Below are 70,349 nucleotides of genomic sequence, written 5' to 3'. Positions count from 1 at the left end.
AATAAAACCAAGTCTTAGGTTTGTGTCAAATTCAACTCTGATTTATTTAGGACCAGGGCGGCTACCCCTGGCCTCGTGTGAACCACTCAAACACATGTCTATATCTGATTGGTCAATAAGTGAGTCTGGCTCCTCACTATCAACCAATCAGATGATGACACCTTGGCACACGCTACCCGTGTGCCACTTTACCTACTTATGTAATAACTAAAGAAATATCTACCTACTTATGTAATTGGAGTTGGGCCCATTACAGTTACTGTGCGAGTGGTCGAGTTAACCTGCAAGCAGCTGATGCTGGTTTACTCGACCGGTCGACTTATTGTGCATGTGGTCGAGTTACTGTGCAAGTGGTCTAGTTAACCTGCAAGCAGCTGATGCTGGTTTACTTGACCGGTCGACTTATTGTGCATGTGGTCGAGTTACTGTGCAAGTGGTCGAGTTAACCTGCAAGCAGCTGATGCTGGTTTACTCGACCGGTCGAGTTATTGTGCAAGTGGTCGAGTTAACCTGCAAGCAGCTGATGCTGGTTTACTCGACCGGTCGAGTTATTAATATTGTGACTTGGAATTGCCATTTGAAAAAAATATGCACGTTTTTGATACTACAGTATTAAAAGTACGGTACATCGAAGGTGAGTCCGGCTTTGATGCGTACACATCTTTTTGTTAGTGCTGTTTTGCCGGAGCCTACAAATCTTTTGCTGGCGCCCCAAAGTGAAGAGATCTGTTTGCTGAAGCCGTTTTGATTTTGCTGGCACCCTATCTTCTTTTGTTTTCACCCCAAAAGGTGTTTGCTCGCACCCCGGTCTCTTTGGAGCGGTATGATATCTTGCACCTCTTGAATAAGAACGGATTCATTACAAGCGATTGGCAGCTGCCCAGCCCTCGCCCGTGCACCCCGACACCGACAGTTGCGGTGTGCGTGGGTGCACCGACGCCTGGCAGTATGTCGAGTGATCAGGATGAGAGCCCTGATCACGACGACCGGACTGTGCGCCTGACGTATCGGACGATGGGCCAGGTGCGTCGGATGGATTCATCATCTTTTTGTGTAAATTTTATATATTATGACCAGTCCAATGTATCTTTTTCGTGTGTACCGAAATCGTGGTCTTCACCAGATTTTTTTCTTACTTTTCGGTAATGCTCTTTTCCTGCGCTTTTTTAGCGTTGGTTATTTCACTATCATCTGGGTCAATATTTAAAAAAAATGAAAAGATAAATGGGGCGACAAGATAATATTTATTTTTAATTGATCTTCCACGTTTCTCCATCGTCCCCCAAATGACCCGAAACCCCTCGTGACCCAATGCGATTTCTTCGAATGACTGACGCAAAAAATAGACGTTGATGGCTTTTGGCTACCAAAAGAATAACGTGATGAGCCAGGAGTCGAAACTAGGCGGCGAGGAAAAAAGATGGCACCAAGAAGGTCCGTGTGGGCCTGAGAACGTTGAAGATGAAGAAGTAGATTCAAGTTATTGCGGCTACGCCCCACAATTAATGGATACCCAAGAGATGCAGTCCTTACGAATGGCGCTGGACCGTGGTGAGATGCAGATTCTGCAACAGGGGCATTTAAGAGAATACGTACCTCGAAAAACAGCATCGAACAAACTGCGTCAATGGTACGGACTACCTCGAAACCATCGAGGAATTAACCGTCCAGTAATGTCGGCGGGTCCGTCGTCACACCTCGAGAGTTTGAATGTGAGTACCAGGTTAAGCGTTGGTTACCGTTTGCGAGATCGTCCAGTAACATCGAGAAGATCAGCTTCCTCAGCCAAAGCGGAGGAGTTTGCGATGCTTCTGAAAAATGAAGTGCACCAAGCTCGAGGTGATTCTATTAATTCCGTCTCAGGTTGTCTTGGTAATGTTTTTCATTTTTTTTATTCCCCCTCGTCAATGTAGAATTGGAGCGCCGATATGAGGATTCCAAGCGTTCGCTGTTGGAGGTACGATATTCTTTATTTCTCTTACCAATAATGGGGATGGGGAACCTTACTCGATGTCGCGTCCCAGTACATGGAAATTGTTTCATCATGCAAACCAAATGACCGAGTCGGTGGCCAGGAAGTCTACGAACAACTGGCTGATCTAATTTCTTTTGCAGATAAGTGTTCGGGGCAAGAGTAAGCTTAGGCTATTAAGAAGAAATGAAGAACACGTTCATTCTCCAGCACCGTGAGACTGCAACATACTACTAAGTATGCAATATTTAGACCCTTAAAGTACTGCGTAAGCAGTATCCTAGAATAATTTGCAGTTGAAGAGCGAGCTTGATCCGGGATTGTTGCTGTTGAGCTCGATGGTAGCGAAATAGGATTCTTGGGAGTCTGCCAGCCGCGCTCGGTGGATCGCAGAAATAATATCATGGAAGGCCTCATTGACGTTCTGCCCAGTCTTGGCCGACGTCTCAATGTACGCCATGTGGTGTTCAGCTGCAAACTGACGCGCTTCCTCTGCCGTCACAGCCCTTTCGTCTGCAGGCAGATCACACTTGTTCCCGACGAGCGTTGCATGCAGTCCAGGTTCGGCGACATTCAGCAGTTGATCGAGCCATCTCTCGACGTCAAGTAAGCTGGCACGGTTGCCGACATCGAACACTAGCAAAGCCCCAGCAGCTTTGCGATAGTAGGTGGACATCATGGCGTGAAAACGTTCTTGACCAGCAGTATCCCAGATTTGAGCCTTCAGGTCAACATTGTCGACCTTGACAGCGTGGGTGAGAAACTCCACTCCAATTGTGGATGTGAACTCCTCGTTGTACTCGCCCTTGTGCAAACGGCCGATCAAGTTGGTTTTGCCCACACCCGAGTTCCCAAGTAGAACAACTGGCACACCACCAGCACGAGAGTTAGGTTACAAGAGTGGGCTCGTCTTTACGGAGCTTACTTTTGTTAGCAGGGGGTTTGCCGGGACATTTTGGAGTTGTCGGGGTCCTGTACGAATGCATTCCCACGGGTTCGGCTTTGCGAGTTTCACTTGAAACTGGTGGGGGGTTCTTGCAGAACGTCGTACCATACCTGCGCATGACACAAATCATACAACTTAGTGCAAAGTATTTGAGCTCTTTCATTATAATCACAGAGCAAACTTTTTATCGAGTTCTGCATAAAGCAGGTGCATTCGGTGGCCGTAATTCTCCACCAATGCGTCCACGTCTTCCAGCTTATCGTGCAGACCTTGTCGAGTGTAGAAGTCCCGAAGAAATTCACGTGGAGTAAGAGTTTCTACGTCGTCGAAAATTGCCAGCGGGTTGATGCTCGAGAGGAACCCTTTCGAGGGAGGAGTGGCACATGGCACGTAGTCCGCCATTTCTTTGTGGGGGGTTGGCACTTACAACAATGCTCGTCTAATAAAAAAACACCAGAAATATTTGCGTCGAAACGCCAAATCTCTCGGGGAAAAGGCTCCGACAGGGGCAATGCAATCTGGTCATGGGAACGAAGGAGACTTTCCCAGTCGACCAAAAACCAGTGAAAGCAAACAATACCCGTGGAAAGAGGAACCAGCAGAGTCGACGTTCAAGATTGAACACGTTCAGCGTTTGAGAATTACTGAGAAGTGGAACTCCAAATGTGTGAACGAAGCGGAGAATTTTGAACAACAAGGTAAAATCCTAATAGCGCTTTTTGTCCTGGATTGATAATACTGAAGTGACACTTTGTTCTATTCAGCATCTCTCTTTGAGTACGATTTCTCCAAAGCGCTACAATCTACCGACCACCTTGGTGTCCCGAATCCTCTGCGTACCGCCATCTGCTTTGATGTACTGACTAAGATCAGTAACAAGTTCTTAAGATTCCAGAACCTCACTCACGTGATGCGGGCGGAGTTGGAACGATCCACTTATATGAATGAGTCATCAGTGGCGAAAAACGACCTCGTTGTCACTGGAAATGGTGAAGGCTTTTCCTCTGCGTCATTAAAGGAATCGCTTATTCGACGAGCATATTTTACCGAGTTAAAACAAGTGCTCAAAGAGAAGAAATGGCTGGAGATTCGTCTGTGAGTTTACTACTGAAGCCAACCTGTGAAATGTGTTGGACTGAAGCTGCTCCATTGAACTACAGGTCTCGCCTCGACTCCCTCCATAAGTTCATGTTGAAGAGACTGCGCAACAATGAACTAATGGTTGATCGCCTGGCAACTCGATGGGGCCGGCTGGTGCTGCGTCAGACGCTTGGAGACTGGAAGAAGATCATCATCCGCAAGAAGTACACTCGCGTTTTACTCGAAAAGACTCGTTCGCGCTGGACGAAGCAGCATCTTATGAGATTATTCCGCCGATGGAACGACTACGCAGTAGGTGAGATAGTCCGCAAGTCCAACGAGCAGATCCAACTTTACCGCGACAGTAAACATGATTTGCAAGAACTCATCGGACGATTACAAGTCCAGGTTGAAGCTGCCAAGGTGGAAGTGAAAGCCCATCGCGAGCATCTCGACTTGGCGAAACGACACACGCTGTCGTTGGAAGAGCTTCTCGCCCAACTGGAACTACGCGTTCGACAAAGCCAAGAGCGAAAACTGCAGAGCATCTCAAACCAGTGGGGCAAGCTGTGTTTCTCCTTCGTCGACTGCGAGTGCGATTACCTGCAGAATATGCTAGACGCGGTAGCAGCAGATACTTACATCGATGTCAGTGTATTACTGATGAAAGGAGAAGATGAGTCTGATCTCCTAGCTCTTCCCTCTGAACTGCTGGTGCTTCGATGGATCAACTTCCAACTGGAGCAGTGTGGAGGACCATTTCGCCACTTGTGCTCTTCCAATTACGACTTGATCCAGAATTTTTCATCCGACATGCACGGCTTCTACGCACTGCGCCATATCTTACATCGCGTGTTAACGGTGAAGAGGCGACGCCTACCAGCAAAACAAACACAGATGAAGAGCACCTCCCGTCTCTTATCTCGCAGTGTTGTCGACAACGCTGCTGCTTCTAGCGTATTGTCCAAGCAGACACCATTTCCAACCCGGGAGGAGCTCCGAACTGCGTTAGCTGAACAACTGGATCCAGCATGCCCGGAATTTCTGTGTGCCCGCGTGCTCAGCAAGGAGGTGGCAAGTGATTTAGTGTTTTGCTTGTTTGGATTCCTGGTGTGTGAACATCCGAGTCTCATAATTGAGACACCACGGGGACAAGCATCTCACCCAGCCAGTCCTTATCCATGGTACGAAGCTCAAGCTGCGCTGAACGACGCACGCACAACCTGGAATTCTGTTCGCTTGCAATGGCGAGAGCTTCATACTCCGTTTGACGTCCTCGACGTGATCAATGCACCTCCAGAAATGACGACCTCCCCGCAATTACTGACAAAGGCAAATATCGCTCTACAGAATGCTGTTAACACGGTGCAATATGCGTGTTCGAAACGCAGCAGTGCGATGAGAGTATGGGGCTGTTTGCAGCGTCGGATCCGGCAAGATGCTCTTCGACTGCTTGCACGCCGAGGACGAGAGCAGGCCCCTTTCGAATTGGTCGACCGACGTGTTTTGCGCAACAAATGCATGCTAACTACACTGCATACTCATAAGCTCGTGCAAGCGCATTTGGACCAAAGCGAAGGCAAACTGAGTGGCGTAGAGCTCACGGAACAGCTACAGCTCATTGAAGAAGTTCTCGGAGAGCACTACGAACGCCTGCGTCAGATTTACCGCTTCTATGCCAACGTCGACTTTAGCCGTACGTCATGCGGAGGCTCCGGTGAAAATCAACCACGCAGTGGTGGGAGCACAGTCAAAGAAGCACGCTTCTTCCACAAAATTTCTGCCTGCATGTCGCTGGGAGAGTTTTACCTTTTCCTTAAAGAATGCCAAGTTTTTGGCAAGACTCGACCATTCCCTTACGACTTTGTCCAGAGCGTATTCGACAAAGTGAGTCCTGACGTTGCGGTCTCCATGGAAGCAGCCACGTTAACGCTACCACTTACGCACACGCTGTCTGCTCCCGTAAAAGACCCCAGTAATGTGAAAGGGAGGGAGATGACACCCGCAGAGTTCGTCGAAGCGCTGGTTCATATCGTACAGAGCGATCACGTGCTTTGGAGCGGTGGAAATACTGGACCAGCTACAGCTCTAGCTCAACGATTCCGAAGATTTCTCGAAGAGATCGTCTTCCCTAACGCAATGCGCCCGGACGAAGAAAAGGGCAACGTGTTTCGGCCGCAGCTACTCACGTTTGAGTGTCGACAAGTCTTCACAACGCATCACAAGAAGCTACGGTCGATGTACTTACACTTTGTCGCAAGTGAAGTGAAATCTGAGAGGCGCATCGCAACTCAAGACAGCACGGGACTGGGAAAGATGCTCTCTGCCAACGGGTTCGTCAACTGTTGCCAACACTTCGACCTCTTCCGTGACAACCTTCTCCATTTTGACGACCTTCAGCATATCTTAGCAGAAACACTACAGCTTGAGCGAGAAAACGTTCACTTTGACTTGGCTGGCGCGACTACTGAGTCGGAGACAAGCACGCCCGAGTCAGAACTCAAAGCGAGGCTTGAGGATCCTGAAGAAACCATCTTCCTAACGCTGACTGAGTTTGTTGAGGCTCTTGCTGCGGTCGCGTGTTATTTGAACCCCGACGCATTTGTGCCGCTTGCTTCAAAACTTGATACATTTTTCAGCGAACGTCTCGAATCAAGCACTATCACGACAAAATCATGATTTTTTCCGCATAGATGTCAAGTTCGCATATGTATCGTTTGCTAGAGTTGCAATAGCCCCGCTTAAAACAATGGTGCTAAGATACATGAGCTGTACCCGCATAAAAAGTCGTACTGGGGTTTGTATTCTATCTAGAATAAGGTGTATGTGATGCAGATAAAAACATTGCACCTTAACAGCAGTACTATGCATTTAAGAATGAGAGTGAGTATTTTGCCAGACTGGGAGCATCCCACTCGTAGCAAATCTTGTGTTATCTTCGGATTTGCTAGGATTTGCTAATATCTTCCATATCCGAACTCGGTACAGCGTATACTCTGCGTATACCCCTCCCACACAAAAAATCCTCCCCCTCCAGCAAATTCGTGGCGCCAACGGACCCAAATGCCGCCGCGCCCACGCAGCGCTCCAAAGCGCCCCCTGCTGGCAGACGCCAGCGACGATACCAGTGACGGCGCCGCATCCGGCGGCTCTTTGAGTGAGTGGGAGCCGTCACTAAGCCCACCTCGTGTGGAAACGACAGGGACGAGCATCGCTAGCGAGGAAGCCGGACCAGTCTGTGTCATCGCTCCGCCTCCGGGGGAGACGCAGTTCAGGTCGTGGGAAGAATTCAAAGCATACTTCGCGCAGTACCAAGCTCGGTCGTTCCAGGTACAGTTGAGAAGTTTTTTTTTTAATTATATTCAGTGTTATCTAAGCTAATTGGTTGGCATGTTATCGATACAATATTAGATCTACCGTACCAGAACGAACACCTCAGTTCCAGTACGGAATGCTCGGATATATGCCCAGGGATCCAAGGCGTGTAAGAATCCCGACGAGTGGGACCAGTACGCAAAAACATACGTGTGTACGCATTACGGCAAATTCCGATCGCAAGCCACAAGTAAGAGGCCTCGTCAGGAGAGTCGAGCTTCTGGATGCTCTGCCCAGGTATGTTGCTGCTGCAAATTAGAATGTCGGGTGTGCTGTGCAAGATACATGATCAATTAGGCGAAGCCAGATTCAATCTGGCATGGTCTGGTATGATTGGGTATTGACTGGTTTGATCGGACAAATTTGCTAATATCTGCTGGCAATATTTCGTTGTTTTCAGATCAATGTGTGCGTTTAAGAGATCAACAAAGCTACCCATACATTTGCTCTAATGATTACGAAGTGCCACCTTGAGCACAACCACACATTGAGCGAGTACGCTTTCAAAAGCCACTCGTCCAACCGTGTGTCCCTCGATGAGAGTGCTTTAGAGACAGTGGACGAGCTCTGCAAGGCTGGCGCGAAAAATACAAGCATTCTCAAGTTTATCAAGGACAATTCCGATAGCAATCCGAAGCCGCAGGATGTTCATAATTTGGTTCGTAAATTGAAGGCTCGCGAGCAAGGATTGACCCCAACCTCTAGTTCAAAGCGGTTAAAGAAGTGGATGTCCGAATTTGGTGATGTTTCTGGCAACGTGGGGCGCATCTTCGTGGACGATGTGGGAGAAAAGGTATGATATACGACGTTTATGTTTCAAATTTAATTTCGTTATTGCCTATTTAACCGTTTCATTATGTTAAAAATTGGCAACTTGTATTACGCTTCAAACCAAACACATGCGATCGATCTTCACTCAATTTCCGGAGGTACTTCTAATTGACGCAACGCATGGAACCAATCGATCCAAGTACAAGGTCTTCTCTTTCATGGCACACGACACTTTTGGAAAAGGCCAGTTTGTGCAGCATGCCCTACTCCACAACGAGCAGTGGAGAACATTGTTGACTGCACTGAAAGAATTTAAGACGAAAAACCCGGCTTAAACGCGTCTACAGTGCGTGCTCATCGACAAGGACTTCACGGAGCTTTATGTTTTGAAGACAGCATTCCCCGGCGTGACTATTATACTCTGCCAGTTTCACGTATTAAAGTACTTGAGGAAGGAAATTTCATCATCGGATTACGGCTGCAACACGTGGGAGAGGGATCAGCTGCGAGGACCCATGGACCTCCTGGTATACGCGAAGACGGAGAAGGAATACATGGGGCATTTCCGGTACATGCTGCATGTGTGCGAGGTTGGTCATTCAAGGTCGGAGTCTTCAGATTCAATCGGGCAGGACAGATCGACCCCCTCTTCGGTCGGGGTGAATCTGGCTCCAGTCGGGCAGAATCTGGCTCCAAACTCCGTTGAACCCGCGGATGTGGCTGCTGCGACAAATGAACCCACGACCCACCCGTTTGCTGCCTATTTCATCAGAAACTGGGATAATTGTCGTAAGTTATGGTGTGCACACAAGCGGCAAAACACCGTCACTCTCGGCAATAACACCAATAATAGATTGGAGGCATCCTGGAAGCAGTTGAAAGAGTGGGTAAATTCGTTCATGGCTGTGGACGAATGCATTGCGTCTATCATGTACTATCAAACGCTTCAAGAACGACGTTTCATGGATGAAGTCTACAAGAAGGTTAACATTCAGCATGTTGGATACGACCAAGAAATGACTCTCGTGGCTAACCTTGTCAGCGAACACGCGTGCGAGCTGATACAAGACCAATACGTATACGCACTTGCCCGTGCATCATACAATTTTTCGGAGCTGGACTTGTTCGTGCCTCTTTATGAGCACGCGTTTGCTGCCGTGTCGTCATGTTTTCTTTCTGAGAAGAGCACTCGGCAAAGAAACTGTTATCCCGACACAACTTCTCAATCGTCGGTGGATATTGTCTTCTGTTAGGTCCTCGATAGAGTTCGAGAGCTCAAGTGACAACTGTACGTCTATGGAATCTTTCGCTATTCGTGGGGTTGTGGCGAAGGATGATCGACCTTGGGACTCAAACCGCAAGTATCGTGAGGCGCTGCCTATCGCTAGTGAAATTTGTGGTTCGATGTCTGGATTGGGAATGGCACAATACCGAGAAGCGATGGAGTATCTGAAGGATGTTGCTCGTCGGCTCAAGCATTGTGACTTCGGCACCTTATCCAGTCAAAACTAAAACGTTCAGCTATCAGACTCTTCTCCTTCTACCCAGCCAGCTGAAGCGAGTTCAGCCATTGAGAACAGTCAAGTCGAGGAGTCTGACATCCAGTCTGGCGAGTCTGGCACTCAGTCTGGCGAGTCTGGCACTCAGTTTGGCAAACCTTTTGAATCGAAAACCCGAGAGTTGATATCAACTCTCCAAGAAGTAGGGAATGAAGAATTTCACGTAGCGAGCCCTCCTAGATCCCGCGGGCGCCCAAAGCAAACAGCAAAGTCGAAGAAAGCTGCTCGTAGAAAGAATGCCACGATCGTCCAGGAGGACTCAGACTTGTACGCGGCGAATTTGAGCCTGGCTACAGTGCGAGATGCTGTTGAAGGCGTGCCTACATACGATACATCTGCCGCTACCCTATCGCGATTCAAGCTGTATGAGTTCAGTAAAACTCCCAGGGCTCCTGTAGCCCACGAGAGAGCGAGCTTACCACCGGCGAAGAAAATTTATCCTGTGGAATCCATAACCCGTGTATTTCGCAAAGACTTCATTGAGAAGTGCAGCGCCAAAGTCTCAGCCCTGCAGAAGAAACATAAAGATTCATAGGGTGTAAATCTAGGCGAACAAGAAATTGCGGTGGAAGTAATCGGTGTTGGAACATACACTACCGAGACGTTGGGTGTAATGAAAAAGTGGCACAGGGCGATGAAAAGCATACAACACGTAGACAAAGCTATAAACTGGATCGAGACCATTGATTTCACTCTACAGATGCCCGAGCATTTCCAAGTTGATCCAGACCCAGATATACTTGCTAAGCTGAAGGCCATCCCACTTCTGTCCGTGCAGGTACAGTTGACGTACATTTATTGATACAATGGGTTTTTACTAGCGTTGATAACATCTTCTTGAATATAGGCGGAAGCGCTGGAGCTCGTTGGCAAGTCGCCCTTGGGTGATTGCACCGTTAACACTTTAGTGCTGAAGCTGTTTGCAGAAAGAGTAGACACGATTGGAGTCGACACGTCCATCGCGGGGAACGTTATGAATGGCTATTTATCGATCTATACGATGAAGGGCGTGTTTGTAGGTGTTACGGGTGAGAAGATTTTGATTCCGATCATCTGTGGCAAGAATCACTGGTGCTCTGTCATGATTGACCTGACATGTAAAGACGTATTAGTCTACGACCCGATGAATTCCAGCTACGGAGTGAAGATTCGCCCCCTTGCTGACAAATTGGTGACGATGCTACCAGACTTCGCCCAAGAAAGTACCGAGTCCGAATGTATGAAAGTGATCTTGGAGTGCAGGTCGATAGCTACAATTGTGGCATGTACATGCTGTTGGCATTCGAGATATTTGCCGGTGCTACTACTATGCGTGCGCTAAGTAGGAAGGAGTTACAGTATCTACGCTATCGGTATCTCTGCATGTGCGTTTAGCTGAACAAGTTTTCAGTGATTTGGTCTTTTGTTTGTGTGTGTCGATGGCATGACTACCTCCGGGTTATTCACCCTGCACTTTGTCTTGAGAGTTAGATATCCCCAGCGCAGTGAATGTCTTGCAGATATAAGTTTCGAAACCGACAGACATCGAGCTTCCGGTTATACGTATACTCCCGAAGACACATCAGCTGATGCCGTGTCCGGCTCTTCCTGAGTCTCGCATATTCGGGCATGCTAATCGGGTGTATTCTGGTGTAATTGTACTGTCTCTTGTTACCCAGTCTGGCTGAATAACGAGTGCCTTTAAGAATATGCTATTTAAGGAAAGCGCCTCACGAAGTACGTTATTGTCGTATTGGCAGTGATCAACCCTGGTACACGTTTTTGAAAATTGTTTGCTTAAAAACGACTGGTATGATTTGGAGGTTTGCCGTTGGGTGAACATTTTTCCGATAGGTGGTAAAATCACGAGGTAGTTCAGGCTATCGTTAGTTAGAAGCGAGTGCAGCGAACTCTTGTCCTCATTTTTATTTCTGCATTGAGGTGCAATTCCTGATGATGATGGAGCAAATTTACTTTCATTCGAGTTCTTGTCGCTGTCTTTGAAAATTCAGAGCTGAAACACGGCATTAGTTCAAGTTTGTCCTACATTTTGAGCGACCGAGTGCTAAGCAGAAAACTACATTGGTAAGTAGTAAACTTACTACTACTTACCAAAGTAGTTTTTCTGTTTAGCAAATGGATCCAAAACTTTTCCTGGTAGTGCTATACGGACAGCCCTATTGGGATTAATTCGCGCTTGTGTGGACCACCTTACACGTAAATAGTCGGGTTTTACAATTTTCAAGAGCAAGTGTCTTATAAATTGTAGCTTTTTCTTCGCTTTGACAAGCCACGTTTTAAAGGCCGAACTTACTTTTTACAGCTAAATGGTACTGTCGTAGGCTCACCGACGGATCTGTAGAGGACAAAGACCGATCTAAACGATTAATGTGATCCATCAAGATAGATCTCATTTAATCTTGCACATCAGACTCGATCTAGCAAGCTTACTGTGTTGTCATTTCCGCGTTGCAGTGTACCTGCTGGGGTCATACGGATCGTTGATCTGAATTCTCGCTTTCAGCTGCGCAAACCGTGGCTGTCGTGCGCCTACAACTGGGCTTTCCTGTTATCTGGACGTACACCAACTACCATCCACGCTAGCTCTAATTTGCCTAGTTTAATACAGGTCAGTTTTTCTTTTACTTCTTAAGAACCAGAGCTGAGAACAAAGTTAGCTATTACATCCAGCATCAGACAGAAACACTTTACAAAAGCTGCGTCTTCTTGCGGGAAATTCGCCACTGATATTGCGCGTTCTAGTGTAGCGTACAGGGCAGCTGTCAGCTTAATATAAGCAGGGATGGATTGCCTCATCCGCTTAACTACACACAGGGACTGTTAGAGTTGGTCGGCTGTTGTCGGGGCCTATCGACTAGTCCTTGGATACGCTCGGGGCAATCGCACACACCGGCAACTCAGAACACCTTGCCGCACAATGTAACCTCTCGTTTGAAGAAACAACACTTCTTGGTATGCGGTTTCAGACCGTAACGACTGCAGCGTTCGCGAACTTGATTCAGTAGCTGCAATAACTCCTCCTCCGTCGCCGCATAGCCAAAACCGTCATCCAACGAGGCAAGGACGCTATGATCGAGGAGGTCTCCAAATATCTCTTCAACTACGCCTTGGCAGTACGCTACTTAGTTAGCGGCACTCTTAGAAACCCGAGTAGGCGTATACGTCGTCCGATGTGTGACGAAGGTATAGCGCTCTTGTGAGTCTTTATGAAGGGGGGGGGCTGCCAATAGCCCGGGGACCAATCAAGGATGAAGAAGACGGTTGCTCCATCCAACGCACCCACATTAACTTCAAGCACAGGCATGGGCCACGGCATTGCCTCAGTACGGTCGTTGACTTGGCGATTATCGATCGTCATGCGTGGATCAGCATTGGGATCCGTGTCTTGCTCCTCCTTGCGCATGATCCGAGAAGATAACATACACCAGACCGGTTTCCAGTAACTTACGAGACCTGGGTTCTGGTACCTCCTCTTAAAGGACGAAAGATTCTAGCAAGCCGTTGGGTCTTTGTAGTCAAGTCTACCGGCACAGGTTAAATTGATCGCTTCAATGCGCGCCTAGTGAATAAGGGTTTCCTCTAGAAATTTGAAATTTAATACAACGAGATTTTCTTCCTTGTTATTCGGATGGAAGTGCTTAGACTGCTTCTCACTATCGCAGCCCTGCTCGATCTAAAAATAAATCAGATGGACGTGAAGGCAGCATTCCTTAACGGTTTCCTAGAAGAGGAGATCTACATGGCCTAACCGGAAGGTTTCACAATCCCGGGTAAGGAGCACCTCGTGTTCAAGCTTCTAAAACGCCTATACGGAATTAGGCAAACCCCTCCAGTCTGGTGTCAGGCGCTGTCTTTTTTCCAAGAGAGCCTTGTGCCTTGTAACTCCATAAAGACCGGTGCGTCTTCCGCCGTACTCGTACCGGTGTCATATGTTAAATCGCAGTGTATGTAGACGACCTGCCGATCATTACACAGACAACAGCCCTCCTTAGTGAGCTGAAATCCGCCCTAAAGAACAGATTCTTCATGTCAGATTTAGGGGAGGTGAAGTACTTACTCGGCTGATCCATTCAGCGGGACCGTAAGAACCGAGCGATATTTATCCACCAGTACAGGTACGCTTTTACGGTCATTGACCGTTTCAGCGACTACAGTCCCTATCCTATAACTACTCCAGCAGGCAAGAATGCAAAACGCACCACGAGCCAGTAGTGATGAAGCGAAAGATGCGATGAAACAATTTCCGTATCGTGAAGCTGTTAATAGTGTCATGTATCTCATGGTAGGCACTCGACCCGATATGGCATACTACTTGCGTGAGGTCAGCCAATTCCTAGCTAATCCAAGAATAAAGCACTGGAACGCTGTCGTTAGAGGCCTTAAGTACCTGTGAGATACAAAAGAATACGGTCTCCTTCTAGGTGGATCACTCAATTTTACACCGCAGAACCTATCCGACAACCTGATAGCGTACAGCGACTCAGACTTTGCAAATTGTCTCGACACTAGACGTTCAGTTGGCGGATATGTGACCATGCTGACCAATAGTCCAATATCGTGGCATTCACGCAAATAGCACACTGTGGTGCTATCGACAGCCGATGCAGAATTTATCGCCTTGTGTCATTGCATACAAGAGGTAATATTTCTTAAGCTTCTCCTTGACGAGTTAGGATTTAGTCCCACGCAAGCCAACACTATCCACAAGGGCAATCAAAGCTGCTATAGCCCAGAACTCCATGGTAGATCCAAACATGTACACACTCGAATCTGTTTTGTACAAGAATAAGTAGAGCGACACGACTTTCCCGTTGCCTACTCTAATACCAAAGCAATGGTAGCTGACATATTAACCAAGGCGCTAGACAAAACTTAGGATGAAATCCCTAACCAGCTTAGCAAGAGCCTTCTGTTAAATTTAATGGTATTTTGCTATGCATGAAGCGTGCCTACTTAAACGCGAACTTTTTTTTCTCCGTATGGGTTTTATCTTTTATCGCAGCAAAGATTTTCTCCTCACTGAGTTTTTCCTCGTCTAGTACCGAATTACAAATTGGCACATGAATATATATTATTCATACTAAAGACAACAGATTGCTAGGAAAGTTCATTATCAGTTAGGCAAACCCGCGGAAATCCTACTGACTCCTTTCATCTACTTCAGAATATGAATAGACGAATAAAAGCGAAAAAAATCAATCCAGTCCTCCGCTGATTCAATCGCTCACCTTTTTCCAAATCGTAGATAAGCCGGTTCTCCTCTTAAACTGTGCGAACGAAAGCGTGGCCGACGTTCTTAGGATTGTAAGCTGCAACAACGTAGACACCATCCTTGAGCTTGATTCCCCTCAGCACACGCACACCACTCCGTCCAGCAACTACGAAATTGGTCAATCCAATGGCTCGATAAATAAATTCACGTCTGGCGTCACGTAGGCGACGCGGGAAGACGAGAGCAACCTTCCACGAATGTCCCGTTTGTCAAGTCCTTTCCACGAGAAGTCTTTTTATGGTTCCCAAAGTCGCCAATGTTCTGCTGCGTCACGATATCACGGCGTCCGGATAGCTCCGCTGCACGTCTCAATGCATTGAGTACGCAGAGTCCTTGCATGTCAGCACCGATAGCATATTTGCCAAATTCATCGGTAGGACAGAATTCAGCGAAGGTCTGGACATTAAAGGCTTTCCACCTGTCCACCAGATCGATTTCTTTCCGAAAGTCGTCGGCAAGCAGTAGAGCGCGGGGTTCATACGTCCGCTGATAGTACCGTCGTTTCTTGACGAGGGGGCTAACTAACAACACTTGATAATGGTACTCAAGTAGAGTGTCACCACGCCTGTCATTAATCTGAGCGACCATCCACTTTTCTTTGGTTGTGGCATAATTTTCGGTAACAATCAGCTTAGATATGCTGTAATTCTTTCCGTAAATGCGCCAGTATATTTTATAATCACTACTGTCACTATCGTCGCTTGTGTCGCTAGACACATATTCGGTATCAGAATTTGTTGATTCTGCGGTTTCTGAGCGGATAATGGGAATATCACACATTTCTCCCCCATCCTTTAGTGACATTGGGCTAAGAGCTGGCCACGTTGGAGCGAGTCTCGTCCTCCTGCTCCTCCACCAACGCGTCATGAAGCGCTGTTGCAAGCTGAAAGCTCACACGAGACTTCTTCTGCTTCTACTTTGCCACAAAGGCACTGGTCCCGCCTCTTCGGCCCCTAATTCAGTATCTGACGTGTCTCGAGCCTCCGAAACAGTACTCGAGGCCTGAGACACAGCCTCAACAGCTGCCGGCCCGGCCCCTGTAGCCTCATCCACGCTGGTGGACGATGCTACCACCTCTACGTGTGCCTTTGCGGCACGCGCCGCCGCTCGCGCCTTCTTACGCGCTTGTAGCTGCTTCGCAGTGGGGTTCCTCATCTTCTTCTTCCTTTTGAGGTTGCGCGGAGCCTGCTTCATCGCTGCAACATCCACTGACAGCGCTTTGACTGTTATCTTCGAATTCCTACCAGGGCGTGTCTCCTAGAGTCCTCTTTCTCTTGCAAAAAACTGCAGGGCAAAGTTGGATCAGCTAGCCTAGATGACTTCCTCGGCGGCGTTTTAAAGACTGATCATTTACCCTTTGACGAAACCATACCTCTATTATTGCATATATTCATCAGTGTGAAAAGTATGTTAAGAGGCAGGGAGGCTGCTCTAAACATTAAGGTTTCCCAAAATGGAAACTCTCTAAGAATATATTCTCAAAGCATGGCCTCCTCAAGTTGATATTACTGGCTCTCACTATGCTTATTACGAACCTCATCCTATGGGTGGTGTGTTTATCTCAAGACTTTCTTAACCTTTCTTCGTCTTTTGACACTTACAACACAAGTCTACTACCTTCACTACGCTCCCCGCTAACCTCGCCATATATCTGAAAGGCTTAAAACCCCGTCAGAAAATGACTAGATCCCCGTAGGTGCACAATATGCTGTGTATATATTCGCAACGTGTCAACAAGACCTTATTTGATCCACTATTGATCGACACCCGAAAAATCTCAGACTGTTCTGCCGCAACCTCTCATAATACATGTAGCGGCGTCTATTTTCATCGGGCAAATCTCCTTACTACAGAGGGTGTCACTATTTGGGATATGACTCCAAAGAGGACTTTAAATCGTTCAGTTGGGGGGGTCTGACCTCACCAGCACGTTGCTGATCCCTCGATTAGCTCGGATAGCTCCAGAAACTACAATTCTCGATTATTATAAGAACTGTAGTTTCTGGAGCTATCCGCGCGATCTACTACTCTAACTTTGAGTCTCTACATTTCTTCTTGGTGCCTTTGGCTCCTTACTCAAAACAATCCGTACCCCCTTTGTGATGCTGTGGCTGAACAGCTACTGTAGAAGACGCAGCACAATGCGGCTCTCGTGGAAGGCAAAACCGGGTGCCAGGAACTCGACACGCAGCTTCGTCAGTGCCGGCAGCTGGCAGCGCATCTCCAGTAAGCTGAGCGAAATCGCCTTCTTGGTACGCAGCGGACGCGAGCACTGGGCCAACAGCGTTTTGTGGTGCCAGACCTTGAAAACGACGTTGTAACTCTGTCTTGGCTGGCTGTGGTGTAGGTCGACGTTGACCTGGTAGTTTCCTTCCTGAAGGACGGAAATGCCGTCGTTCACCACCTCAAATGCGTCCTCGTCTCTGTGGCCACTCAGACGCTCCCAGTTTATAAGTCCAGGCGACTAGACGCTGCCGATGGCCTTAGCAGACATGTAAATAAGCGGTGCGACAACCTCCGGACTGTGGGCCGGCTACTGTTGGACTGGTTCAGTCTGAAATTGCCGTATCCCGAACGGCCATCGTCTAGAATGCTCGCTGCGTTCTAGAACGCCGATCATACGATTTGATGTTCTAGAAGAGCTAGGAGATGTAGTTGCTACAGCTAGGCTAAACACTAACGCTTAATTCACTCAGTCTCCTTTTTACTGCGTCAAGCATACGGCATATTGAGCTCAATCCGTCGCTCTCTCCAAGGCCATGTCGCTCATTCCGCTCAAGACCACCGTCAAGGCTCTCGATGAGCACCAGCGGGACCTGTTCGTCACGTACCGTGTGCGTACGAACTTACACGACGCCAACGACCATGTGTCGCTGAACATTCGACACTTCGACTACGGCAACGGAGAAGAGTGGTTGAACTGGCGCAAGCAGTTCGAGTACAACCGCAAGCTGAAGGGCTGGCAAGAGGCTCCAGAGCTATACCAGAATGTTCGCATTCTGCTACGCGGAGCAGCCTTGGTTCGCTTTGAATCCGTTAACTCCGCCGTCATGGGCAACGAGGACGTCGAGCACTTCGATGAAACCCTTCAACGTATGACCGCGATGTACTTTCCTAAACGCCCAGCGAGCAAGATTCGACAGTATCTACGGGAGACCGCCAAGCCGGCAGATATGACTGTTGAGGACTACGTCGCTCGCCTCCACCAGATCAACGAGTTGATCCAATTCCTACCACCACCAAATAACCGAATGACCAGCCACGAACTCCGAGAAATCGTGGAGTGCAACATGCCGTCGTCGTGGCAGAAAAAGTATGATGAAAGTGGTCAGGACTACGAGTCGCTTGAAGAGCTTGTCGCGTACTTCCGACAGCTCGAGGAGGCTGAGGTCTCCAGCAGAATGCAACAGCATGGACGCCGCAACCACAAGGGTAGCGGGTCTGCACCGTCGAACGGTGGACGTGGTGGCCAAGGTGGCAACAGGAGCAGCAAGAAGCCCAACGACGCCAGAAGAAATGGTGTGAACACCACAAGTCGCACAGCCACAACACGAACGAGTGCCGCGCAAAAACCAAGGCTCCAGAAGAAGCCAACTTCATTGACATGGACGTGACCGAGACATGCTACAACATCGAGTCCGCTTCAGCCAAGACGGACGTCCAGCCTCCGTCAACGGCAACAACGCCTGCACCAGCCCCAGGTGCAAAGAACCATGTCACGACAGAGCTTCTCGTGGCAGTAAAGCTTCCTAACGGCGCTACCAGACTTGTGCGCGCGCTAGCCGACTTCGGTTCATCGCGGTCGCTATGCTCTCACGATATCATTCCCGACGAACGCCAACTATCCCGCTTCACGACCAAGTGGATGACAAAAGGAGGTCGCTTCGAAACTATTGGCACAGCCGCACTGTACTTCAAGCTGCCCGCGTTTACTACGAACCGCGTCGTGCAACACAATTTCTACGTGACTGCTCCTGGTGCAGAGAAACATGGCTACGAGTTCATAATCGGCCGTGATTTGATCCTGGCGCTCAAGCTGAAGTTCGACTTCGATCACTGCACCATTGAATGGGATGACCTCGAAGTGCCCATGCAATCCAGAGTCAACCTTGCCGCCGAGAAGTACTTGTTCGAGATTCCTACCAGCGTCCAAGACGCTGAACGACGTATGGTAAAAATTCTGGACGCCAAGTATGCCAAAGTGAACGTCGACGACTGCGTTCCTGTGCACCTCACCGAGCCAGAGCAAGCCGAACTTCGCCAGCTGCTACTTCAGTTTGATGATCTCAACCAGGGCGCCATTGGTACCATGCCCGGTGAACCTTACGAGTTTGAGCTAAAGGAGAGCGCGCAGCCATACCATGCTCGACCGTTTGGCATCCCACATGCCTATCGTGACACAGTCAAGAAGGAAGTCGCCCGACTCGAACGACTGGGAGTCATTGTCCGTGATTCAAGTAGCCCGTGGGCCGCACCAGCATTTATCATCCCGAAGAAGGACAAAACAGCACGCTTTCTGACTGACTTCCGGCGCCTCAACGCACTCATCGTTCGCCATCCGTTCCCAATGCCCAAAATCACCGAGTTGCTACAAGGTTTGAAGCGCTTCGTCTTCGTTACTTCGCTCGACATGAACATGGTCTACTACTCCATCGTCCTGGGTGAACGATCCTCGCGTGTCTGCTGCTTCGTGCTACCATGGGGAAAGTTTCGGTATCTGCGACTGCCCATGGGTATCTGCACGGCCCCCGACGAATTTCAACGCCGCATGCAACGCATGCTTGGTGATCTTCCCTTCGTCCGCGTGTATCTCGACGACGTGCTTATCATCACCAGCACGAACTTCGCCGACCATCTCAACCACATTCGCACGGTGTTTGAACGCTTTCGTACCAGTGGCTTGCAAGTCAACATGAACAAGAGTCGTTTTGCTGCTCTCAAGACCGAGTACCTCGGATTTCGCCTTACTCGCGATGGGATTCAGCCGCTGCCGGGCAAAATCAAAGCCATCCAACAGCTCGCTCCGCCAAAAACCAAGCGTGAACTTCGTCGATTTGTTGGTCTCGTCAACTACTATCGCGATATGTGGCCGCAGCGCGCTCACCTGTTGACGCCATTGACGTCGTTGACGTCGCCGCGCACGCCTTTCCGCTGGACACCGGCGTGCCAAACTGCTTTCGAGCAAATCAAGGCTGTGGTAGGCCGTGCGGTGACGCTGCATTTTCCCAACTTTTCACTACCGTTCGAGGTGCACACGGACGCCAGCACCTTCCAGCTGGGGGGAGTGGTAAGCCAAAATGGCAAGCCATTAGCTTTCTTCAGCAGGAAGCTGTCCAGCGCCCAGCGCAAATATGCAGTGATGGAGCTCGAGTTACTGTCTATCGTGGAAGTCTTACGTGAATTTCGCAACATCCTCCTGGGACATCGGATTATCGTGCACACAGACCACAAAAACCTTTCCTTCGCAAACTTCCAGTCTGACCGAGTCAATCGATGGCGTTTGATCGTGGAAGAATTTGCCCCCGAGATCAAGTATATCAAGGGAGAAAACAACGTTGTCGCCGACGCTCTCAGCCGGCTACCCCTCGTGGAAGATGGAAGCGAGACTTGCTCTGCGCTTGAACCATGTGATGATGATTTCCCACTAGCGTTTGAGCGTATCCAGAGTGAGCAGCTTCGTGATGAACAGCTCCAGCAGCGTCTGCGAGACGGCCAAGCTGAGACTAAACAGCATGGGGAGTTCAAGATCATTTATTCCGCCAACCGCATTGTGATTCCTTCGGCGCTCCAACACCACGTGACCAACTGGTACCACGAGCAACTCAAACATCCGGGTATGAATCGCACGTATTTGACGATCCGCCAGCATTTCACCTGGATGAACATGAAACGCTGCATAGAAGAGTTCGTGAGTCGCTGTGAAATATGCCAGAAGTGGAAGCGCAACAAGAAGAAATGAACCAGTTGGCGGTGACCCGGGTCACGCCAATGACCCGGTACTCAACTATTCTGTCATAAAACATATGCATTATTTAAGTTTCTGTAATCAGGCAATACCGACTATCCTTTCCTTGCTGCAGCTCTGGATGCACTGCAGCTTCGATCCAACGTCCGAGTTAAGCTAAATGATGTCGTTCCCAAATATGTGGTGTCGCCATCAATATCTGAGGTTGCCGATACTGAATTGTTGTTATTGGCGTCGACTGCGTGGTCATTACTTATCACTGTGCTGCTAGAAGTGCCCATATTCGAATCATCGATATGCCGGCTGCTTGGTATTTGTGGACGGGGTGTCAGAAAGCGCAGGATAAATGTGAATTTTGTTGTATGAGCTTGTTGCTTCCGAGGTCGTCCAATTGGTCGCTTTGCTTGCACTCATACAGCTACTTATCACTTCGTACTTCTTGCACCTTTGTTAGCGTCACTAGACTCGTCCTTGTTCTTGCTGAATGCTGATTCATCCGGATAGTAAGTTAAATACTCGGCAGGAATCGAGAAATATTTTAACAACAACGATTTGAATTCTACTGCCCCAAGTACTTCTCTTCTTACGCGCTCTTTTAAAAAAAACTATTAAATGTATCATGTTGCTTTTCTCCAAGGAGCCGCAAAAAATAGCTATTAATACCGCAAAAAAGTGGTACTATTTTCGATCGATCCACCATCGTCTCCACTATTTTTGCAACCCCCCCCAACTTTTCCAGTGCCAAGTAGGGCACGAGCACGCTCAAAGGCAGAAAGTGGATCCGAGGCTTTTGTTTCTTCCGTGGTGCGGCCTGACTCGAGCCACCTGTGCCGCCAGCTCGTCGTTCTGTCGTAGGAGGGTCGCTCATTTGTGCCAACAGTGGAAGGATCGCAGTCCAAGCGAGAAATGGTACTGAAGTACCTGGTGCTAAAATTAAATAAATATTTCAGATTTTGCTCTAATAATAGTTGATGACCCGGGTCACCGCCAATTGGTTCAAATACGGCAAGTTACCTGTGGCAGAACCTGTTGTGGAACCGTGGAAGGTAGTATGTGTCGACCTCATCGGGCCCTATACACACGCCGCAACCGGCAACAAGTACAGTGCGATGACCATGATTGATCCTGCTACAGGCTGGTTCGAAGTGCACGCCATCACGGATAAGGAGGCCAAGACCGCCGCGCACATTCTCGACAACGAGTGGTTCTGTAGATACCCTCGTCCAGAATGCTGCATCTTCGACCAAGGCAACGAGTTTACGGGCGCTGAATTCCAAGAGATGCTGGAGAGCTATGGAGTAAAACCTCGTCCGACTACTGTCAAGAACCCTCAGGCCAATTCTGTGCTAGAGCGCATTCACCAAGTCCTCGGTGACATGGTTCGCACCTCGGACTTGGACGCCAACGCATGGGAACAAGTGCTACCTAGCGTCGCCTTTGCCATTCGCGCGACGGTGTCCACGACCAAGGAGGCAACGCCTGCACAGCTCGTCTTCGGCCGCGATATGGTGATGAACACGGCCTTCATGGCAAACTGGAAGCGCATCATAGACCGCAAACTACGTCAGGTTCTCCGTGACAACGAGCGTGAAAACAGTAGCCGCCTTCAACACACGTACCGCGTCGGAGATCTGGTGCTCATTACCAAGGACAAGAATCGCATCAGCAAGCTGGACCAGCCGACAGAAGGCCCGTTCAAGATCCTACAAGTCAATACCAACGGCACCGTCCAGATCCAGCGCTCGGCGTATGTTGAAATTATCCGCCTCGTCCCGTATCGTTCCGTTGGGAAAGCGAATGCCGTATCCCCACCGGCCATCGTCTAGAATGCTCGCTGCGTTCTAGAACGCCGATCATAAGATTTGATGTTCTAGAAGAGCTAGGAGATGTAGTTGCTACAGCTAGGCTAAACACTAACGCTTAATTCACTGTCTCCTTTTTACTGCGTCAAGCATACGGCAGAAATGCTGTAGTGAGCTGCGAGGAGGTCGAAATGGGCCGTATCGGGATAATACTCGGCACTACGGAGGCTTGGGTCGGCTGTAATTGAGAGCATGCGGGGCTTGCGGCACTTCTGCTAGTCGTGCTGTTGTTCTTGACACCGCGTCGGCGTCCGTCGCGAGACTGTAGGTCGCCCTCCTGGTACCGTTCGAGGAAATGTTGACCCGAACGCCGCAGACGCAGACGCCAGATGGCCGAGCGTGTGACGCCGTAGCGCCGCGCCACATCCGCCTCACTTATGGCTGCCCCGCTCTCGAATAACTTGAGGTTCTCCACACGTTGACCGTCCGTCAACCGCTTGCCAGCACCTCGTCGCTTCATAGCGCTATTGAAGGCGAGTTTCGAGTTGAAAATAATGTTGGGAAATATTAAAAAAAAAGACGAAAAAATCATCATTTTGTCGTGATAGTGCTTATTTTGGAAATGTTAAAAAAGAGGAAAAAAAGAGCTGAAAAGTTGCTTTGATATAAGTCAATTTTACATCATTGTACCACTTTTTTAGACGAACCTTTTTCCTAATTAATGCGTAAACTTCGAGCTGAGGTTCGCAAGAAGTGCTTGTGATGTGATACTTTAACTCGTATCACGAACACTTTAGCTATAGCGAGCAGTAAAATGCTCTTACAGCTCGCTATAGCTAAATTCGCCAGTGACAGATAAGTGATTCTTGCTGAAAGGGTTTTATGAGTTGTCGTTACTAGACTGCGTGGACCACGGTGCGAAGATCCCCACCAAAACTCAGCGAAGATACGAGTGCCGAGATGGCACAGCTGCTAAATGTAAATTCTAGAGTGTGCTCTCTAGAAAATGCATTGGTCAAGAACAAGTGTTTTTCATGATGACGTTGTTACGGCGCGTATTCCTACAATTAATATTCACCATGTTATAGGATGTTGAAGAATCATGAATGTGTCGTTGCTACAAAGTTACTGCGATTGGAGCTTAACAGTAGCACCCAGTGATTTATTTGAACTTCAAATGAGATATTTGCTTCACCCTGTTTTCTCCAAGCAACATTCACAGGGTAATTGGGTTTTGATATTGCCAGTGGCCGCCACAGGCAACATTCTTCTGTGTTTTTGTGATATCCACCGGATATTGGTTATAAGAGGTCAACGATCTATTTTTGGTTCGAAGTGCTGCATTCATTTACAAATGGATACGCACGAATTCAGAATACAACACATTTTTCTGTGATTTAAGAGATGAAACAGGAGATGACAGGTTTACCAAATTATAGAAGACTGAAAAAGCAGTGCTCTTCCAGCGCAAGTTATTACTAATGAATCACATAAATAGTCAGAGTTTTTCTTTAACTCGAGTGCCATCTCTGGAATACCTCTGGACCTCTGGACAGGATTAAAATCCAGAGAACTGATGCAGTGCCTCAGACAAATCCTTGTCAGCTAGTGGAACAGATTGTCATAGATTCCATTCATGGGAAAACTGGGCACCATTTGGGTTTTCGCAAGGCTCGCGCTGCCTGCGAGTACATGTACCAACGATCTGACTCAATCCAAGATTAGTGCAACAATCCGAAGAAAACGATCGTGTCGCATAGGCAGTTGCTGAGCTCCTGATAGAAAGGTGCTCTCACTTGAAACGAGCCTCCGCAACTTGCGACTTGCGGCGCAAGTACCGCACGGTCCTGCTTCGCGGACACCCCGCGCGTGTTTTCTGCGGGTTACGAGACCTCGCATCCGCTCTGGTCATTTCCATTTTGATGTGTTGAAATTGGGTGCAACGGGATATGTGAACTGGCTGTATCTGTCAATGCCGATGTAAGTAAAAGGCGCGTTATACATGGTCTTCCCATTCTGCAGCCTATCTTTAAACTGTGTTTGTCCGTCCGCTACACACTGTACCAAAACGTTTTTATTGCGAAAAACTATTTCAATACCGATTATGATGGCTTTTTATTTTATGCCCCCAAAAATTAATCGTTCGAGCTATCTCCTGGGTCCTTCACCTTTTGTTTTGGCGAACACCTTGTACGTGGACCCAGCACAACCTACAGACTGTGTGGGTCTACACTCTATAGTAGAGTTTACTCAACACTGTAGACTTCAATAAAATCGCTTCGGCCAGATTGTCAGTGATCGCAGTAATCACAGCTGTAGCTGGTGATCTAGAAAACAAATCTCGGGCAGCGGTTTAAACTGTATATCTGAGCTCGATTGCATCATCCAATGACTGAGAAACAGGGAGGCCACCACCGACCCCAAAATCGTTTTCCATTGTACAAGTTTCCGCTACATACACACCCCATCGAAAGCTTTAGCTCGAGCATGAATTTTCGTGGTATCTTCGTCGCTACCGTCGCGGCAATCGCTGCAACCGGAGCTCAAACCAAGGTTATTCCGTACGATACGGTTCGGCCATTCCCCCAGCAAGTCCCGACCACTGACGCTCAAAAGGCTATTCTCAAGTACAAGCCCCAGCTAAAAATTGAGGAGGGGTGCCACCCGTACCCGGCAGTACAAAAGGACGGTGCCATCAGTAGTGGTCTCAGCCGAACAACATCGGGTGCAAGGGCCCATCTCTGGGCGCTCAAATTTACGCTCGTTCGACTTGGTTGAAGGGCAAGTGGGCCGTGATGTACGCTTGGTACTTTCCTAAGGGGCGTGCGCCAATCCCTGCCCCACGCTCCTATGGCCATCGCCACGGCTGGGAGTATGCGGTCGTCTGGCTGGGCGAAGCTAGTGCCAATGCGACCATTCTTGGTACATCCATGTCAGCAGCCATCGGATGGGCGAAGGAATCCCCGACTCCAAAGGAGTATCTGGATGGTAACAGTTTGATGGTTGCATACTACTTCAACGACGATTCTATCAATACCGCGGTCAAATACACTGAGGACGCTGGTGAGTTCCAAGACCTTATCACATGGGACCAGCTTTCGGATCTTGCTCGGGACGCTCTAGTTAAGACAGATTGGGATGAGACGCTTTTCAATGTAGCTCGCGTCAAGATGCCGATGAAGGATGGAGTCTTCGTGGAGAAGCTCAACGGAGCTTACCCATTCTAGTGTGGTCTCAAAGAGAAAATTAACATCGGAATGAACAATTTTGCAGAAAAAAATCTGTAAAAACGTCGGAAAGTATAAACTTCAGGATACTGCACAAGTCTCATTCAGCCCGCTCTTGTCATGAGTCGGTATGCACAATGGAGTGGGTAAATAACGTAGTATACCAAATACAACTCCGCGCTATATTGCTATGTACAGAGCGATCTTTTTAAAGATTATTCGTTATAAACGATTTTTATACGATAGGGCGCTATAAACGATTTTTCTCTGCACATTTAGCATTTTTAGCAATTATTGTGGTTTTCATCCATTTTGGCAAAGCGGATCCACTATATCGGATCCGATTTGCTAAACGCCGTCGAAATAGAAAGTAGGGGTAATGTAAGATTGCTATCTCGGGCCGATGGGCACTTTGAATTAAAGGGGAAGTGCCAGAATTGCCGTCTTTGGACAGCATAAGTGATCTGCCCAAACTCATTTGCTAGAGCACTTACAGTCTAACCGCCATAGGAGAATTATAGCACCCTTTTACTCGGCAATCGCGCTACAGTATGCATACGTTTAGTGTTTATCTCTTCCTCATTAAGTAAAGCTGAGTTGTGGGTGGTAAGGTCGTCTGGAGATGACGTCGCCCTCATCATTAAGACCTTATTAATAACAATAATAAGTGGATCACATATAGCTAATTCAAGCCTTATTACCCTACACCCTGCCCAATTTATTTAAATCGGGCCCCGAGATAACACAGCAAATCGGGCGGCAAAATTGATGAAAACCACAATAAATCTTAGCTTATTTTTTTGGACATCATGAAGGCTCAGTGCTGGGGTGTTTTCCGTGGCCTTTTTACACCCTCCCTTCCCAACTCAAGTACTAAGCACCAGTTAGTCATTTTTTTCGACAGCAAATTTGAAGAGATCGGAGAATTAACGCATTCGCATTCGATGGAATTCGAGCCCGCGACAACCGTGCTTCCGTATGGGCCCTCAATATGTCCACAAGGTCCACCTGATCTGCTTATACACATCATAAATACCATCCTAAAACTATACTTACCTAAACTTTGCATGTACTTTGTCTTGTGGGCAGCCGCAGCAGCTATTTGACTACAAAAGTGCATTTATAACACCGTTAAATTGCGCCCTAAGTTTTTAGGAATCTATAGTATCTGCATAAATCCTCATAAAATTCTCCTCTGTAACCGAAAAAGTATTTGCGGCTATAGGTAGACGATTTTTTAATAATAGCGTGTTTGCCGGACCCAAAATGTGCATTTATCGTGGAAAAGTTTGTTGTCACCCGCATAACGTAAACATGCACTGATTCACCCTCCTGCTATTTCTGTTTTTGAAACTGTTGCAGGACATGAGTATTTACATGTCTGAAATTCTGCACCAATCCATGATTGTAATATAGAATTCATTATTGATTCGGGTATTTACGTTTTTTTTTTAATTCGGGAGGTCTCATTTACGTTTCTGCCTCTTCCGATAAGATGCCGCGTGGCAGCGGTGGAGAAAGAAGAGAAACCATGAGCGCGCATAGCGGACTGGACTAGTCCCCCCAGTGTCGAGGCCCGGGCCCATCTGACACGCAGCTTGGTACTGACTCGAGCGTATCGAAAGACATGCATGGTGGTGACAGGGAACCCGGGGAGAGCAACATCAACGGAACCAACGAACCCGGAGAAAACAACTCCGATGAAAAGGAGCGTGGAGTAATAGACGTAGAAGAAGGGCGTGATGTAGCATCCGGGCGTGCTTCCAGATCAGATGCTGGAGAGAAAGAGGATGGGAGCACAACCAGCAGAGAAGCCATAACAGTACCTGTTGATCCACGTAAAGTATCATTCAAGCTGGGAAGCCTGGCAGGCCTATTTCGTTGAACATAGCAAAAGAACCATGCAAGTGATCCCTATGAAGGGGACACTGTTCAGAGCTGAAAGGAACAAGTCGTTAAGAAGATGAAGAAAGGCGAAGATGAGACCCCATTGGTACCCGAAGGCTTCGACACGTACCAGCGCACCTACATTAGAACTCATGGGTGGAAGAAGCGAAAGTCCCCCAGCGATGGAAGTAGACCCCGACAGCACATTCGTCTAACCAATTGCCCCTTCCGATTCGTGGTCGAGTGGAATTTAGTGCGTGAGCTCCACGTGAAAAACGGATGCTTCTCTCACAAACGCCGAGTCTCTGCAGCTGCTTTCGTCGCGCATTCTACCCTACAAGGTGTTTTAGATCCACTGGTAGGTGTACGTGTGGAGGGGATGCTGGCCGTTGGTGCCAAACGGCCCCGGATATACGACTATACCCTAGCGTATGATTGGGACGTTGATACTGTTTGCGGTTGCTGAACCAGAAAATGTATCGTCGGTGGCGGACACGGGCCGTGGTGAAACAGCAAATATTTCACTTGCTTCGGCACACATAAGGAGTAATGCTTTCAACGTTACGTCTTATCGCTGTAGATAACGTTAAAATTTTACCGGTATCGTTAAAAGACTTCGCAAAGATACCGTTATCAGCGCCTTTTCGATCCCGCCGATCAGATTTGTCGAGTCAACACTGACGATCGCGCAAAAGATTCGCCATTCGTGTACTAGAGCAGCCATGGATCCATTGCTGCCGCCGATTTCAACGATGTGGTCTCAGGGAATGGCTTCCGGGGCCGATGACCATCCCGAAGAAGTACTTCGAGCTCAGGATCATCATAGAGCAATGGGCTCAATAGTGCACACGTTTGCGTTGCGCTGTCAATCGCCCAGCCGATCATTTAACGAGCTACAATGTGGTGTAGCGGGGTCAGCAAAATCTGCGAGATTGCTGGGTCCAACTTACCAACTGCGCCCAGACACCGACTAACGGAGGGGGTCCCCCGATGATCCGTGTTCTGCTGAGCTTTCCTCACCTTGTGCCCCGTCCGTAGGGCGGGATCTTGCTCTCTCGGTAACTTCCGAAGAGTTCAAGTGGTGAAGCTTGAGTGTCTTGGCGAGACGTGGGGATGGAGTGGAGCAGCAGTGGTAATATCTTCACTCTGCGTCCGTGGTTGGTTCTGGATCCTAAGCGAATATTCGAGCTTAAGTGGATCCAGGGCCTAGATCTGGGATCTGGCCGTAGGGTTGCCTTGCGGGTGCGTCCCTTGCCTTTGCGTCGTACTTGCCGCCTCCTGTGACGGGATCTTGAGAGTTGAAATCCTCTGGGTTGTAACCGACCACGTAGTAAATTCGGTTAGCCTGTCGGATCTGCACAAGTAAAGGAAAAGCTCATTAGGTTGTAGGATCTGGCCAATGTATTATCCAGTTATCACTACCAACACTAGATTAGCAATTTCCAACCTTCTCCGAGCTCGTACGGCCAATGTAGCTCCGATTCTTGAGGGCAGGAAGGCACTTGTGTGATACTGTGCAAATTGAGTTCTGTATTGATACTTAATCCTATACCTGCCTGGATTTCTACTTTCTATGTCTTTTACTCGTGAAATCCCTTACCAGGCTCGGCTGCATGTCCTTTCTTTCCTTGACCCATCATCCCAGCTGTATTATCTTCAGATCCACCGGATCCATGTCGTAATCAATATGGTTACCCTATTGTGGGTACACTCATCCGAATCCAGGTCGCCTGGATCCACTTCACTGTAAGGGTACACTCGTCATGGATCTGAGCTATCCAATCATCCAACATCATCTTGCAACCGTCTGTGATCTCCATTGTCCCACGAAAGCTCGAGATCCACTGCATCCACCATCCCTGTATCCTGTATCCAGGTCCCTCTATGCGGGATCCTCACCTCCTGGGATCCGAGCTCGGACATGGGATCCGGGACACCTCGCGGTGGATCTTGACTTCTCGTTAGTCGTGGATACTAGATCCACCTTCAGATGACACCTACCATCATTCCTTCATAGGATCCACACTCGATCCACCCGTATATAGTATATCCCATATCCACCTAAGTGAATCCAGGTAAGGGTGGATCCGAGATAGGTCTTGGTGAATCTTGCCTTCCTGTACATCACTCACACCAGATCCATCGTCGTTTCATACGTCATGGCTAATCCACCTCAGGCAACTTGCATCCGCGCCGGACGATCCGAATCCTCTCTAATCACTTGAAATTGTCACTCATTCGGGATAGTGACCCCGCGTAAGGTTCATTTTCTTATTTCTGAGAAAGCACTTCGCCACAACAATCAAGTAGTCCGCCAATTCGTACCCGTCTTACCTTTGATGACGCCGACGATGCGAACGCTCGGCAGGCCGAGATCCCGGGACTCTAACAAGACACGATCACGACGTTGCTGCTGAAGTAGCCTCCATAAATAGATCTTATTGCGATGAAGAAGCTACGAAACGTCCGACACGCAAGCGCCCCGATTCTCGCGGTCTTGTAGGGCCTTATAAACTCCTGTTTGTGGGTCCTAGTGGTCACGAAGTATGTGAAGCTACTTCACCAGCAAATACCTTGGCAAAACGAACAAGTACGCCGCAGCGCGGATCCATTTTGCGCAATCGTAATGCTGATACTTCGGCTAGTGCTCGCCGCAAGCGTGTTGGTAAGCCTCCCGCCACAACAACGCGTCAAAGGGGTAGGGACAGTGTTCAGACGTATTTAGTGGTGGGAAGGACGAGTATGTGGAAGAACCGATCAGTGTTGCCGATGATATGCTGAAAGACGAGTGCGAGTCTCAAGTCCGGCAATATTTAAGAGATGCACATGGAGCTCCCGTTACTACTGATGCATTGGGCTGGTGGGCGAAACGACAAACTAAATACCCGTTCGTAGGGGCTTTGGCTAGGAAGTGGCTCGGGTGTATAGCAACTTCTGTGCCGTCCGAGCGTGCATTTTCAAAAAGCGGAAATGTAGCCACCACGAGACGCTGCTCGTTAGCCCCCGATATTATTCGTGATACATTGTTTGTAAGCGAAAACTACGAAGAGAACGATGACAACGTTCCCAGTGAGCAAAGTGATAGCAGTGACGAGAAAGGCAGGTAACATTCCGCTGTCTAGGTTGACGTCGAGTGCTTCTGGAGGAGGAATTGAAGTCTGCAAAACAGCAAACTAGCCGAGCAAGGAAGAATAGTCATGATACAGTCCCTAGCTGTCAGCCTAGACGTACCCGCGATATGGAGACTGCCTAGCCTCGGACCCGAGAATTGCATACGGATGCCTGTCCAGTAGAAGTTGTCGCCGTGACTTAGGATGCACTTAGGGCCGCTGAGGCAACACAGGCCAGTTGGCTCATGAGGTTTGCCTCGACTTCTTTAGCATTCACATCGTAGCTAGTGTACGTGGACGCGTGAAACACGAGTCTTTCGCGACTGGTCAGCAACGCTATGTTAACCAATCCGGATGGAGATTTTTTTAACCAATCAAAACACATATCGTTATCTCATCGCTATCGCTTCGGAAAACCCCAGATAACGTTACGCAATCGTCGCGGGGATAAGAGTGAACCTTAAAAGCACTAATGAGGAGAGTGTTCGGCGCTTTGGCTCTACTTGCGGATTGCAGCCACAAAACGAACCGTTACGTCACCTACAGAACCGGTACAGGATTATTTCAGGAATTATACGATTGTATAGGTACAATTATGAACTATTTACGTTTATGGGATGAACGAATTTGGTGATGGAGTTGTGTGCTACAGTCGCTTATTTCACTAATGGCGATTGACATTTGAAGAGGACCATTGCACAATTTAAGAGGTCACATACTACACGTATCAATTTGCTGCGAGTTATAGTGGTAGACAAGGACTTGAACGAGATTCGAGTGCTGGAGACTATTTCCCCCGAAGCTAGGATCCTCATTTTTTACTTTCCGTCATGACGAGTGGACAAAAAACAGATCATACAATGCCCCATCCCTCGTACCACGCGAACACCGTGATAAAATGCTCTGAGTCATGGCTCCACCCGTCAAAGGCGAGCCTAAATCGCTCAGGCAGCGATCGAGCGCTCTACAGAGCGGGCACAGTCCCCATGACCCTCCGAAGCGTCTCAACTGAGACAGGTTGTAAATTAATGTATCTGACATTACATTGTAACAAATAATTTTTTTTTTTAAAAATCACAAGTGAGCGTACCGTCCAGCGCGCTTGCTCTCGCAGAACGAGAGGTAGGTAGGTAGCACTTGACCAGTAAATTCCAGCCACCCGAAGGGCGTTTTGAGCACTCTGGCTGACGTAGAGCTCGATAGCCCAGTCTGACCGAGCGTAGCGGCTAGCATCTCCTTGGCAAAGGAAATGCTCCCGCCTGATGTGCTGCATCAGGTTCGTGAAGCCAGTCGCAGTGACACCCTTGCAACTCGAGGATCATCTCGTCGTTCTAACCACGACATGTCCGGAAGTAAAAATTAGCTACTAGGCTGTTGGTGGAGGTGCCTAGGGAGACAGAGGGGCAAGCATTTTGGGGGTTGGTAGTGCTGTTTGGCTTCTTGTAAATTCGGAAGTGAGAAGGTTTTTGTGGTGGCTTCGAGATGCGGCTAGATTTGTGGTGCCCTTTAACCAAACAGGAGCTCTATGTGTAAAGGAGCGATGATTATGGTACGTTGATTACGCTATCGATGATTAGACGAGTAGGATGATTGGACAAGTGTTGGTGATTGGATGCACCAAATGATTGGATGAGCTAGGTAGTGACGACAGTGTAAGCTCCGATGAATCAATCACTTCGGAATCTTCCTTCTCCCCCTCAAGTGTATTCGCCCCGGCCTTCTCCCCGAGTGGTGACTCTTCCCTTTGCTCCGTACAGGCCTAACGTTTCCCAAAACCCGTGACCTCTATCGGAAATGGTACGAAGCTGCTGAACAAGGCCGTAAATTGGCCGGCAAAGTTGCCTTGCTCGCACTTCTGGACGTCCTTGAAAGCCAGCAGCCTGGTTTGATCGAGTGCCAGAGCCGCCTTACTATCGTTTTCGTAAAGCACGGCGAAGCTGAGTAAAAAAACCAAAATTCAAACGTTTCCTAAATCCTGTAGTAATAAAGGATCCGTTCAACATGCTCTCTGCGAAGCTACTAGACTCATGTTTGAAGCTCCTACCAGTATTCAATTCAGAAGACGACGCAACTATTGTGGACGACTCTCAATCAACGCAGGATACGAATATAAATAAGACTACAAGTCAAAGCCACATCGAGCCTCTTGTAATTAAGGACGTTGGTAGTTTTCTAGGAAGCCGATTGAGATATTCAAGAGGGTGCAGAACTTGAAGACTATCATACACATGGGGATTGATATGGATAAGTGGCTTACCGAAGAAGGCATTCCTCACTTCCAGCCAAATACCACGATATTGCAAACAAAGTGGCACGTCAAGTCTTGGCGTCATACCCACTCAAAAGAATTCCAGGCCTTCCAAAACTTGCCGGATTATAACTTCGCGATCCACCATGGCTCAATGCTGCTGCAACACGGGCGCTGAGTAGGCGGCTCACCTACGATTACACGACGTGTAGATTTGCTGCGTTTCAGCTGTGGCCACAAAGAAGCGGACGCGAAGCTTTGAAGACCCTCCGGCTCATAAAACTATTCGGAATCGTTTGCTACAGCAAGTCGGGGAGAGTGGTGTGGAAACTGTCATGCTGCCTTTGAATTTCGAAATGCTCACTGGTGTTGCGTGATAGTTAAGGTGATCGCCAAGCGTATTTATTACCACGACCCACTTAATTAGGCTCCATACGTGAGCGCGGCTAAACCAGTGCGAACACATCTCAAGATCAGTACTATGACGTGATTCTACAGAGCAATCCAACCCAGTTTGATGCCTACAGCTGCGGCGTGAGCGCGTGCTGGATGTCCATACGTCAAGTCGTACAGGGACAGCCTTTGGATATGAGCTCGACGTCGCTCACGAGACGACGGTTCAATTATTTTACTTACAGCATTTGCTGCAAATGTCCAAACGGTTTCGAAACGTAGTGGTATCGAGATATTCGATCTCCATTATTTTTCGTACTTAGACGAAGTTTGGAAAAAAAATGATGGCTTCTGCTTTAAAACTCCGTACGGTCACTAAACCGAGTTCACTGCACAGACCATTAAAAATAACAGATTCCATCACGCTAAGCCTCTTTCGGGCCAACGACTCGAAAAATGCTTAAACGTGGATTGAACCATTGATGCTACTGCTAACACCTTCCGCCTCAACCGTTGTTCACGTTGATACCGCCAACGAGGGTTCGCTGGCTTCTGTAGCATCTCTCCGCTGTCGGTCTGCTCGTCCGTATCCCATTGAAGAATACGCTCCGGATATATTAGAATTATTTCTCTGGCCCACTTCAAAACGACAATTGGGTTTTTTAACCCCTTGGTTCCCGGAAAAGTGTATCGAAAACGCTTAAATATATGTCGTATAATACGACATAACCATGTCACTTGTAATTCGTATTTAGTAGACTTTCCACTTGCGGGAAGGTGTATCAAGTTTGAGCAGGTTGTTTTAGCAATGTCGTAAATTATACACCTTTCCAATCACCACATTGCACTCAATGTCGTAACTTCCTACCATACCACAACAGAGACAGTGGAAGATGGTACAAAGAGCCGCCTTAGAATCCTATTTGATAGTAAAAGGTGAATCAAAAAGTACATCAATTCAAACAAGTAAGCATTACGATTTGACATATGCTAACACTCATCAGCAAGTCTGCAGACAGGATCACTTCGTCTCGCTCTCATTCTCATTATCGACGTCTTCAGCAGCACCACGAAGGTGTAGCTCCCGGCGCGTTCTCTTTCGTGCTCCAGCTTCCCGACCTGGACGTCGCAAGACGACCCTCTTCCCCAAGGTACGTGGAATGGCTTGACCGCAGTCGAAGTCGTCGTGCCAAATCTCGAAGCATGTCTTTGCAGTTCCCTTGTACTGACGACGGATCTTGTTACACAGCCAGCATTTTGCTTCGTCGACGGAACAGCGCTCGCAGAAGAAGGTCGTCGCAAACGACTTCTTCTTTCTGTCCATTCGTAGAAGAGCGCAGACCTTGCAAGACCTTTGACGACGCTTCTGAACTCCGCTGACGGTTACCCAGTCCTCAGACTGCTGAACCGTGTGCGTAATACTGACAGGTGCACGCCTGCGAGTCTGACCAGTTTGTGGTGGCGTTACAGCCACACCGGCGAAGTCCCCAGCTTTTAGCTGAAGGAGCTGGTTCTGGAGGACGCCAAACCACTCTCCGCGCGTCATAATCGGTGTTCCCTACATTGTTGCAGCTTTCTTGTGCGAAATGTAAGAGTTCACCAATACTAAATCGATAAAGCCTAAGAATAAGCTTTTGTAGTATTTTTTGAACTTGGTTGACAGTTGTAGAGAGTAATTTTGAAGGCGGAGTTGATCGTGCACATCAACTCCGCCCATCCAGCGCTGGTAGTCTGTTACAGCGGCCGGACACGGTACTGTGATAGGTCCCACCTGCTTCACTTTCCGGTTGATTGTCGAAGGTGTCATTACAGAGCCTGTGCACAAGTAGTGCACAGGCTTGCGATCCCACCAGTGAAACGCGATCATGCTAGGTACCGCAACGGACCGAGAGAAGGTGAAGGACCCACGAGGGATCCTAGCTGGCCGCGACTGTCGCTTCTCAACGATGTTCTTGTCCAAACCCAACCGGTTGATCATGACAGTGCCAATTACGTAGATGCTCATGCCGAGAAGCTCGATGGCAAGTAAGACGGACGAGTAGAACCGGTCGACAACTACTGCATGCCACGCGTGTCGCGAGTTCGTTCCAAGCACAATCTTCAGATTTCTAATGACCGCTGCAGCACCGGTCTTATGATCAACTGAGTTGTCAGCGCCGTCACTGACATCTCGTTTTCCAGCGTAAACTTCGAATCTAAAAAGGTTACGACATAAACACTTATATTTAGCAAAACACGTCATAAGTTACGACATAAATAAAAAAAAGTGAATGTACCTGTGGCAATAAGCAGTTCTGGAGTCGCAGACCATGAACATCTTGGACCCGTAGCGGTGAGGCTTGTCCGGCATAAACATGCGGGTTGTGTTTTGATTTGAAGTAGAAGGCAAAACACCTTCATCAAACGAAAAACGGCTGGGAGAGACCATCCCGTAAGAAATCGTTGCTGTATCTTGTCTACAACAGGCCTGAGCTTCCATAGCTTGTCACGTGTTCGCTCGGCCTCGTTGTCAACAAAGTGTAGGTCGCGCATGATGTCTTGGCATCGATTGCGAGCCATGAAACGACCAAAGGTGCCTGCTGGCACCGCACCATCCTCGACCATAGCCCAATGCGCTGCAAAGCGGCGCTTCTGTGGACACAGCATCCGTGCCACAAGAAGCCCAATAACGTGCAGAATCTCGTGGGTTTGGTAGCCAGACTTTGACTTCAAACGACGTCGTATTTGTTTCACTGTCTCGCGACGACTTCCCACTTGCTTGGCTTGAATAGCCTGAGCACGTCTGTCAACTTGCTGAAGGCCGTACCTATTAGTCTCCACGTTAATATTGACCCACAGTGACTTGGGCATGAAATAGAAAAATGTTTGAATAGGGGAGTGACTGAGGTCACATAGCTCGCGAACTGGATGAGCGTCTTCATAACTGAGCCCCGAGTACGCGGCCACGCCTTCTTCAAACACCGATGACACAGGCGTCCACTCCATTGCACGTAATCGCTCCTCGCGCTGCTTTATAGCACGCTTGTCAAGCGCATTTTCCACCAATCTGGAGCGAAGCCACGAAAGCTTCGTCCATATACACAGCATCGTCTTCAGACAAGACGTCATCATCTGCATCTCGTTCACCGCGATCTGCAGGCTCTGCTATCTCGTCTTCATCAAGTACTCCTCCGTCGCTCTCACCGGAGCTGAAACTCTCGTAGGAGCTCATCTTCTCGTCCTCCGGTACGAAGTGGATGTCCTTCTTCACATGAGCGCGTGGGCGCAAGACGCGGTCTGCAGTAGCTGGCACAATATCTTGCTCTGTCTCGCTCTCTACCCCAGACGCCTTCGACAGGATATGCAAGCTTGCAGCCGCATCTCGATGTGATTCATCAGCGTGAAGGTCGCTAAGTTGCGTGACGAATGCCCTTGTCACCACTGACTGATCGAGATCATCGTCCGACTCGCTCGACGAGCCGAACAACGCGTTCAGCGTTTCTTGAGAAAGCTGAGCGCTCGTGTCAATCTGCGACACCCGAATGGCCTCGTCCATCGAGGCTTGTGTAGCTGGTACTGGACACGTGAGTGCAGCACTAGATTCGCTTACCGTCTTTTCGTACGCTTCCGCCACCTCCACATCTCCTACCTCCTTACTCGCCGGACTCTCATCCACAACGCCCTTGTCTCCGATGTCTACGTCGTCTACGTTCTCACTCTCGCCCAGCAATCCCGACTTCAGAGCGTGTGCGACTAGCGCGCTCTCGCCAATGAGCACGTTAGCTCCATCGGGGCTTGTGTAGCTCCGCTCTCTCGCGAGGCCGCTTGGTCTTTTTGATGTCCAGCCTACCGCCTTCAGCTGCCTCCAGAAATGGCGAAAGTCGATGTCTCGAGCGACGGTGGCAACGGCGGCGGTCTTTCCGCGTTTGCTGGACCGGATGCGCGCCATCCGGCAAATTCTGGAATGAGTGGTCTTACAGGTCTAGTGGCTGGGCGCGGGAAAATATCCAGTGGGAACTGATTTTCTGCACCCCTTTCCCTGTCTTGTTTTTGGATTTACCCCAGTTACCTCTTGAGCCTTATTATATTTAAATGACTTGGTTAAAGTATTGCTTGAGCCATTTCCTAATGTAAGTCTCATTATGTCGTAACTTACGACATAGCAATTTCGTTATGTCGTAAGTTACGACGTTGGGAACCAAGGGGTTAAGGATCGTATATCGACGAAAAAAAAGCTCTATTGGATAAAATACACCCAAGATTACGCCTGTCGAAGAATATTAATTTTAAGCCTTGTGCAAGCCAATTTGTCACGCCCTCTTCCTCCTAGGTCAACTATATCTCACTCAGCATCGTTATATGATCCAAACGCGACTTTACAAACCGCATATGCTTGACGAAATTCCCCTGACCTAACTAATTGAGAAAATTTCTCTCCACCATAGCCATTTTTCAGCTAATTAACCTTCTATTTTGTATTCATAAATCTTGGGAATTTTTTTGTCTCTGCTGATTGACCAGTTCGAGCTGGTGGTTTTGGCTAACGCATCGGATTTTGGAGATAAACCTCGCTCTCGCAACGCCCAAATTGTAGCGCTCTCAGCCCGTTTCTGCGTAAGTGAGTGCGTGTAGCGGAAGCGAATAGGCCGATCTATCCGCCCTTAATATGGGTGTAGTATCGCTACATATTTACTGAGCTGCGACAAAACCTAACGGGAAAAGCTTAATTTCAAGTAAAAGTTGGCTCACTTGCGAGTAAAGAGAAAAAATGGAGGTTTTACGAGTAAAAATCATGCAATGACATTAAGTAGTCTCCCGGAGATCTTTTACGAGTAAAGAGCTGCGTGTTTACTACTATTCCGGTGTGTTAGTGATGTCAAAACCGAGCGTGTAGCTACGTGCCAATGCAGTAGCCAGCTCCTCACACTGCATCACTATGACCTCTCCATCTGAAAAACGAACTGGCCAAGCGTATCTTCCTCCATTCGCCCGCCACGCAATCACTTTTCCAACGAGGCTCTCCCGTTTCTTTTCGCCGTTGTCAACTACCTCGAACTCGTGCATGATTGATCAGTGGAGGCATCTTCCCGGAGCTTTCGTTAGCTGTTGCATGAGGTTCTTAGCACTAAAGAAGTGCTCGTCGCTAGAATCCCGTACGAGGGCTCCACGACGTTTTGGCTGTCGTCCTGGTAAACGACGAGCGGGTATGGCTCATAGGGCGTCATCCATACTAAGTTTACCGAGTAGCGACAGCGTTGACAGGACGTGTTCGCAGTTCCAACCACTTTGGCGCACGTCTTTGCTGTCGCAGGTGCAGCAACGTCTTATAGTTTCAATCTACAAATAATAGAAATTACGAATGACACGTTAACAATACCATATACTCCAAACCGTGCAATTACACTTTACCTCATTCGACCGCCAAGTTGGTTTGTGTACCAGCGTTTCCAGAGTTTCGTCGTGAACTGTGACGAAATGTAGCGACGTAAAGAGCAGCGGTGCGTCTGTGATGGACTTACCGCGTGGAATTTTACCTTTGGTTAAGTCTGTCACGCGCTTTACTCGAGCCGGAGTGACTGGGATACCGGTGTATGGCTGCAGCGGGCTGATCACATAGTCGGGTCTATTGAAAGCAATGGCCCGCACGACCTTAGAGCGTGGTTTACAGAGACAAAGATAATTCTGTTTGTCACCCAGAAGCACTCGCGCTCGAACAAAGCACTCACTTACGATTGACCTTGCCGACAAAAAAATGTTTTTTTTAGTACAAATGTAACTTGCAGCAATAAATTATTAGTACAAACCTTCTCCATAACGACGCAGCGTAATCGATGCTTGATCCATTGTAGACACACGCAGAATACCAGGAAGTGAGCTGTTCAGGACCGTCGCCGTGTTTGCTCGCAGCGAGTTCACAGCTGCCTTTTTAATGGCTCGGTGATACGATTCTAGTGGGTTCTGAGAGGGGAGGATTTCCTGCACAGACCCGGCTGCACCCACAAACCAGGAACCCCACGGTGGTGACACGTAGGTCAGCTCAAACCAGTCAGCGTACGCAACGTGTCCGTCTTGCTTCCACTTCTTAACGCACAATTTGACCAATTCCGCAAGCTGGTCTCTCGTCTTCGCGTGATATAGCCACTTTAAATGCGGGTAGACGACATCTTCGAAGTAGCTTTCGTCGTGAAGTAGTTCCCGAGCCTTTTCTCTACTTTTTCGGGCGAAGTGGGGCCAGCAGGTTAGAAGCGTTACATCAGGCCACACCTCCTTAAAAGGGCTTGAAATGCATGTAGCATGATCGAGGCTTCTAAATCGAATCTTCAAATCAGAGTTGAACAGCATCTTACTAAACCGTCTCATGATTTTGAAGAGCTCACGATACGCTAGTGCATGCTCAGTGCGGACAAACATGAACATGGTGCGTAATACTTAGATTAGCCACCGCGTACATACCGAGTCCCGAAGGTCCCAAAGTTCACTAAGTCCATCCGCCGAAGTGTAGCTTGTAAGTACCATCCGTTGCGGCCAGTATACCGCCTCTTTCCTGTCCTAACACGGCACTCCAAATGTTCAGCATAATTCTCCGACTAGAGAAAATAATCCCAAACGATGTCTCCTCCGACAACAGGGTGCTGGAATACGTGCAGAACTATCATTTCATCCATCGCGTCTCCCAAGAAAGAGTCGAACCTCGGCTCACCCGTACAATCGGAGGCGTTTGTCCGTAAAAAGCCTCCGCAGACTTGCACATCTTGCCGTGACTCCATTCGAGTAGGGCGGCAGGTGTAGTTATTTTCAAGTTTCCTTAAAATTTTAAAGATTAATACATTAGAGCAATTTCATAATTACAATAACAGAAAATTACCTTCATCTTTTTTGGTGAGCCTTGCCTTCCGGTTCTTGAGTTGGGCAGTAGTCGGAAGAATACTGAGCATAGCCGCGTTGCCAACATGGTTCTCCTGAAGAATCTTAAGGCACTTTTTCGGGCCTGCTCCCCCAGAAAGTATAGCATCAACTTCCCGCTTCACAAGCACGGAAATTCCGTATTTCCGTCCATTTAACTCGGGACCGATGTGAATACCGCTGGATTGTAGACTTATTAAGATTTCCCCTGATTCGTCCTTGCTGGAGACGAGACGGACAAACTTCATGCAGTTTGTGTGTGATGAGCACTCGTAGACAGAAAATGAACCAAAAGGTCCATAATTATAGAGGAACCGAAACGTCCATCCGTCTCGCAGCATCATGGCTGCTATAGCCTCTTCTTTCGACCCGTGCGTTGACAGCACGGCATACCGACGACGTTGAGCTGTACCCTCGGCTTCATAGGCATTCTCCACGTCCGCTAAGGGAGCAAGGTCGTCCATTCCGCTGCCAATATAGAAACTAAATGTTGACTTAGCTCTGTTAAAAACTTCCTCTCTATCTCCACCAGTCATTATCTTACACATGCTTTCAAAACGCACTTAGGGTGGGAATTTTAAAATTCAGTAAAACAAACCGCAGAAAATAATAAATATAGGAAGCATTTGCAAATCAAGATTTTTGATAACTATCACTAGAAGATGACAAATGAAACGTTTGGCGGGACCCCGGGGTCCCACCGGGACCCCGGTATCCCCATCAGAAACCGGTATCATTTTTAAGTTGATTTGAAATTAGTATGACTGAACTTGAAGTACTTATTCTTTCTGTTGTGTGTGTGACGTGAAGAACTGCAAGATGGAAGGTTGGTTACTGCGTGGCTTTGCTGAAGTGCTTGTCTTTTTTTTCAACTTCTTCTTCTTTTTGCTACTGTTGGTGTCGCTGGACGTGGCCTTGACATTCTGTAATGACTCTGGTACGTTTTAATAATAGTGCAAGTGCTGAGAGGGAATGGAGAAGTATTTAGCTGATAGTGATTTTAACCTGCTCGCTGATAGCTCCTTGACAGGGTGGCGAGGGAGTCGCATGGATGAAAGAGACGCTTCAAAAATTTTCTTGACCGTGGGGCCGAATAGATCCGCCAGAACAGCTTTTCGAACAGCTTCAATGTTTCCACGGGCAACCATCGAGAAAGAAATCGAGTTTTCATCCGACGTTCCTGCTGTACTACGAGCAGTACAAACTCCGCAATCAATCTCAAAAAGGTAGTTTGAGGTGTAACCCCCAGGCGGTGGGATAAAGTATTTGCTCAACAACTCGTTCCAGCCCCCATAGAATGGTCGATTGGCATCAGTGTGATCTAAAAACACACCCTGTACACTTTTCACCTTGTTCACCTCTTTAATCAATTCTTTTGGTGTATATAAGTTCAATCCTCGAGTTGCCCGTTGACACCAAGCAATAACGCGGTCAGCAATATTGTGAGAGTGTCCAAGTAGTAAATAACAAGCACTACTTTCTTGTAGGGAAATATCACCGAAAGAAATGCAAAGAACACTAAAACTGCTTTCGATTTGTTCTGCCCCACACAATTGTCCAATATACTACCTCGTTGTGCTTAGCTCGTGATATAATTGAAAGATGGTAGTTCAAACGTAAGCTACATAGCGCATTAGCATCTTTTCCTTGCGCTCGTTCGTCATAGAAATACACGTTGTTGACACCATTGCTGATGTCTGCCACTACAAAGTTCTGCAAAATGAGATTGCTGTTGAAATAATTCGCCGAAGGGCGAACATGACCATAGTACGGCATGGATATTCCACCTCTATAATCTTCTGCCTGGATCTGAATGACACATTGCGCCGTTAAAACTGAATCTTCTGCATTCAAAGCTGATGATTCGATTTGTTGGCCAATTTTCATGTCATTTTTCGTCATGACACTGTAAATGAGGAAGATCTCCACATTCGGAAACTGCATCGTAAGTATCAGGAATAATACATTCGGGAAGGCTTTGTTCTGGTGCATGTAACGCTGAGTAGAATTTTATAAAAGAAGAAATAAATCGCCGGCCCATGGCACTATCGAGATGCATTTGTTTTTTTGGATGAAGAGACTGCCGTTCATCATCGCTGAGATCAGGTTGTTTCAGTTAAATATCGATGCGTACGCAGCAGTCACAAACATCCTCAGCGGTGCGAGTAAGACGTACACCAGGGTAGAAGTAGTGAACGTATTGTATGAACCGGGAATAACTCATGACACGCGCCGTATGGTTTGTACGTGTAAGTTTTTTTTCATACCTACCGTGAACGACTGTCCATTTCAGATTAGGCTCGGTGAAGTACTGCCGAGGTCGTCTATGAGCACACGGAAACCCGTCTTCAAGTAGCCAAGTCTCACAGTGTTTCTTCAGTGCAGCAATAACATCGTCACTAGTGCATGCCAAGGTCGTTGTGGCTCGCGACGAGTGTGTAACGTTTCAACTCCTTCCTCCAGTACTTTCCGCAGTCTTGCAATGCGGCTACCACCCACAGGTATAACAGCTCGAATTTCTCGCTCCGATAATCCTTGTTGAAGAAACTGAATGACTATTCCTTCTGACTGTTGCCACTCGCTTCCATCTCGCCTTGTATTCATTTGATCCCAGTCGCTACGAATCTTCTTAACGGTATCTTCTCCTAGCTTTTCACATACACGTATATACGCGGTCTCTTTCCTGTCGACTCGTTTTGCACGCTTTCGAGGCGGGACGGTTGAGCGTAAGCCGCCAGACGCCCGAGACGACATTTTCCGCAGCGACACCCGATCGAAACTGAAGATTGTGTCACAAGTCGCGACTGCCCAAAATAACACAATACCCAGCATATTTTATGCGGGACCCCGGGGTCCCGCCAAACGTTTCAAATGTCTTTCAGCTGAAAGAAATAGGAGTGCGAGACTTTCAAAACACAGTAAATAGAATTGATTGCTATTAATAGACTACAGTGTCTTACACTCGATCTCGACGACAAAAGTATCGACATATGTACGGACTGGTATCTCAAGGAGCCTACCGTCTTACCCCGCACAAAGCACCCAGGCGTACTAAAAAATATTATGATGTGGTTCAGAACAGTGTGTAACCTCGATTACAACGTGAAGTAGAATACAAGAACACACCGCGGGAAGCGTTCTATTAAATTAATGAGCTCTAAGCCAATGAGTTTAGAACGACTCTAATGCATGTAGAAATCTACTCTCCACCCATTCTTTTATTGTAGTTGAGACCATCAACGCTCAACTGCTCATTCTAAAAATATCTGAACAAGCTTTGACATACCTTTTGTGTGCGGGGAATTACATGTACCTCTTCCCTGATGGGCCCTCAATTGACACAACCAGAATCGATCCATGGACCAGCCGTATGCCAATCCATGCTTCGATCAGGTGAGCCGTCAGCACATAATAAAGTGACGTACATGCATATCTATTTGTAGCTGTATAATCTCCACCTGACCTGTGCGTCCTTCAACGTTAAGAAGTTTGCTCGTAGAATAGCGCCTAGGCACTCAAAACGAATAAAGCGCTCACTGGGCGCTATATTTTATTAGTATGCCTGGGCGCTCTGTGCGGGGTAAGACGGTAGTGCCCAGCTTGGAGCTTTAGGTAGAAGCTCAGTCATGATTTTCCTTCTTACAAGAGAAGTGCTCAAGAATACAAGAAAAACTTTACATTTACGTGATAGACCTAAATTCCTACGTCGGCCTGCTACATACATGACCCCGACCTACGGAGGATTACCGCGACAGTATTTTGCCAAAATCCATGCAAGTCTGGGTAGTGGCAATGTGACGGGGTCACACAGCACCTTGCGCTAGAGGAAGTTATCTCCCGAGAGTATACAAACTCTCAGTGAACGGCAGTTCACAGGTCCCCTCTTTAATTCAAGAGAGCGAAGTGACCTAAATAAGGTAGATTGTAAACTGAGTATATTTATAGGTAGGTTAAGTTTGGGTTTAATACAAACTATAAGTTACCTATAGAAATGCAATGTCGTTTGACCAATGGTTGGCTTTGAACGACCTTGGTACCTTGTACCAAGTATCCCGGAGTATGACGTGTCATACGGTTGAAGTGTGAAGTGTCACACTTCATGTAACCAGGGTACACTTAGGGCTACGTACCCCGTTACATCCTCCCCCACTTAGGTTCGGTTTACCGACCAATCAGAATGAAGAGATGTTCGTCACAAACGCTCATTCTCAAAGTCGAAAACCATCGACTTGGCCGCGCGAGCGCGGCGGAGGCTCACTTCACAGTTAGAGCCTCGAGCAACAACCTGTGCGCTCTTCGTCTAGGTCTCCAATTCGACCGTTATCATGCCTCGTGGCACTGCAAAGAGCGGTGCGAAGACACGCTCCAAGGCTGCTGCCGGTAAGGCGCAAGCCAAGAGCACTAAGCCTCACGGCAAAGGCTCTGCACTCAAGGAGGCTACTCAGGTGGCCTCCGAGGCGATCGGTTCCTCGGGTGACGCGGCTGTGGACAAGCGCGCAAGCAAGCGCCGCAGCCTGTCACCCTCGGCCTCTGACAATCGTCCGAACCCTCGGTTCGTGGAACATGAGTTCAACTCTGGCAGTGAGGACGAAGCCGAGTCCGAGAGCACTCACCATGCTCCTGCGGACTCTGTGGGAGGGCACAGCCCAGTACCCAGTGAGCACAAAGATGACAGCGTGCAGTCGCTCGCTAGTGATCAAGGTGATCACAGGCCCAGGACCTCTGTGCGCTCCGAGAGTCCGGCCGTCAAGGCTAAGGCCGCTCCCAAAGCCGGTGGCGATGAGGAAGATAATCCTCGCAAACGTCTCTCGCTTGCCGAGGGTCTTGCGCGTGCTAAGGCCTCTAAAGCCGAAGGCGCCAAGCTTTCAACGAAGCGTACAGCCTCTAAGTCTCCACTCCGCGAGGAGAAGGAGACTCGTCGCTCCTATCGGAGTATCTTCGACTCCTCGAATGAAGAGGAGGAGAAGGAGGAAGAAGAGGAAGAGGAGGGTGCTATCGTTGAGCCTCGGGAGGTCTCGAATGACCTCGACCAGCAGCAGGAGGAGTTCCAAGCTGCCCAGCGTGTGCGTGGGGGCTCGGTGGTGGCACCCGTCAGCCAGGGAGCTGCCATGAACTCAAGAGGGTATTGGCCCCCCGAGGAGAGCTCTGGGGCTGACCTCTTCTTAGAGTTTCTCGTCGCTCCTCGTGGCCTTGTGGGTGGCCACACTTCTAGGGGCATCTATGAACGAGCCCTTGTTCAGAAAGAACAGTTGTTCGTCGACAACTTGGAGGCTGCTCGGTGTGTGCTTCTCGCGCCACACCGCATTCCCCTTAAGGACTTCACGACTTGTCGTAAGAAGCCCGAGACCCGGGGTGGTCTCTATCCTCTTTGGGGATACCCCTGGGTTATGCCCGAGAACTGTCCCGCGTGGAATTCTTGTGAGGACATGTTCTGGGCATGGGTTGAGACTCTTAAGTACTCACCCACGGAGTTACGGGAACTCCATGAAGATCAGCTGCTGTCCCGCATCCTGGACCAGCGTGATCTTCGTGTGAGGTTTGCCCACTTGATCAGCAAGCGTATGCTGCCAAGGGACATCCTGAAGCGCACGGCTTCTAGCGCTCACGATGAGCGCGGGTACGGTATGTATTCAGCGTCCGTACCCCGTTCGGGCAAGAAGCCCCGGACTACTTATGAAGCTGCCGCCGCTTCTGTTCCCAGATTGCGACAGCCTTCGGGCAGTCAATCAGGAGCCGTTCAATCGGCTCCCACGAGTTCTCGGAGTGGGCATAACCCCTCCACTTCACGAGGAGCTGTCGCTTACCGCGACGCCGTTGCTCCTGGAGGATCCGCTCCACGTGGAAGTGGACTTCTCCATTCCGGTCAAGCAGGCGCGGAGGTGCCCTCGTACGAGTACGAGTACTCGGCGCCTCCCGAGAGCCACTCTCGTCCGAGCGCTCCGACTGCGGGTCCGACACAGGACCCTGAGGTTGACCGCCTCCGTCAACGTGTCCTCGTGCTTGAGATTGCACTTGGCCTTGGGACTGGCGGTAATGCTGCCGCCCAGGCCGGGAATCAGGGCGAGCTCGCTCGTCTTGCGGGCCGCCTGGACCTGCGGGTGGATCGCCGGGCCTCTTCGACCGATCTGGACGAGGCCTTTCGCATGATCCGACGGATCAAGGCTTTATTGCCACGTCCGGAGCCGCCTGCGGCACACTCCCAGACGTACGCGTATGGTGCGTACCCGGCGTACTCAGCGTACTCGGCGTATGGCGCCTGGGTCCGTTCGTATGGAGCCCCTCCGGCGTACGGTCTTGACCGCAGCCTTGCCGTCCCGACCGAGGCTTGGGTGCCTGCTCCGACGACCTCGTCGACGACTGTGACCGGCCCTCGCTTCGAGGAGCTGGGTCAAGGGGGGTCTGAGAGTCAGCAACCCCCTGCGGGTCAAAGTACCGCTTAAGACGTCCGACATAGAACGTCGGGTGCGTCGCCATTGACTTTGGAAGGTCGATGGTGTACGACGCACCATGTCTGGCCAGGACTGCAAAAGGTCCGATGAAGCGGTGCTTGAGCTTGTTGCTGCCGACAGAGCTGACAGTGTCATGAGGTAGGTTCCTCGTGTCTAGCAACACTAAGTCCCCAACCTCAAATATACTTAAGTTTCCTCTTCCTTGTTTGTCCGAGTACTCCTTTTGTTTATCTTGGGCCGCTGCCATGGCATCGCGGACCCTGCTGACAATGTTCAGCTTGGTATCCATAAAGGATTCCACCTGTTTCCGCAGCGAAACTGGCCTCACATCCGAGACCTGGGAGGAAAGGGCTTTCCGAGCCTCTCCCCCACTTAGAATAGAGAAGTCACTGTCTCCTCGAAGCGTGAGAGGCACTCTGGGGTGGCGGAAGCCGTTCAAGTAGAACGGCGTGAGCCCCGTGGACGCGTGCACCGCGTTGTTGAGCGCAAACTCAACAACTGGAAGCTGCGTCGACCACGTACGTGGTGCTGCCGCGCACACACTGCGCAGAGTATCCTCGAGCACTCGATTGACGCGCTCTGTTTGGCCGTCTGTCTGCGGATGGTCCGCAGTGGACATCTGCAGACAAGTTCCCAGTAAAGGGAACAGCGTTTTTCAAAACGCAGCAGTGAACCGCGGGTCTCGGTCCGAGACAATCGTCTCCGGGAGACCGTGAAAGCGGAACACGCCATCGACGAGCAACCTTGCAATTTATTCGCCCATAACAGTGACGGGAACTGGAGCAAGATGTATCATCTTGATCAGCCGACACACGAACACCAAAATTTCGGTGTTGCCGTGTCCGTCGGCGGGAAGCCCAAAGATGAAGTCAAAACTCATCGACTTCCAACAGTCAGCCGGTACGGGCAGGCTCTGTAGTGGAGCCGAAGAGTGCCCTGCGGGTTTGACCCGCTGACATGTTTCACATGTCTTAACATACCGGGCGACCCACTTGTACATGTGGGTCCACCAGAAAGACTGAGAGACCGACAGAAAGGTCTTCTCGCGGCCCAAGTGGCCGCTGGAGGGCGCGTCATGCGCCTCCGCGAGGATGTCGAACTTCAGATCCTCGTCGTTGGGTACAACCACCCGTGGAGGATCAGTGGGCTCCACCCGGTAATAGAGGAGGCCCTCCTTCAATTTATATCGGTGGAGCCGTGAGCGCTGTCGTGACGAGAGCCAGTCGGACTTCGTGCTCGTTCCGGCCATAAGGAGCTTGACGATAGGCACAACAGCCTCATCGTCCCGATACGCCATGCGTATCCGATTATATAGATCCGTTGTCACCCGCGTGATGTGGGCCAACTCATAGTCGGGACGCCGAGAGAGGGCGTCCGCAAGCACGTTGAGCTTGCCCGGCTTGTATTTGACGCGGAACTTGTATTCCGCGAAGAAGGACAGCCACCTCGCCATCCTTTGGGAGAGGTGAGGCGAGTTAGTCGCCGTCCTCAAGGACGCGTGGTCTGTGTAGATCACAAAGGGCCTAGAGCCCAGAAGGTGAACACGGAACTTCACAAGGGCATATTTCATTGCCAGGAGCTCCTTGTCGTGGACAGGGTAGTTCCGCTCGGCGGCTTTGAGCTACCTGGACTGGAACGAGATGACTCGTTCGTGTCCAGCCGTGTCGGCCTGCAGCAGTGCACATCCGATGGCGTAATCGGAGGCATCGCAGACGACGCTAAACGGCTTCGTCTCGTCCGGCAGGGCCACGACAGGGGCCTCTTGGAGACTGGCCTTGATGCTGTCAAAAGCATCCTGGTGCTCTTGCTCCCAGCGCCAGTCGACGTCCTTCTGAAGGAGGCTCGACAAGGGCTTAGCTAGGCCCGCGTACCTTGCGCTGTACTTGTGAAGGTAGTTGGCCAAGCCCAACCACTTTCGAAGATCCTTCTGGCGTCGGCCATGCTGCTATGGCCTTGACCTTGTCTGGGTCAGCCCGAACGCCCACGTTGCTTACGAAGCAACCGAGAACCTTGATCTCTGGTGACGCGAAAACGCACTTGTCGATGTTGGCGTAGAGCTTGTTCGCTCGCATTACGTCCAACACTCTACGGAGGTGACCTAGATGCACCTCCATGGCCGTCTTGCCTCCCTCGGCACGGCTATGGACGAATATGTCGTCGAAGTACGTCTGTACGAAGGTACGCAAAGGGCGGAACAATTGCGTCACCAGGCGATTGAACGTCGCCGGGGCGTTAGACAAGCCCTGCGGCATGACGAGCCACTCCCAAAGCATGCCGCTTGGAGTGCTTACCGCGGTGAGCGGGATGTCGCTCTCTCGCATCAGGAATATGGTAGTATCCGTCGACCAAATCCAGCGCACTGTACAGTACGCTCCCGGCCATGTTGCTCAACAACACATCCTTTCGTGGGATTGGTGTTTGGGCCGGCACCGCTGCGTTGTTCCGCTTGTTATAAGCGTGAATCAGACGCCACTTTCCGTTCGGCTTACGAACGCAGAAAGTCGGCGTCGAGTGCGGGGATTTCGACTCCCGCACCATGCCTGCCTTCGCTTTCGCGGCGAAGAAGACATCAATGACCTCGCACTGTTCGCGCGGGAGAGGCCATTGCCTCGTCACACAATACTTTGTGCCGGGCACGAGATCAATCTCGTGCCGTACGCCTCGATCCGGTGGGAGTTGGGTCGGTGGGTGTATGTTCACCACGTCCGCATACTCCGTCACCAAAGGATACACCGGATCCTTGGGGTTCTTGAGAATTTCAGAGCCCAAGCGCGCCTGACGCTGGTTGTTAATGTCTTCCAGGACGTTCTCGTCCAAGACAGAGGAGGAGTTCAGCTCCTCCTGAGTGGTCTCAGGTCTCATGAGTACCATCTCAGCAATCTCTCCAGCCTTGAGGTTGGTCAGGAAAGACTCAGCCGTCATTTCCTCGAGGTACAGTATCTCTGCAACCTCTGGCAACGGTTCCAAGTGGACACCAGATGCCTTGACGGGTACACCGGTCTCGCCATCGAAGATGTGATAACACTCTTCCACCGGCCTTGTCGGAGGAGCCCGGGCCCTGGACTCCGAGTCGCTTGAAGCGACATCGATCGGAACGAAGTTCGGATCCGACTTGAGGCGGCGGCGGCGTCTTTGCCGACGGCGGCTGTGACGGGGAGCTTTGCTGCCCACGTTTAGGAATGTCGTCGCTACGACATCCGAGGCACTCGTGGCCTCGTGTGGTACTGTTGTACCCACACAGGAAGCGTGTTCAACGCCTTCCTCTTCAGTTAAGGTCTGGGCGACCGCGTGTGGCACTGTGTTACCCACACAGGAAGCGTATCCGACGTCTTCCTCTTCAGTTATGGTCTGGGCGACCGTGTGTGGCACTGTGTTACCCACACAGGAAGCGTATCCGACGTCTTCCTCTTCAGTTATGGTCTGGGCGACCGTGAGTGGAACTCTGTTACCCACTCTGAACACGCTGTTCTCAGTGTTCATGACAGCTGCAGCTGTCTGCGGAACTAAGTTACCCGCCTGTGGACCTAAGTTACCCACTTGGCCGGCGCCTCTTCTGGGCGCGGCCACCATCAAAACATCCTCGGAGTCGTCATATACGTCGACGACTCCCAAGCATCTGCCGGATGCTTTGGTACCTTGGCAGCCCTCGCGGGCGCCCCGGGTCCTGACAGAGGTGGGAACATGACTCACCAATGCTCTGTCGGACTGCGCAGGGCGGCTGGCACCGATTGCCTTGCCTCGCCAGTCGATCCAGGGCTCGTGCTTCTCAAGCCAGGGCATGCCCAGGATCATATCATATCATATGGATCCATATCGAGAACAGTGAACTGTTCGAGGCTGTCAAAGTCTTCAAACTTGACAGCCAGATCCACTTGGACGTTGGGGACAGTGACGACCTTCCCGTCGGCCAGTCGCACTGACACCGTCCCGTTGCCCTTGCTTTCTCTCAAAGCTTCGGACAACTTTTTGCTGTTACGAGCAGCCGTCTGGCGGCGTGCGAAATTCTTCGACGCCCCAGAGTCGATCAAGATTCTAAAAGGATGATCGTATCCCCGTACACATCCGTGTACTACGAGCGACCCGCCGCTGCTCTTCGCCGATTCGAGAGTGCGAAGACTCTCAGGGGCTAAGTCCCCGTGGTACGCGCCACCCGCGCACCCATCACGAAGACTTAGTTCTTCCCCAGTAGGGCGCCCCGCCCCTACTGGTTCCCGGCGTTCCCCTGTCCCCGGGATCCTGGCTTCTGCCAGCGACCCTTGAGGACGGGTTTGGGGAAGGACCGTCTGCGGAGTCTTTCCGCGGGACAGTCGCGCTTGAAGTGGACCATCTTCCCACAGCCGAAGTAGCGGGTATCACGCTGTTCGGCGGACCCGAGTTCCATGGGAACTGGTCCGTTGGGGCTTGTTCGACCGGGAGCCGACAAGGAACTCCCAGGCCACGCTGAGGCCGGCGTACGCGCCTGGCGATGGCTGTATTCTTCTTGAAGAGCCACTTGAATCGCCTCTTCAAGGGTGCTTGCCTGCACCCGGAACAGCTGAGTGCGTGCGGGGCCCATTCGAAGGCCGTCAATGAACACAGTCATCTTGATGTGTTCGTTGAGTGAATTTCCCACTAGGGACGCCGTGAGCTCCCGTATCTCTTGCACATACTCGTGCAGTTCGCGCCTTCCTTGTTTACACGCGAGGAAGCGCGAGCGCTGGCGGTACTCGTAGTTCGCCGGGAGGAACGCGGCTCGGAGCCGTTCGCACAGCTGAGACCAGGATGAGAAACATCCAGGGGATGTTGCTTCCCGTGTGTACACCCAACTCTTAGCACGGCCGCTAAGGTTGGAGAGTGCAAAAGCAGCACGCAGTTGCTCGGTCGAGATCAGAGCCGCGTCCATCGCGAGCTCTACTTCTCGGACCCAGAAGTGAAGGTTCTCGCCTTCTTTCCCTTCATACGGCTTAACCTTCAGCCGTATTGGCTTCGGGTGAGGCGGATTTTCTTCCGCCACCGGAGCCTGCAGGTTCTCCCGCACATGCGCGATGAGGCCCTGCTCGTACGCGTCGAATGCATTGACGCGCTCGAGCTGCTCAGCCGGTGTTGATACCACCAGGCTCTGCAGGGCCTCCATTCCGAAGATGCCTGCCATCTTCTGAACCGACTCGAACTGAGAGCCGTTCATATGGGAGAAGTCGTTCCTATCCATGGCAACGAGCTTCGGAGAGGTTCAGGTAGTCTACCCGCGGTGGCGTGGATTGACTACAAGTGCTACCAAGTGTGACGGGGTCACACAGCACCTTGCGCTAGAGGAAGTTATCTCCCGAGAGTATACAAACTCTCAGTGAACGGCAGTTCACAGGTCCCCTCTTTAATTAGAGAGAGCGAAGTGACCTAAATAAGGTAGATTGTAAACTGAGTATATTTATAGGTAGGTTAAGTTTGGGTTTAATACAAACTATATGTTACCTATAGAAATGCAATGTCGTTTGACCAATGGTTGGCTTTGAACGACCTTGGTACCTTGTACCAAGTATCCCGGAGTATGGTGTGAAGTGTCACTCTTCATGTAATCAGGGTACACTTAGGGCTACGTACCCCGTTACAGGCAAGCTCACGATTGATGAACTATAAAAGTGAATGAGGAGTAAAGAGACGGTCAAGGATCTAAGGACAGCGTTAGACGAATCCTTTTACTCTTTGCAAGGTGATCTAAGACAGTTACCTTCTTGTGCATGGGCTCCGATGTCAACTTGTACTGCTGTACATGTCTGGTGACACCGCGGGAGCTTGGTCTTCCTTGTGAGCGCCTATGTACGAGAAGCTGTATCAAATATACCGGTATACCGGGATTTTGGGTTGTATTTCTCTACATGTGGTGTTGAGCTCGGTCTGGGATTGGTGGATTCTGGCTTGTATCCCTCAAGGCTCTACATACGAAATGTGGGGGAATGACGACCATTGTCGTTTTCTTGTTGACTGAGACCTCGTTGCCGGGCTCCGAACCTTCCTCGACAGACTAGCAAGCTACAGGAAGTATCTCCGAGTACTCAATTTCAGCGGTTGTCGTTTTTCGTGCATTAATGTCCGTGTTTATCAGTGGCTGTCAGCAAAAGCCTTCCACGGTTGAATTGGCATGAAAAAAAAAGAGTCATTTCTTAGTCTTCCCGCTCTCCGCTACCAATCCCTTCCTACACGTGTCGCTCTCAGAGCCACACGCCAGGTCCAGCTCGTCCTCACTGCACAGATCATAGCACAGTGTCACACCACCTAGTACCGTCCGATTCGGACTCCGAAGGTCTGCAGTGGTACTTCCCCGACGCATCTTCACAGGTCCGTGAAACCCATGCCTATGTCTCCTTTTAACAGCTAGTGCGTCGAAAAGCAAACTCGATGGTCCATCGGCGATGGAGCTGCACAACAAGAACATATCGATATTTAGAAAAGTGGACTTTATTCGGGAGGGTGTTCTATTCGGGCGGATTCGCTATTTACGTCTCCAATTTCAATTTTTCATCCTACAGCCACCAAGATGGCTACATTTAAAATTTCTCTTCCAATCAGAGATCGGCATTTGCGCAAAGTGAGACTTACGCAACGTATCGTGGCTCCGTCGACGAAAAGGCCTCGCGAGTAACCCTGACTCTCAATTCGTATCTATTATCGGTGGCGACAATGGAGAATCCGCCGCACAGCGGAGATTTCACCGATTCGGTGCGTGTGTGTCATCACTTCCAGCACTTTCAACAGCACAACAACTTCAGGTTGAGAGCGACCTTTTGACTAACGGCTTGCTTTTACTCTCTTAGCGGTCCAAGCAGTGGGCCAGTAGCTCACCATACGTTACCAAAGCCACGTCCGTATCAAAATCGCCACCAGTGCCAAAGCTGTCGATCTTCCCGGCCTTCACGCTGGATCTGATTCGACTGGCGGAACTCCAGGGCTCGTCACCTTGTTCGCCGCCCGTTTCGCCCACAAGAGGAGAAGCACGGGAGCTTTTTGCCGCAATCGATAAAAAAAAGACTTTCTTCGAGTTGTTGGAGACACGAGGACTTACTTTGGAGCCTACTGGCGAAAGCTCCGATGCTGTGGACATTATCAACGACAGAGTTGACGCCGTGCACTGCGTTGACGGGAGGAGGATAACGCTACTGCATCAAGCGTGCAGATGCGGAAACGTACAGGTGGCAAAGTGTTTGCTGTTTCACGAAGCGGATGCGTCAGCGAGGTGTCGAGATGGTCGTACGCCATTCCACGAGGCCGTTTCTTCGGGTACGGGGGCGACGGCGCTGGAGCTGCTGAAATTACTTTTTGAACACGATCCAGCGGGGATTTCGATTGTTGATGCAAATGGGTCGCACGTGCTGCATCTCGCGGCGATTCACGGTAATCTTGACGTGATTAAGTGGTGTGCCGAATTGGTGTCTCCGCCTTCTGGAAAGGAGTCGGTGACGAATGCGAAAAGTGAAATTTCTAGATATTTGCTGCACCTAGGAACTACCTCGTTAAGTGGACGCAATATGCTGCATTACGCTGCATACAATGGCCGCTTGGATGTGATCAAATGGCTGCTTAGGGAAGATAAGCCGCGTCGTGGTGAGCTTGCATTGACAGCGCTAGATGTGACTGGATACTCTGTTCTGCACTACGCCGCGATGGCTGCACCACTGGAAGTCTGCGAATGGTTAGTACTAGAAGCTCCAGGCCGCCATCAACTGACTCTCACAGCACGTACAAAGGAGGGGAAGACAGCGTTGGAACTCGCATCAACGCGTCCGGCTTCCATTCGACATTTCCTGGCTGAAATCTCTCAAGTGCCTCGCGTGCCATCAAATTTGCGTTGTATAGGTGCTGACACAACGTCGCTGGGGGTCAGCTGGAGTGTGGAGCCAGCTAGCAACGATACCAGACTAGGGGAGGAATTGAAGCCGATGTATTTCCATTTGGAGGTGTGCAAGAAGCCTGTCAGTCTGTCTCGAGCCAGTGGGTTTCTCACGATGCTCATGCTCATGCCCTCGACATCACCAGGCAGTCCGCGAGCTCCAAGCGCGGTATCATCTGCGCTTCTGTCGGCATCCTCTTTGCTGCATTGGGAGCCATTGGGCGTGTTATTGCAGCCAGAGGCACGTGAGCACTGGTTGTGCTGCCTAGAAAGGGATACAGAGTATCTGGTACGCATGCGTGCACGCAATCGCAACGGCTTTAGCGGCTACACGGTACCAAATCTCTCGGGCGTTTTCACGACTGGTGACGGTGGTCGGCGACGAAGTCTCTCGAGTCTCCAGCGGTTCTTTGGAGCCATCAACGAGGATCGTCCAGCTGAGTCCATTGCTTTATCATTTATTGGAGACTTGCACTTTGAGCTGCTGGAGGCTCGAGGTCTGCCGCGTTCTTCTCCCGTGGCAATACCGACAAGCTCAAATCTCACCAACAAGGCACCCCAGGAGCGCTATTACGCTGTGGTTACGGTCGAAACACCTTCAACGCCTGATGTTGCATGCAGCGAAAGCTCCTGTAGCAGTACCAGATTCATTTACTGTGGGCGGTCGCAGCTTGCGACGCTGCAACACGACTTGGTTGTTACAGGGAGCCCACAGGTATGGCGTCATCCTCGATTTTCCCTCAAAAGCGTATTTCGAGCACCCGAAGCGCTGGCACTAACACAAGTGACAATAGCAGTCCACCACGAAAGCCAGGACCAAAGGGAGTCGTGCTGTGTGGGTAAACTCTCGCTCTCTTTGCTGAGTCTGGTGCAAGGGATGCCAGCCAAAATGCAGTGGCTACCGCTGGTTAACGTGATTAGTCCGGAGACGAATGGGGGCTTGGTTCTCGTTCGCACATTGTTTCTGCCGAATGGGGTGTCTGCACTACCGCATGCAACTCTACCAAACACTTGGCCAGCAACAGCAGAGGAGCTGCTGAGTGCATCAGGGCAAGACGATGACAGCGGGTCACCTCCTGGGTCCTCATCCTCGACAGCGTCTACGTCATCGTCGTCTTCGTCTTCGTCCCAGTTTTCACATCCTTCAATGCTCGTTGACAGTTTGGGCTTTGGGGTGTTTGACCCAGAGATGAAACTGTGGAATGGCGAGTGGCAACGAAGCAAGTCTGTGTCGGGTGTAACGAGGTCTTATGCGTACTACAAACTTCTCATAGAAGGCATCGAGCAACAGCAAGAAAAGCGGTGGCGCTGTCTCCGATGCAGCCTCCACACTTCAAACACATTGGAGACGTGCAATCTCACGGGAATTCGAGGAGCACTGAGTAGGTCCCACAATGTTCCCATAGTGGCGAATGACTTCGGATTGTGCGTCTTTGATGCAACTCGAAAGCGCGCAGTTGGAGAGCTGGCGTGGCAAGGTATTCCAATGTCGCGACGCCCCGAAGCGTATACACAAATGAGTGGAGCGCTGATCACGAAGACTCACTACCCGGGGAACTATTTCCTCAGCCTGATAAAGCGTCTCGAAGACCCGACAGATGAAGTTCATTCTGGTGCCATTGCCTCGCGTTTTTCGGTAGCTAAGAAGCAGATCCAAGCGGACTTGAAGCGTACATTTGCAGGCAACGACAAATGTTGGCTCACATCTCCAATGGGGCAACAATCTCTAGAGCGTGTGCTGCTGGCCTATGCCTTGCACAACGAATCTCTTGGTTACTGCCAGTCCATGACTTTCGTCGTAGGGCGATTGCTGTGCCTCTACCACTCTCAACGACCAAAATCATCCGATGACCCCTTCCAAGTCGAGGAGCGAGTATTCTGGCTCCTCCACGTGATCTGCGAAGACCTTTTCCCGTCGTATTACACACAAGGAATGACGGGGCTACACGTGGACGGTGGTGTGCTCGAGAAGCTCATACGGATGCGGCTTCCGAAGTTGCATCGGCATTTCCAGCGGCTCCACCTCCCGCCAATGGGTCTTGTACTCGTGACGCAATGGCTGCTACCTCTTTGCTGTGCTGCTTTCCCAAGCGAGACCACCTTCCGGTTCCTGGACGTTCTCTTCCTTGAAGGATCTTCAGTCGTCTTCGCGATGGCCATAGCTCTACTTCGCATTTCGCAGCATGAATTGCTAGCTCAGAACGTGGATTGCAGTCAGCTTTTTCGCTTCATTCGAGCTCGCGACCAGCGTCTTCACGACGCTCCGTTGCTGCTGGAAGTGGCGTACCAAGAACATCAAGTGCTAAGCCCACAAATTGGTTCTCTGCGACAGAATGTTGCTCAAGAGCTTGGCATCTATAAAGGCGAAAATGTACAAGTAGCCAAGCCGATGAAGTTGTCGAGTCTCCCGGTCGATGAGCTGCGACCAGGAGACGTGGAAATTCACATCTAACACCCAAAAGCTTTTTCAAGAAAAAAAAACGTATTTTACTTACAGCCGCCGCCTCAGGTATTTTTCTCTTCCAGTGAAGCTGTGGTAGCGGCCTGGATAGCTGCCTTGACTGTGGTCTCTCGCTCGTCGCCACTGCCACTGCTGCTCTCTCCGTCGCTAGAGATGTTTGCGTCACTTGTGGCGTCGCTGCCGTCATCGCTTGGTGTTCTGGTGGTTGCAGCCGCTGCCTTGGCTTTCTTGTCCTTCTCTCTCTCCACTCTGCGCTCTCTCTTCTGCTCCCTCACGAGGTCAATTGTCCGCAGGAGAATGGTCATAATGTGGACAGTCTCCTGCGGGTTGGAGATCCAGATGGTTGTGGCGGCATCTCGTGATCGAGTGTCGTTGCCTGTTCTCGTGAAGCGATCGCCTACATGGAGACACTCTTGGCCCTGGATGTTACGCAGCTCTTCACTGTCGCGAACTTCCTCGGGTAAGAAGCGAAACACGTACTTCTGCAAGGCCTGGATGCCCAGCGCCTTGTGTCCAATGTCCACCCACACGTCGTTACCACCGTTAAAGGCACAGAACGGGACGCTGAAGTGCCGCAACTCGTGCTGCAGCGTGAGACTGATCTCCTCCAGGTTCTCGTACAGAATCCGCTTCTCCGACGTGTTGATGATGCCGATCGCGCGCTCTTTCCGCAGGATTCTAGCTGACAAATGCAGTTCCTTAACTGTTCTCGTAAGTACAACTTCCGCTGCGTCCAGTAGCGCTGTCACTTTGTCCTCTGGCCAGCGTTCTCCGCGTCCGTCCTTCCAGACTGCTCCATCGATCTCACGCAGTCCCACAGCGCCTGTCGTCTTGTCGGTGTGAGTCTCGAATAGATAATTGCACTCGCCACCCATAACCAGAAACCGCGCTCGCTCTTGCATGGTCACGTCTTCAAGCGCATCCAAAATACCTCGCAAGCGCTCTTCGTACCGGCCAGGATTGCCTGGATATCCGGCCGCTGTGACGAGGGACACGACGATGCCTCGACGTAGCAACTCCACGATGACCTGCACCATCCTCGAGCTTTTGCTGATAGTGCCACCGTCTTCGTAGATGGTGTCATCGGCGTCGAAAGTCACGAGTTTTAGCTTCCCAGCGATAGCGTTGGTAGTCGCCAGGTTGAGGATGTGACGCACCTCCTTGAAGGTGGGCGGCACTCGCTTGCGCGCCAGGAAGTGCGTGCTGGCGTCGTACTCGAGCGCGGCCCGTGTGAGGTCCAATGGAAGGAAAATCTTCTTGAGGTGGGGCAAAAACTTCTTGAGGCGGCTACGCTCGGGATTCTTTGCATGCTCGGACATGAGCTCGCTCATGTAGCTGAAGACCTCCAGAACCGACACGCGCAGCTCTTGTTGGTCGCCCACAGGCGACATGATCCACTCCCGCAGGAGCTCGATCATCGGGTCCTGCTCCTTTAGCATTCTTTGTCGTCGCTCTTCTAGACTGGACTCGGTGAGAATTACGGCGAGACTTGCAGTGCGCTGTAAGCGGCGAGTTGACGAATGAGATCGATTTGCTGAATGTAAATTCTGATGTATAGGTCACTCCTGTGAAAAGACTCAAAAAGCGACACTGTGTATAAAAGAGGGTGGGACAAGCTCAACGTTCACTTATTAATAAGCGCGTCACTTTCATAGCAGTTACACCATTGTAGCCATGTTGTTGATGGCCCCGTTCACTGACGTGAGGCCATCAACACGTACGCGTCCGGCAAGATTTTTTTTTCAGCTGCAGCACCGCAGTGGCCTTCGCTTGGCATCAGGATTCTGCGCTGTTTGCTCTGCTTGGTGCGTATACCTTCTTCGCGATTTGTCTGTTCAGTCGCCATCACGACGACCCAACAAAAAGTCCGGCAGCAGATACTCCATGCAATGCGGTGGATTTTCACCGCCACAAACAACAAAGACGCACAGGACTCGCAACTGGCGACAAACAGCGATGCAAATTAGTTTAGTGTAGAGCTATTTTGAGCTTATGATGGTGTCCACCTGCCACATCGGACGTGAAGCGACGCGAGTGTCTGAGAGGTAGACGCACGACCTCAGGCAGCATGGCCTTCAAGTTGACGCCCACCGAGAGCCTTCGCGCCTGCGGTGTGCTGGAAGAGTCCCTGGAGAAGATGAGCTTCTTGGGCAGCATCACACCCGACATTCTGCAGCACCGCGAGGAGCTGTCGCAGGTTGTGGGCGAGGAAATCTCCCGCATCATCCAAGAGCAGCGCCAGCTCGAGAATAAGTACGAGAAGCTCATCGCCCAGCGAGCAGTACTTAAAGGACTGGCCAATAAATCCAAGTTTAAGGAGAACCAGAGAGAGATCCAGGAGGTCAGTCGGCTGCTGCGAGAGTCCACCAAGAGCTTGTGTCGTAACCTCAAAGAGAACCCCAATTTTGCAGGGAACCTCCTCAAGATTCAGCAGGAACGCGAAGGTATCTTGGAGCTGCTTGGACATACGTTGACGGAGATGAAGAAACACGGGACGTTTGAGACGCTGCTCACGTTCGTGGCGGACGGTAAAAGCACACAGGAAAAAGCACACGACATCCTCGAAAAGGAACGTGACGCGGTCGAAGAAGTGAAAAGACTGGGGGCAGAACTTGCCCGAGAGAAACTGGAGCACCAGAAGGAGGTGACGGAGCACAAGGCAGCCATACTTCGATTGAAAGAGCAGATACTCGCAGTCAAGTCCAAGACGCAAATCGATATCCGATATGCGCGAAACGAAGCCAAGGCGAAGCGAAGCAGTACGGCGCGGATGTACCACCAGCTAATGGAAGAGCAACACGACCGCATCAAAGATCTGCAGGGTAAGTGTGCGATAGAGACCAAGGTACATGACGAGACTGTGCATTTCCTCAAAGACCGTCACGAACAACTCCAGACAGAGCTGGCTGAGTGGAATGCCAAGTACCAGCAAGACACTCAAGCGAAGCAAGCGCAATTACAGGAGTTGCAGGAAAGCAAGGCTGCCAATGCCAAGAGACTTGAGAACTTTCAGAAACGATGGCAAGAGGAGATGACAACAATTAAACAAAAAGAAGATGAGCGCCAGAGGTTAATAGAGCTTGAAGTATTGCGCAAGGAAGAGCTGAAGGCGCAGAATACTGCTGCGAGGATCATCCAGGCTGCGTATCGCACACACATGGCCAAGAAGGAGAATAAACGTAAGGCTGCTGAGTTTGAGAAGAAAGCAGGAAAGAAAGGAGGCAAGAAGAAGGGAAAGAAATAAAAGAAGAAAACATCGGATACTGCTGTTGTTTTTAAGGACCTTTTTGCGGAGTTTTCTTAAAATATTAGGTAAAATATCCTAGTAGTACTTCTGACAAGTCAACGTAGTACCAGGTGAATTGTTTGTTTACACTAGGAATGTATCCATGACGTGGTGCACGACATCAATGCCCGAATCTAAGGGTTTGTTGAGGTCGGCTCGCTTGGCAATAATGTGCTCGTGCGACATTATTCCTCCGAAAAGGACGTCAATGCGACGCCAGCCGACACTCTGCACAGACAGCAGCATACCTCGCAGTTCATCTTGTTCTACATCTGCTGTAAAGGCGTACGGGAGTTGGTCCAAGATAACGTCGCCTTCGACGAAAGGGTCTGGACGTGACACGCCTGAATGGTGGGAAGAGAGACTGCCCTCGGTTCTCCCACGATGGCGACTGTGGAAGAGATGTCTGTGTCGACCGTTGTCCTTCAAAGACTTCCGTCCAGGGTCTGAAGCATGACGGCGAGTGCTTCCGATGCTGGTCATGTGGGCACTGGAGCTACTGATGTCACTGCCTTCGCCATTTTGGCCACTGCGTAGCTGCTCGTCCTCGTTCAAAGCCTCGGACAGGGCAGCGTGCTTGGGCGTCATATACTTCATGGCGAGACGCTTGACCTGGAGAGGAATAGTGTCTCGTAACTTGCGTGCGCTTTGCAGAGAGTCGAGCACAATGTGGGTGTAGATAGGAGACATCAAAAGCTCCTTCGCGCGCGAGCGATACGGATTAAACGCACGAACTGCTGCACAGGTGTACGGAACTTGCATGTCGAAAAAGATGCTCGAATACAAAGTGCGTGCTTTGAACATCTGCAACGCCTGCATGAACTGGCCTCGCGTCAAGCAGCTGAGCAGGGGTGGAGCGACAGTCTCTTGGGGTTTTGCTTGCTTAATGCTTGCTATCGAAGTCACACAGCGCACACCGAAGCTAGCGTTACTGAGCGCCACGAGCCATCTCCAGTCGCGATGAATATCTTCCTCTGGGATACGAAGCACACAACCATTCGTGCTGGTAGTGCCAGAATCTGAAGCCTCAGCGGACCACTGAATCTGGATATCGAAGTTGCCGAAGACGTCGGGTCTCTCTTCGTCATCATTCTGCCCCCATCCAATAAAACTGGAGAAGTAGTTCGCGTCGTCGCCGATGCTTTTCCCACTAGGCAGCAGGACCTTGACGTCGGAGCAGGATAGATCAATCTCGAACTTCAACTTGGACTGGGCTTCATCGTCTCTGTCCTCGAATACACGGAGCCTTCGATCGCTGAGGGTGCAACCGTATAGCTCAAATGCTTCCTGGCCGTCGTTTTGCCGCTTCTCCGATACCGTAAGACTGATCAGCAAGGATCCCTTCATCGCAGAGCAAGCTACAAGAAATGAGCGAATGTCAGCAGCAATTCTCACAAATTCGAAGAAAGAAACAATCAGCTGTACCTGGATGAAAGTCCTTGTCTAGGTTTGCAGTGGAAGATTTGCTCAGTTCCAACGTCTCCTCACTCGCCTCATCACTCAGAGTCAGCTGTGCTCCTGTTCTGCTAAAGATCTTGGGCATTAACGCATTGAACACAACGTTGGTCGCGCCACGACGAGGACGACGGATGCCGAGGTGCGGTGTCGCCAACGTCACGAAATTCTGCAGCAGCCTCACAGTTAGTCATATGCACAGTGAAAGCTCTACACTGTCTGCACCCACCATCGGCTCGACCTTGTCGAAGAAACCGCGACTGAGCAGCAGCCCGATGCAGTAGCGGTTGTAGAGCCCTCCCAGCGAGTGGCCGATCATCGAAAGCTTCTGCAGTTTGGACATCTTGTCCGCCAGCTGCTGGATCTCATCGGCAAGGCGATGGGCACCCTGGTCCACACCATCGTACGTCTGGAAGAAGCTGGTGGCATTGCTTTCGCCCGAGTGCAAAAACAGCTCATCGTTCTGGAATTGCGTCCGGAAGATCTCCACAAAGCGAGAGAAGTCGTGTTTGCTGCCTAGAAGTCCGTGCTGAAAAATCACCAAGTGTGTGGCACGCTGGAGTTGTGCAGTCTCGGCGTCGTTGCGGCGCGGAGAGCGCATTCTTTGTTGGCCCACGGAGGATTGAGGAATGACGCATTCGTCAAGTTTTGCTGAGTTTGATTATGCGACTGGTGGATCATTTCTCAGCGTGAACTTTGACGTTTGGTTGGATAAAAACCTGAGAATCCAGCCAAATTGGCAAGAGTGTTGATGCCAGACAGCTTCTTGTGCTTACGAGTCAGTGGTAAACATGGCTGTGCTGTGAATCACAGACCGTGATGAAGGTGACACTTTGTTGCGCAGCTACAAGCTCCCGTTGGACACTTTTTTTTGTTGCTACATATTTTCTTATATTGAATCAGAAACCTTCTTGGCATCTAACGTAAGGTCAGCGGGTCTGTTTCGTTTTCTATTACTGCTGAGACTTTGTAGGCGCCGTACTGACGACCGCCGCACCCCCGGTGGTATCGGGCGACGCCTTACCGAGCATCTCAGCTACAGCTGCAGCAGGTGGCTTTGTCTCTGTGATTCGGGGCTTGAGTCCAATACGTCGGCGGAAGTTGTTGTTGTTCATCGCGATGGTCTGAGCCATGGACGAGCACGAGGCCCCCAGCCAATAGAAGAAAACACCCTGAGGCAGATTGACTAGGACTGGGACAGCAAAGATCGTGATATATTGGCCTCCCTGAAGCAATGTTGTCCAGAACCCACTTTTGTTTCGCACAGAGAGCTCCAAGTTGCCGTAAGTTGACGTCGCAGCGAGAATCGGCAGTACATAGGTGCTGTCCGTCTCCATGAGGTTCTTCCAAAACAGTAGACCACCAGAGTCGAATCCTGCAAAGTTCCCAGAGCGTACCATGTCACGAGCACTGTATGCCATAAGGACGAAGATGGGAATGTACGCAACAGACCCCATGATGGTCTGAATGGGCCGCGTGTTGTACTTCTTCATCACTGCCTTGAGGCCTTGACGTCCTAGCAAGATAGCGTCGAGGTGCCCCTTGTGGTCGGAGCCAGGCTGCATCACAAAACAAAGAGACGTCAGTGTGATGCCTTCAAGCAAGAGCTGCAGTAAAACATCTAGACACATGCTCCTTACGGTAAATGTACGCGCGTACTTGTACGCCGAGTGCAGCTTACTGAAGTCCGGTCTCGCCTGTATCAGTCTGCACACCCCAATCGACACAAAGATCATTAAAACTCCCTGTATTAAATAACGCCACACCAAATAGATGCTGCACCTCTGCATGGCCTGGATCTGGAGCACGTAAAATGGAAAAATGACAGCTCGCACCGTCACACCCGAAAGCTGCAAGCGCCACCAGACCAATTCAAAACATCAGTATTAAAATGATCTTCCGCATCAAACGCATCCGTTTTTCGTACCAACAGCGTGGCCCACCAGGGCAGCCCCGTGGTCGTGTGCACCGTCTCTAGTACCGACTGCACACCCTGAACAATAGCCCACGGCTCGTTGCCCGTGCCGCTAGTCACCGCCGCCGCAACGTCTACAATGCCCAACTCGATCAGTTTACTACCTCATATCAGTTGCGCGATATTTCTAGGACGCACCTGTGAGCTGTCCGTCGGTCATTGTCAACTCCAGTGTCGGCGGGGCAGATTCGGAGGTGGAAAAGCGCCGATTGTCTAGTGAATAGGGCGCGGCGAAAACAGGAACGGCCGCCTGCACAGTACGAAAATGGAGCAGCTTTTGGCCTCCAGAAATGGGAGCACGGCGTAGCCCCAGGGATCCGCAACGGAGCGCCCCAAGCGCCCGCAACTGGCGGTTCATGTTGTCGGCAGGAAGTGCTTCGCTGTGTGGTACAGTACCGAAAAATGTATCAGTAAAAAAACAGTACAGTCGTGCACCTCCAATTCGACACCGGTATCAGTCGATACCCTGCCAGATTTTATGATTACGCGAATCGGATGCGCAATTACCTTTGCTTATCACCACCCTAGCAATTAACCTCAACGGTTTTCCCCTCCTCGCCGAGGGATGACACGCCGCATCGGTCTGATTTTAAATTTTGGATCGGACGTCTTCTTACAAACACACACTTTGATTTTTACCGCCAAAGACAATGGGACATCGCCCTTTCTCCTACATGTCCCACAAAAGCAGTCTTTGTGCGAGAAGCACAAGTCAAATCCTGCATGCTCTCACTCCGAACTTGCTCGTTGGGCAACGAAGCGCTTTAAGACCCCCCCAAGCAGTAAAGCGGACTACCGTCCAGAGTATTCTTAAGCGGTCTGTGAGCTATAAAACTTACCTGCGTGTCGAGCGCCAGTGCATTGCAGTCTGCCAGTGTCCGGTGCCCCCATCTACGAGCCACCGTCCACTGCCAGTGTCTGCAAAGACACATCCCAAGGACACTCATGCGCCTGGCAGTGCAGCTTGCGGCTTACTACAACCGGCTACACTGAGTACACATGCGTGCAATGGCGAAGGACTATACCAAAAACTGTATGCACAAGGACATCGTTGGCTGTGCGCTGCCAAGATGGTGTACTCAAACAAGAGTGCATTTATCTAGAGTTTAGTATTGACTTATTTGCGATTTGTATACTAATCTACTTTTGCGGTACAGCGGTGTTCTGGCGGAGGCTGCTCCACACTTTGCGTTTTGACGCCTGCCGCTCACCAGAGAGCAGCAGAGAAGAGCAGCCTCGCCAGACACCGCAGTCCTGTCGCGGCCTTTTGCCCGGCACTTACGTGTTTACGTTACTTCCTGATTAGTTTCCTAAAGTTGACATTTAAGTGTATTTACATTTAAATGGCTCCTACTCTTAGAAGCGATCGACACATGGAGAACATTCCCCCCGTGACGAACCCTACGTCACCACTGGTTATGAGCCCAATCAGGGCGCAGTCTGCGACTGACGTGGCTGCTGGCGTTCCAGACACAAGTTCTAGAATTTCGACCAATCAAGATCAAGCTTCAACCCCATTGGCAGGAAATTCAAGCTTGAACAATGACGCAACACTGTCGCACAGTGATGCAGAACGACTAATTCGTTCATTGGCTGGTATCCAAGGTGGCCGCGGGTTCTTCCAAATGTAACTCGACAGTATGCGAAAACTTTCTCGAAAAGACGGAAAATCCGTGCCAGATGACAACCTCCCCAGTCGCCGCTAAATCCATCTAATCGGGCACGAAGACACCGACAATCCCTGGCGCCCTCTAGACAACATGAACCCTTCTGGCCGCTACAACGACGGCGAGCTGGCTGAGTACACCAAGGTTCTCATCAACTCGCCTCCGATCAAGCTGCCCAAGCTCCATCTGAAGGGCGACTACAAAGCCTGGAAGAGCGAGGTGCCGTTGCACTTCGAGCCGAAGATGCTGGGAGACATCACCTATGGCCCTGAGCGCTACGATGCAGTAGAAGGCATGCGTCGTGACAAATATCGCGTGTGGTACAAGTCGCGCAAGAACAAGGCGTTCTCAGCACTTGCGTTGTCGCTGTCTGTTGACCTACGTACGACGTTCAAGATCGACGACATCCACGACAACATGGACGCCGCCGCTATGCTCTACGATGCGATTACGCAGCACTTTGAGGCTGGAGATGGCATTAATCCTGATTACCTACTGCAAGAGCTAGTGACGCGCCGGCTCAAGCCAAACGAGTCAGTATCGCAGTATGCTGACGACATTGCAAAGAAGGTGACACTTCTACATCAAGCTAATGGTGAGTTTGCTGAGTGGCAACATGCAAGCCTACTACTGTCGAACAGCGTGGAAGCGTTTAAAGATCTCGCCCGTGAACACGGCGATTGGCTTAACAACCATGATCGTAAGACACTTACACTTGCTGAAGCTTTACAACGACTACGCGCTGCTGAACACCAGCGTGACCAGCTGCGTGCACAGACCAGACAACCGGTCGCGCATTCAATGCAAGTTGCTCATGTCGAAACGGACCAAGGACAAGGTTAAGCCCGAGGACGCAAGCGCAACAAGCAACAGCGCAAGCGATCCAAGGGCGTTGCAGATAAGAAGCAGCGCACAAACTGCGCGAGCTGTCAAGGAGAAGGACATTGGTATGCCGAGTGTGCGGCTCTCACTGGCCAGCAACTGAAGCCAGAGCTCGCGAGAAAGCTGCAAGAGAGACAACCAAGGGCTCCCGTGTCGCTGGTGAACTCCGTACGTCGTGTGGATGCGGTAGCGTTGGAAGAAGATGGCCAAGGACTGTTTGCTGGCCTATCACTATGCGATGCGAATGCGATTGACCTTACGGATGGTGCTGCCCTATCGCCTACGGCTACGCAATCACCTGCATGGTCACTAACGTCTCCTGCGGAAAGTGAAGAAGGAGGAGAGCGTCGTGTTGTTGAAGGGGTGCGGGCAAGTACGCAACGCACTCAATCGTCGGTTGCGCAAGCAACGCAGCGACTGCAGCTGCAAGTTGGAGTTCCTGTTCAACACATACAAGTTGGAGGACAAGGACTACAACAACGACAATCAACCTCACTGCCTACACTGCAAACACCAGCTGTAGCTGTGCAAACTGCCATACAATCTGCGGTACAACCTGAAGTGCAACCTACTGGACAACCTGCTGTTCAACAGGGTGTACAAGCTACTGTACTGCAAAACATGCAACCTACTGTATCGAGTACTGCGCAGACTCAGTGGGAAGGCAATCAGTCTACAGCTGGATTGGTGCCTACGTGGGAATCAGACATCTACTACTTGGGGCAAGGACTGTCGAGTAACTCGAAAGGGCCTACACTTGAGCCATGGCGCAATCAAGCTGAACCACAAGGGGGTTCGGCTGTGCCGGGGGATAGCTGTCGAGGTCCTGATGTCGGGTTTAACAGACGCCAAGAACCAGGGATGCGCAATGATTACAGACCTAACTTGGAGAGTGCGTACGAGAGAGGACTCTGGAGTCAAGATGTTGGACACTTTGACCCTCCTATTCAAGGACGAGGACGAAGTCGTTCACCACCCCGATTCTTCAATCGAGAACGAACTCCACCAAGAGGAAGATGCCGTTCTCCGTCAATGCGAGGACGTGAACCAAGAGGGAATCCAGGGCGTTATCGATCTCCACCGCGTCAGCAGCAGTGGCGTAACGAGAGACCGAGTTGCTATGAGCCGCCACCCCAACGCGATGATCGACTGAGTCGCTATGGACCGTCGTCTCCGCAGCAGCAGTGGCGTGACAATCCTTCGAGAGGACGAGGACCTTCACCTCGACGTGACAATTTCCAAGGGCGGAACATGTCTCCACGTCGATTTAAAGACCGTCGTGAGAACAGACCACCCAACTCTCGTCAAGTCAACGCTGTGAACCAGAACCAAGGTATGCAATCAGCTCAGTCTGAGTTTGTGGAATGGATACTTGATTCAGGATCCCAGGCAAATGTCTGTGGTGACCTGTCATTGTTTACTACCATAAGGGAAGACCAAGCTAGTCGACTTGACTTTGCGAATGGCACAACTGAACACACTTCTGTTTGTGGGTCTGTGCTATTGCGTGTTGTTAACCAGGCAACTGGCCAGCTCGAGGACCGTCTCCTGGACGACGTGGTGTACACACCGAACGCGAAGGTGAACATCGTGAGTTTGGGCTACCTACAAATGAAGGGCAACTTCAAGTTGACATGCTCAGAGGACCAACAGACTGCTTGGATCTCCAAGCCAAGCACATCACTCAAGTTCATGATGCGTGACAGTATCTACCGACTACGTGCAGAAAGAGTAACTGGAGTAATGGTGATGGCGGCTCTAAAAGAGGACATGGACAGCAAGAAAGCCATGGAGCTGCTTCACCAACGATTTGGTCATATGAGCATGGAGACGGTGAAAGTGTTGGCAAACAAACTCGATGTTGGAGTTAAGATGAATGCAAAAGGTCTGACTTCCTACGAGTGCGTTGCTTATGCTGCCAGTAAGGCGAAAAGAATGTCTTATAAACGGATTCCATCGCGGAAGTCCGAACCTCTGGAGACTCTCATGATGGACATTTGCTCTGTGAACGAACAGTCTGTGGATGGAGCTACAATGTTTCTCTTTATCATAGATGAGTCTACAAGGTACAAGTGGCCGTTCCTACTCAAGAAGAAGAGTGAAGCAACGTTCCACATCAAGGTCCTGCTGAACAGGCTGCGAACTCGCTTTACTGAGAAGAAGGTGCGACGACTACACTCTGACCAAGGAGGTGAATTTGCAAGCAAGGAACTAAGTGACTACTGCGTCGACCAAGGGATTGAGCAGCAGCTTACGAACGCCTATTCTCCTCAAGAGAACGGCATTGTGGAGCGTGCTAATGGCGTGGTTCTACCAAGGATCAGAGCGATGCTGATGGCTACACACATGCCCAACTCCTTGCGGGGAGAAGCCTTCCTGCATGTGGTGACGACGTTGAACTGGTTGCCCACCAAGCCCTTAGGATTGGTGTCCCCGCACCAGAAACTGTACGAATCGGAGCCCATGCTGGATGATTTGCGTACTTGGGGCTGTCTGGCACACGTGCGTGTTCCCCCTGAGTCAAGACAAGCGAAAGAAAAGCTGGGAGCAAGGGCAAGACTGTGTTTATTACTGGGTTATAGCGAATCGACCCTAGGCTACAAGTTCATTGACCTGGTGACAGCTCAAGTGGTGACAGCTCGTAGTGGGAATGTGAAGTTCCATTAGGAGGTTTCACAACCGATGGCATCTACATGAAGCATCTATTAGAGAACACATTCTTTGATGGTGATCATACTCTACGCGAGATTGTACATGTGGCGCGCATCAAGACCAACATGGAGACGTACCTTCCAGGTTGGAGTGACGGCATCTCTAGTGCGGAGAAGCCACTTGAGGCGGTACCACTTGCTGACGAACCTGCAGAAACTGAGTTAAGTTCAAGTGGGAGTTTGTCAATCGTTGACGCACCTGTGAGCAAGGACAGTGCGGAGACTGCTGGTGTTGCAGCACCAGCCGTGTTGCAGGATCCTGCTGAAGAAACCGAGGAAGGTTTGGAAGTGAGGAAGCGCAAGAGACGCAGAACAAAGAAGAAACCTGCAATGGTGGAGAAGGCGACAAGTGGCTTCGAGATTCAATCTCCATCAAGAGAGCCCTGCCTAAAGCGACCAAGAAGGAAGCAGAAGGCGAACGTTCGATTGTCGGATTACGTGGTAGGCCTAGTGCAGGCTATGACTACGGATGTGCAGATTCCGACGACGTACAAACAAGCACGTGCAAGCAAGTACTGGCAGCAGTGGAGAGCTGCAATGTTGGTGGAACTTCAATCGTTGAAGGGTCACAAGAGCTGGAAACTTGTACCCCGCAAAGATGCCAAGAACGTGAAGGTGATAACGTGTAGGTGGGTCTTTGCTGTGAAGCGAGATGAGCGTGGACGAATCAAACGTTTCAAGGCGCGACTAGTGATCCATGGATTCAAACAACAACTTGGGATTAACTACTCTGAGACCTATGCACCTGTGATCCGGTTCGAAACCATACGTGCGGCTATCTACTACGCTGTACAAAGAGGTTGGGAGGTGTTGCAATTTGACGTGAAGACGGCTTTTCTGCATGGAGACTTGGACGAGACTATCTTCATGGAGCAGCCTCCTGGCTTCCAGGTGGATGGACCTGGGTCCATTTGCAGATTGTTGAAGAGCCTGTACGGACTGAAGCAAGCACCGAACGTTTGGAATCGCACGCTTCATGCGAAGCTTGTTGCGATGGGCTTTACTAGGACGGACTCTGACTACGGCCTATATACATTGAGGAAGGATGGTGAAGTCAAGTTGCTACTGACTGTTTACGTGGACGATCTACTGCTGATGGGTTCACGTAACCTG

General features: G+C 50.1%; 10 protein-coding genes and 1 pseudogene across 10 annotated transcripts; 4 read left to right on the top strand and 7 right to left on the bottom strand.

Annotated features, from left to right (window-relative positions):
- Positions 1-2,252: 2,252 nt before the first annotated feature.
- On the bottom strand, positions 2,253-3,320 carry PITG_13355 (Rab11 family GTPase, putative; the record flags this gene model as incomplete). The annotated part of the gene is made up of 3 exons (XM_002899951.1): positions 2,253-2,836; positions 2,898-3,028; positions 3,100-3,320. The coding sequence occupies 3 exons, from the start codon at positions 3,318-3,320 to the stop codon at positions 2,253-2,255; spliced, it is 936 nt and encodes a 311-aa protein (XP_002899997.1).
- Positions 3,321-4,106: 786 nt separating this feature from the next.
- Positions 4,107-6,677, top strand: PITG_13354 (uncharacterized protein; the record flags this gene model as incomplete). The annotated part of the gene is made up of 4 exons (XM_002899950.1): positions 4,107-5,549; positions 5,610-5,694; positions 5,758-6,437; positions 6,552-6,677. 4 exons carry the CDS (start codon positions 4,107-4,109, stop codon positions 6,675-6,677), a joined length of 2,334 nt encoding a protein of 777 aa, XP_002899996.1.
- Positions 6,678-17,094: 10,417 nt separating this feature from the next.
- On the bottom strand, positions 17,095-17,469 carry PITG_13353 (uncharacterized protein; the record flags this gene model as incomplete). Its single annotated transcript, XM_002899949.1, has 2 exons — positions 17,095-17,415; positions 17,446-17,469. 2 exons carry the CDS (start codon positions 17,467-17,469, stop codon positions 17,095-17,097), a joined length of 345 nt encoding a protein of 114 aa, XP_002899995.1.
- A 7,763-nt stretch (positions 17,470-25,232) lies between these two features.
- On the top strand, positions 25,233-25,969 carry PITG_13351 (annotated as a pseudogene; the record flags this gene model as incomplete).
- A 15,910-nt stretch (positions 25,970-41,879) lies between these two features.
- PITG_13349 (uncharacterized protein) lies at positions 41,880-42,548 on the bottom strand (the record flags this gene model as incomplete). The annotated part of the gene is made up of 4 exons (XM_002899948.1): positions 41,880-41,885; positions 41,988-42,058; positions 42,106-42,292; positions 42,429-42,548. The coding sequence occupies 4 exons, from the start codon at positions 42,546-42,548 to the stop codon at positions 41,880-41,882; spliced, it is 384 nt and encodes a 127-aa protein (XP_002899994.1).
- Positions 42,549-42,865: 317 nt separating this feature from the next.
- On the bottom strand, positions 42,866-43,321 carry PITG_22996 (uncharacterized protein; the record flags this gene model as incomplete). The annotated part of the gene is made up of 1 exon (XM_002899947.1): positions 42,866-43,321. One exon carries the CDS (start codon positions 43,319-43,321, stop codon positions 42,866-42,868), a length of 456 nt encoding a protein of 151 aa, XP_002899993.1.
- An 11,116-nt stretch (positions 43,322-54,437) lies between these two features.
- On the top strand, positions 54,438-57,251 carry PITG_13348 (putative RabGAP/TBC domain-containing protein; the record flags this gene model as incomplete). The annotated part of the gene is made up of 1 exon (XM_002899946.1): positions 54,438-57,251. The coding sequence occupies one exon, from the start codon at positions 54,438-54,440 to the stop codon at positions 57,249-57,251; it is 2,814 nt and encodes a 937-aa protein (XP_002899992.1).
- A 45-nt stretch (positions 57,252-57,296) lies between these two features.
- PITG_13347 (IMP-specific 5'-nucleotidase, putative) lies at positions 57,297-58,759 on the bottom strand (the record flags this gene model as incomplete). Its single annotated transcript, XM_002899945.1, has 1 exon — positions 57,297-58,759. The coding sequence occupies one exon, from the start codon at positions 58,697-58,699 to the stop codon at positions 57,305-57,307; it is 1,395 nt and encodes a 464-aa protein (XP_002899991.1).
- A 569-nt stretch (positions 58,760-59,328) lies between these two features.
- Positions 59,329-60,504, top strand: PITG_13346 (uncharacterized protein; the record flags this gene model as incomplete). The annotated part of the gene is made up of 1 exon (XM_002899944.1): positions 59,329-60,504. One exon carries the CDS (start codon positions 59,329-59,331, stop codon positions 60,502-60,504), a length of 1,176 nt encoding a protein of 391 aa, XP_002899990.1.
- A 298-nt stretch (positions 60,505-60,802) lies between these two features.
- PITG_13345 (uncharacterized protein) lies at positions 60,803-62,602 on the bottom strand (the record flags this gene model as incomplete). The annotated part of the gene is made up of 4 exons (XM_002899943.1): positions 60,803-60,806; positions 60,836-61,904; positions 61,972-62,170; positions 62,231-62,602. 4 exons carry the CDS (start codon positions 62,600-62,602, stop codon positions 60,803-60,805), a joined length of 1,644 nt encoding a protein of 547 aa, XP_002899989.1.
- A 352-nt stretch (positions 62,603-62,954) lies between these two features.
- PITG_13344 (Cytochrome Oxidase Biogenesis (Oxa1) Family) lies at positions 62,955-64,334 on the bottom strand (the record flags this gene model as incomplete). Its single annotated transcript, XM_002899942.1, has 5 exons — positions 62,955-63,560; positions 63,642-63,708; positions 63,784-63,851; positions 63,929-64,050; positions 64,115-64,334. 5 exons carry the CDS (start codon positions 64,332-64,334, stop codon positions 62,955-62,957), a joined length of 1,083 nt encoding a protein of 360 aa, XP_002899988.1.
- Between the last annotated feature and the right edge of the window lie 6,015 nt (positions 64,335-70,349).

Source organism: Phytophthora infestans, genomic scaffold (genome assembly GCF_000142945.1).
Source record: "Phytophthora infestans T30-4 supercont1.28 genomic scaffold, whole genome shotgun sequence".
Taxonomy (NCBI): Eukaryota; Oomycota; class Peronosporomycetes; order Peronosporales; family Peronosporaceae; genus Phytophthora; species Phytophthora infestans.
Note: the sequence above shows the minus strand (reverse complement) of the source record. Positions and strands in the feature narration are given on the sequence as shown.